The sequence below is a fragment of the Corvus hawaiiensis genome, chromosome Z, assembly GCF_020740725.1.
Source record: "Corvus hawaiiensis isolate bCorHaw1 chromosome Z, bCorHaw1.pri.cur, whole genome shotgun sequence".
Taxonomy (NCBI): domain Eukaryota; kingdom Metazoa; phylum Chordata; class Aves; order Passeriformes; family Corvidae; genus Corvus; species Corvus hawaiiensis.
In genome coordinates, this window is record NC_063255.1 from 11,756,856 (window position 1) to 11,817,803 (window position 60,948).

The window sequence follows — 60,948 nt, forward strand, 5'->3', positions numbered from 1 at the left end:
CCTGATTCGAACACTACAATAACAAAGACCACTGTAAATCACAGCAGCAAAAGTCACCACCCTTACTTTAAAAGGTAACAATCCATTTTTAATACTCCAGTATGACTTTTTGTCTCCTTGCATTAAAACTACATTAAAAGAGAAATATGTATCTGTAATCCTTGAGAACAGATACATCAACAAAACAAAGTCTCAGACTTTAGTTGTCTATCTTCTTATGGGACAGAAAAAGTTGGACAGAGAACTGAAATTGTGCCGTAACACCCAACTGTATGAAAGAGGCTACACAAGATGAGGACGTCCTTTTAATTATTTGAAGTAGTGATTAAAGCTAGCAGCGTGGTGTAAAATACCCTGCACAGGCCACAGTTTAATGCTCAGAGGACTGTCGAAGCAGATGAGAGGAAGGGAGAGAGTATAGGGGCTGCAGAGTCCTCCATTGTCCTCTAATTCTGTCGCCAGAGAAGAACGCCGTGTAACAGTCTGCTCTAGGAACACCCATAGAACAGCAAAATCCAGTGTTATCTCTTGCTATGGCTGCCAAAGCCAAAATTTAATCTGAGTTATTTGTCCAGTTTGTCTTATCATTCAACAGTATGAAGGAAGATCTGCTCACTCTGGGGTCATTCTGTTCTCACTGTGCAACAGGGACAAGGAATAATTTGGAAGAAGGTACAAACAGGTGCTGGAAAATGACAGCTCATTTGTGTTTCCCATCTGCAGCACTGTCTTTTTTCATCTCCAAGGAGACTGATTGACCCTCTCTGCCAATGCACCAGAGGCACAGAAATCCGCTGCAGTGAAACTTTGACTCAAGAACTCTTCGATACAACTTGAACTGTTTAAGAGCCAAGGATCAATACACTCTGCTGAGGAAACAGAACCAAACACACCAACTACTGCTGCAATCAAACCAGTACTTTTTTTACTACTATTACAAGTTCTTTACTTAAGGTCTTGTGACTCTTTGGAATGTAAAACATTCTGCATTCAGGATGTTTCTCCCCTGTATTTTGTATGTGTTTGATTGCAAAAAAGCAGTTTAGAGATCCTATTACCTTAAGGTAGAATTGTGTCCTCAGATGTTTTTATGCTTCTCTTGGGCTCTGCTGCCTGAACTCCACCAAATAGTCTAATAAGTTCCATATGCCCATTTTTTTGAAGAGCACATTTTCAAAGCAGCAAATGTTTTGACGGATTGGCTCACAGAGAGCCTGAATGCTGTTATACACATCGTTTAGCATTCCACAAGACCCCCACTGTTAAATTCTGGGAATGTGGCCAGAGCAACCTACCTAATACTGCACTAACTAGCTTTAAAAAAAAGAAAAAGAAAAAGAAAAAGAAAAAGAAAAAGAAAAAGAAAAAGAAAAAGAAAAAGAAAAAGAAAAAGAAAAAGAAAAAGAAAAAGAAAAAGAAAAAGAAAAAGAAAAGAAAAAGAAAAAGAAAAAAAGAAAAGAAGACATTCTTAACAATTGTGCTTTACTAAAGCATATTTGGAATTTGAATGTGTATTTGCTGCCCTGGTAATTTGTGTTTGAGGTGTGTGAGAATTAGGCTGACACATATCTGGACTCACTGAAAGAATGTTTTGCATAAAACTAAAAATATATTTTTAAAGTAGCTGACACATATCATCTAAAGCAGAAGCTGGGGCCCCTGCCTTGCAAGAAGTTAAACACCACCTGAGTGGCTGAGCCTCCCACACACAGTGAGTCCAGGAAAACACGAACCTGTCCAATACTATCTAGAGAAAAAACCAATTAGTTAAGAGTGCTCGACACTTCATTCAGAGCAAAGACAAAAATATTTATGAGCATGCACCAAACACATATTTCCTGTAACTAAACTATATATTATGAGTGCATACAGGATTGGAAAAAAACCACTAACATTTATTTTGGTTAAGGAAGTGTCCTAATATTTTTTCAAAGACAACAACCCCAGTTTTGATTTTTCCATCTCCTTTTAGTAGTGGAAACTTTCTGTTTCTCTCTTCATATACTACTCTCAAGCCAAAACATTCTGGAAATCAGGGGTGGTTCTGCTATTTTTTTACGTATTAAAGACAAGGCACTTGAGCAGACTGAGAAACAAATGACCAGTTTAGTACTGCAGCTTCTTATCCCCCATGGTGATGCCAAACAGCGCTTACTTCTTCTTCAGGGAGAAAGAAATAAAGAAAGGAATTACAATGCATTTGTTTGTTTGGAAAGGGAAACTTCCTGACCTAGCACACTTATTCTGTGTATACAACCCAGACAAAATTCAGTATCTAACATTAGGCCAAAGAGAGAGGAGAGAAAACAGTGAGGAGGACAGATATATGGGTGAAAGATATTCTGTGCCTCTGAGCACATGATGAAAGGCAAGGGAGGGTTCGTGACTCAGGAGGGTTCATCAAGATCTAAATTTGGGAGCAGGAGTTATTAGACATTCAGTAGCTGGTGTGGAAATCAGATATGAAGACATCACAAGCCATATATGACATAATTTCTTTCACCCAAGCCATTTGGATCACAAACACAGTAAGAATGAAGTGTATTGCATATGTTTGTGTGCAAGTATGAGTACATAAAAGCAACAATTTAACGCAGGAATATATGTACCTGCAACAGTAAACTGGATTTCAAAATCTATGCCACTGTTGCACCATTATATTAGTGTCATGCCTCTAGGCTTACTTGTTGAAGACAGTTTTCATTAATGCTTGGTCCAACAAGATGTGGTATAGGAAGGAAATAATACCTTGTAGACTGAATGGCTCACGTAAAATATGGTAATATTTTATGGGCTGATCCTAATATCTGCTCCACTTCAAATACAGATTTCTGTTGTCACCAGCAGTTATGTTGACCTGTTACCCCAGAGTGTGGAATGCTGATAGCTCTGCCTGTCATCAAGATGCAAAAGGACTGGAAAAAAAAAAATGAGACCTTTGCAAGCTCCTAGCAGTCTATAATGACAAATAGAACTTGTCTGGGACATGCTGTCAAAAATAAGACACCAGCTCTGGACAAAGATCAGTGGGGGATGTAAGTATTTCTGCTAAAGTGCAAAGGTATAAATGATGTTGAAACAATATATTTAAATACACACAACAGCTACAAACTGGAAGAGGGAAAATGAGCAAAACTTGTTAATTTACAGTCCAACAACTTTTTGTTTGTAAGATCTTCTTTACATTCTGCATACTACCTTGCAGTGCCTTATAGAATTTACTGTGTGGTTAGAAAGGACAAAGTCAAACTTTTATCTGTTAAAAGACAAAGTCTTTGTCATCACTACCGATGTAAAATACTCATATCCTTCCCATACATTTCTCATTCCCACCCTTTGCCACTCTCCTCAGTTGTGCTGGCACAGTTGTTTGTGCAGCACCGCCATAAGGCACTGTGGAACAGCTTGTAAACAGATCTCATTTTTAGAAACACTCCCAAAAAACTGTGTTTTCTGAAGCTGATGATGTCCTCAGTCTGATTCATCAACAGCTGCAAAAAACAACTGTGTTGGAACATGTGAAGGAGTGATGCACTAACTGGTATAATAAAACCAATATAATTGCCAAAGACTTCATCTTTTGAAGTCACAACCTGCTTTCTATGTATATTATAAGTTTTTTTCTCCTAAGAAACTTATTAGTATTTCTCCTTTGAGAACTGTCTGGAAATTACCAAACCAAACTGTAAAGCATTCTACATTTATGCAACAACCATTTTACTGTCATATATTGCTTTCTAGAAAGTCTGGAGAAGACACAACTCCTGTTGCAGCAGAAACCTAGAGTTTAGAAAGGATACCTCCTCTGAATCACTGATCACCAAAGGATGCAATGGAGAGCAAAATTTGCAATGTCAAGAGAAATAAATGTAAGGATTATTCTAGAATTAAATTCAGGACGAAACAATGGTACTGGATTGCTCTGACCTCATTAAGCCAAATGAGTAGCAAACACTGATTTTCAGTTGATTCTGCTGCTCCTGCTGCCATCACCCCTTCAGAATTATTCTGCTTAGAAAAGTTTAAGGAATAACTTTTAAATTATTGTTGAATCTGTTCTGAATTTTGTCAGAACACTTGCTTGTAGAAGAAAAATAAAATCTCAACAGTGTATTTAAATAATCTACATTTCAAAAGCAAGCATTGCCACAAGAAACTTTTTACTCATCCAAATGATGATGTGATCCCAAATTGTTTGGGTTTAGATTTAGATTTTGGATTTAATTTTAGATTTTGGATGTTCTAGTGTTAGACACAGTGGAAAGAAGCTTAATCACGTTTTTTTTTGTTCAGCCATCTACTCACTGATGTATAGCAATGAGCATTTTTTAGATCACCCCTTAAAAGACAGTTTTCTCTAGAGAGAAGATCAAAACAAAGTTGAATAACTTGGTACATGTAATTACAGAAAAGATTTGGAATGCTGTTTTCATGCATACAGACTGCAAACACAAAGCTCTGTATTTTAGATTTCTGGATGTGACTTTAGCTGACCACTCACTTTAAAATACTGGGTTTTTTTAAGACCTGTATGCTGCTGCTCGATGGTTTTTTCATTGTATTTTGGATTCAGTAACCAGAGGTCTGCTTAATCACTGAGAAACCTTGAAAAGTTACAGATTATGGCCTGTGATAATCCTGGGATTCATGGACTGCCTCAAGATGAAACCCCCAGGATCCCACACTGTCCCAGCTCTTACTGAGGCTTGGGATTTTTCTTGTTACCTCATCTTTGGCCAAAGCCAAAGTCTTCCCAGCACTAAGACAGTTGAAGAAAAGAAAATTCTCCACTGAATACGGACAATGTCCATATGTCACATAACATAATTTAAGGGGTGGTTTATGACAATCTGCTGTGGGGTCATACATCCTGTGACAAAACTTTCAGCATGGAATATACTTTGCCTAAGTCCAGTTCTGACTTTTTCAGCCTGGTCATCAAGTTAGTCCTTTACAACAGGCCGTCCTAAGAGGGGGCAGGAGTGTGATTTACATACATACTGCTGTCCATCAAGGTTCTGTCAGTAAAGGGTCAGCTAAGACCCTCAGCTCAGCTGTGCTCTAGATTGCTACTGATTTTGGGACTTCAAGCAGGTACATGGTTATGTGGCTGGCACTAGCCCTTCTACGGTCCCTGCTCTCAGTTTTTCTCAACAGAGGTGAAAATGTGGTGCAAGTTTAGCAACCATACATGAAAGAGTGCAAGATGAAATATTTCTTTTCTTAAAAACTAAATTAACTCATGATGCAAAAGTGTAATTAGGATATATTTGAGTAATAGTACAGGACATGTATGGAGCAATTATCTGTTTAAAGAAATGAACCTGACAAGGTATTTGATTGCAAAATCTACAGGACTTAATTTTACCAGAGCAAGGCCCATTATTCCTTCAGCGAATGCTGTTGCCATTATAGGAAGCCCGCATCACCTTTGCTGTTGTTTCTTGCAGTTATTTGGAATAAACATTTATTAACAGCCAGTGGGCTACTAAGAAGTAACACTTAAGTCTTCCCCATCTCCTCTGTCTGGTACCAAATATTTCCCCTTAAAATAATTTCACACATTAATTTGAACTCTCTGGGTGTTTAAAATGTCATTTGCATGTAGAAAGAATTGCATATTTCTGAATATCCTGTACAGCAAAGAAGAGAACATGCAAGAAAAAAGCAAGCAGGATTTGTGTCCTCTGTGACCTGGTTTATCAGGGTGTTCACTTGGGCAAAATTAAATGTAAATAATGGTGGCTTCCTCTTGCTGTCAGTCTGAGTAATTTTGCTTGATCAGCACTAATATGGAAAAGGGTAAGAGAAAGATTAAATAATCAGGCCACAAAGGAAAATTATGTACAATACTGCAGCACAGCAAGAACCTATTAGGAATGGTATTGCTTATTTCTTGAGTCTAGTTAGCACTGATGTGATCTTGGAAACAAAAGCACCCGGAGTTAGACACACTTCACTCAGCTCCCAGTCCATTACATTGCCACATGGTGATTCTAGCGGGGAGATCATTTTGAAGTGCAGGGAACTGGGAAGAGATGAGGACCACACTAACCAAGTCTTTCTAGAGGGCCTTCAATCAGGGCAATCTCTGGCTGAAGGGGCTGGGATAGCAGGACAAGCTGGTGGACCCTGGAGGGGAGGTTGATGGCTTATTGTCCCTCTGCCTGGAAACCCAGAACTTCAGAGGGCAACAGCAAGGAAAACTGTTTTCCTCTGTGCACCAGGATGGAATCATTCCTGGGAGGAGTCAGGTTAGCAAGACTGACCCACATGCTGTCATCTGTAGTCATGCAAACTTCATCCTGGAGGCTTTGATTTTTATAAGATGCAGACATTGGTCTTAAGCCAGTTTCAAGTGCAGCATAATACTCCATTGCCCCACTGCAGGGTCACAGTCAATCACAGTACCTAAATTTGTATAAGCCTGAAATACTCACAGTTTGTCTTTATACGAGAGGTGACACTTTAATTTTGCTATAGCAGCAAGACACATCCAAGGCAAGGGATTTTTGGCGTGGAGGGACAACTGGTATGTGGTGAGTTCCTATGAGAAAAATGTTCTAGAAAGGATCAATATTATTGCAGAGGCTGTCAAAACCTCTAGTCCCCTCCCCTGCCGTGACATCCTTCTGCCTGCATGCTACTGCTTCTGCTTTTAAATTATAAAGTAAACTAAGATAATTAAAGGAAACTAGGATATGGAGGAAAATATTTTCCCAGACACAGGAAAAGTACTACACTTACCCAAAAAATCTGCTCAGATCTACATAAACAAATATGAACATGTTCTCTTTCATGTGTTAAATACATATCTATGAGAACTTTGGAAACCAAGGTAAGACATGTGCCAAGGCACCAGGGCCAAAATATAATGATCTTGTGACAGGGGCTGAGAAAATCCTGTGCACTAGAATCCCATCCCCAGAGCCCAGGTGGCCTTAGACTACTGACCATGCACAAGTATATCCAGCCAAGAAAAGCCTTGCACACAGGAGATCAGGACAAGAGAAAAGAGTAGGCGGCTACCTGCTTATGTAGGGAATGTGGTGAGAGAGGGTAGACTGTGAGACTGCTTTCAGATCTTGAATTCCCTCACAGTTCCTTCTCCCAGAGAGGCCTCTGGCCCTTCCTCCTGGGCTCCTTCCAGCTCCTGAAGACTCTCCTAATGCCCAGCTCCTGCTAGTTGCCTGGCACTTACTTCTTCCAGCCACTACCCCCTGCCAGCCCCTCACCTTGGATGATGGCAATGGAAATAGACAACTCAGATAGATTTTCTCACCTCCCTCCCTTAGAACATTACTATTTTTGGTGAACCCAAACACTGAGCACTGAATGATATGGCCACCACTTTCCCATTCTCTTCTCCTTCCTTGTCTTTCTCTTACTGAGGACATCACAGCCTGCTCTGATTCCAATCCACAGTACAAGCCCTATCTGTCAGAAAACCCTATGGTGAGAAAAAATACTAAATAATATCTTTTTAGCATTTCATTTGCATTTCTCAGCTAGTCATCCAACAACCATATGCCCTTGGTGCTAATAATTAAACCCCTGTATTCTTACAGCCCACCAGCAAATGCCATGGGACCTGAATAACAAAGCCAGTCACACAGCTCCAGCAAAACTTGGCAGGAATATTCAGCTGGCTCTCTTGCTTGTGTTTTCCTCCTCCGCTTCCTTGCTCTGACTCCTCTTTTGTTAGTCTTGGAGACACTCATTGACATATGTGAACATGCCACAGAAATCAATACTGAAATTCCTCAGGGTTCTGGAGGAGCTGAAGAGAACTTGTAGTGGTGCTAACATGGGCAGTGTTACCCAATCCCATCCCTGTAGGCCTAATTGCAGCAAAATATAAAGTCAGCTCCATCCAAAGGATGGGGCTTGAGCCAGAGCCATCAGTCTCACTCCCCACCAGTCCCACTGTCCAATCCACCCCCAACACTGAGTCATCAAACTCGCCTTTAGCCTTCTTCACTGCTGCCGAACAAGCCAGATGTAACCAGGATGTTGCAACACTTCCAGGTCTTCATACTTCAGTCATCCAATCAGTGGAAGATGACAGGAATGAAGAGGCAATCATGCTTCCTTTTCACTAAATAACATTGTCATTTAAAGTGACAAATACAGAAACAGGTACTGTTACCAGCTTGTGCTGAAAAAGGTTTTGAGGTTACCACAGTGGTCTGGAACATTTGCCAGTAGGAGGAAAAGTAACTGGCCAAAATAACAAAACAGAAGTGCAGAAGGAAAGTCACTGGCCAAAGACTCCTCTTAGTTAAGTTGACAGAAAAGTTTCCACTGTTTTCTGCAAAGGGAGTGTTATTACAACACGCATGAAATGTCTAAACTATCCTCAGATCTCATAAAACAAAGGAGACTTCATCATTTCTGATGAGCCAGAATAAATCCTGAGTCATGGAACATGGAGAGCAGAAAGGGTAAGGCATTTGCATTTTGTGCCTGTGAAGTGTGAGAGCAGCCCAGGAGCCAGCAGATCTCCCTGCCATGATGGAGACAGGATGAAGGAATGTTGTTCAGCTTGGCAGCACGTGGTCACCCTTGCAGTACACAGCACTCTCCCAGCACGCTGCAAAGCACACAAGGAAGCAAGTGCTTTGCTCCTCTTCCTTCCTGGCAAGAGCAGGACGCAGACATTACCTCAAGAGATGTCTCTCACAGCAGAGTGAGATCCCAGTTTAGCATGGTACCGAGGCAACAGAGGCAACCAAGAAGATAAAGCTGGAATGCTAGCTGGATGCTCTAAAATGAGGAATAAATCCAAATATCTCCCCAGGGAACATCATCATTTAATCATGCATTGGTTTTAAAAGACCCAGGATTCAAAAGTTCCCCGGAATTTCTTTTGCTCACCTGTAGTAGTGCAACTTAAAATAAGAGAAGTACAGATACTGAAAGACTCAAGCAAATATTTTATTAAGGAAGATACTGTTAGTGCTTTTTTCTAATACTGAAAAAAATTTGCATCGATATGATTATTTTCTCTTAAAAGTAGCAGTTTGCACCTTGTTATTTTGCTGCTTTTTCATCTGTTGATTCTGCAAGGAACTTTTAACTTTCTGTGCAGAATCCTTAAGAATTAATAAACAGATGACATTAGAAAAACCTAGCAAAAGTACAGATACTCATCTGCTATACATGTTATTTTAACAGAATAAAAGGATTTTTATAAAATGCTTTTGCTGTCATGAAAAGGATCCTGTGACTCAGCCAAAGGCGTGCGAGACAGGGGTATTTATCTTACTTCATTTGATGTTATTCAGCCACATCATTATGCTGGCTGCTAAAAAATAACAAGGAATGTCTTAGGAGAGCTGGCACAACATGCCCTGTGGGCAGTGTTCTTCCTCCTGTCTACTGGAAAGAATCCCTGTTTAAATATTTAGAAGAACAAATCTTGTATTATTAACAGCTGTACTTAAGCTAGCCTCAAGAGAAAAGGAGAGAGCAAAAAGGGGAGAGAAATAAAAAGATGGATAGAAAAAAAGATAAAAATTTTAAAATAAAGCTAAGAAAAGATAAAAAAGAGAGATAAGTGAAAAGAAGATCAAGGTTGCTTCAGACTGCCCAAATGCATATGGTTTTTTTTCACATTTTACAGTGCTTCTCACTAACATGATGGTGAAAGAGATACCTTAGATACAAATATCTTTAGGACACAAATCATTCACATCTCAGTAGAAATAATTTAAAAATAGGACAGAAAGGGTTCAAGACCTGATGAAAAACAAGGCTGGGGCTTTAAACAGCAACGTGATTACAATAATGTTCTGTGACTATGCCAGGCTTTGGGTCTATACCTGGAAGGCAGGAAATGCTCTCAGTGATGTGCTCACATGAGACTTTGGGTAATCTAATTGATCTTCCTCCATTTTCTCATTTGTGAAATAGAAATAATCATAGTTGTCTCCTTTCAAATATCATTTTAGATTTTAAAAACGAAGATTTTATGTCTGATTCCAATGGGAGTCTTCTTTGCAGCCTGAATGAGAATACAACTTTCACACGGGCAGAAATTGCAGCAGATTTTGTGGAAATCAGTGGCTGAATGAAATGGAGCTGATTCACGCTGCAAGTGAGGCTCCATATATTTCCATTAGTATTGTCACAACATAAACCCTTTCCAGAGTTACCTCTGGTTGAACAAATATTTGTAATATCTATGGGTACAATACAGCTCGTTAAAATATTCTTTATGTTTATTTTTGTTCTCGTCCATACAATACCAAATGGTGAGGAGCTATATAAAATGTTAAATGATTGAGTTTAGCTTTTTGTTCTGTACTTAAGAGAGTGATACATAGATCCCAAAGAAGATAAAGCAGAACGGACTCTGAAGGCTAATGCATATTTACATTTCTGTGCAAGTCTCCAACTAGTTTTCTTTCATATTTATATTCCTATAAATGCCTTAATTACTGTTGTATTTATTCTTTATGTCCTGCTGTTAACCTAAACTGTGACTGCTTTCTTAGTTCCCTTCTTTCATAAACTCTTTTTTTTAACTGCACATGGTTAAGGGCAACAGGGTTGATGGCTGAATACAGCTGCTTACACATAGGATGCAAGAATGTGAATTTTTAGCAGGTTTGGGCCATTGTTTAGCTGGCAGTGGCATTAGAATGTGTATCCATGACAGTGTCTCCAAGGAGAGAGTGTTTCAAAGACTAGGGACAGCCTGATATGCTCAGCTCACACAGTGCCCTCCATATCCACGAGTTACAGTGAAGCTGCTGTGGCTACATCTGAGTTCCTTGGTCAGGGTCCAGCTCTCCATTTCAAGGAGTGTCTGCATCCACAGACTCCAGAAACTTATGAAGGCTACAGACACTAAAGTGATGTTGGCCTTAGAAAATGCCCCCCAGGCAGGCACCTCAAGCTGTAAAACCCTACAGCAAAGCAAGAGTCCTCTCTATATATCGTTACATCAGGCTCCATCACTTGTTGAAAAATAAAGCTGTCAGAACAATAATCATATTACTAATGAAGCCTTCTTATTACAAACCTGTAGCATGCATTTGGAGAACAATTGTGAATAAGCTCTCCAAATATTTGTTAACATCACAGAAAAACACCTCATCACAGCATTTCAATAAAAAGGAGATTTTAAATTTAGTCTTGTCAGTGATGGTATGCTGTATGAGATACTGAGCAGACATTGGCTTAACAGGAGTGAATAAACACCAAGGTTTATAGATACAAAAAGTAAATATTGGTGCAGGATGAAGGCAAGGTTAATATTTGCCTCAAGGGACAATGAATTCTGGTGACTGACAAAATTTCAAGTTAACCAAGGTATCTAACACCTCCCAGGTTAGTGGTATTAATCCAGAACCAGTCTGTGAAGTAAACACAGTTGTACCAGTTTGAGAAGAAACTCACGTTAGTCTTAATGTATTTTCTCTTTTTCCTTAAAACAATAGCCTGATATCATGGGTATAATTTTTGAAGACTCTTAAAATCCTTAGTCTTACAGTAGGTATTAAATATAAAGAGAAAATATGGAAGTAGATCTACTACAGTGTGACATGGCTGAAGAATAAATGCAATGAAATTTCTTTTTCAATTCTGAGATGACAGCCAAAAAGAAAAATGTTAATTTGTAGCCCAAATGAAACAAGCAACTTAATAGTTTAAATAAACAAAACTTGCATGGAATTTTGATCCTATGATTCTGCCTTGAGAATAATCCCAGCAAACTCATGTAAAACAATGCAGAATTGTAGTTTTAAAGAGTTTTCCATCTGGCTTTTTCCATCTCATGACTAGTGATAATTTTATTTGCATATAGTATAAATCTAGATCTGTTACGATTATGCAATCTGATTAGCTATTTTGTTACTTCAATGCTTTATGGACGGTTTCAACAGAATTAAACCAGCAAAACAATGGAAAAATGTCATTGCAAGTGCAGCAAGCTCAACTCTTTTCTGAAGTTTGCTTTTTCTGCCAGAAACATTCTCCAAGTCATGTGACCTAAACTCTAATTTCACAAAACAAAACAAAAAAACCCCAATCCAAATACTTTAAATGTCCTTTCAAGACTTTCTCAGAAGCAAGGATTTCCCATCATCAATACATCAGGTTCTTGTGCAAAGGGCAGCCACGGAGGATTCTTGCAACATCAAAAACAAATCCATCCTTGAGGGATCTTTAAAGTATTTCAAAAGATGTTCTCATCAAAACAAGAAGCTCACACATGGCAGAAACATTTTATTGTCACTTCTCAGCCATTAGGCATTTCTGTGTGTAAATGATTTCTTACACTGTTATTCTACTACCTGAATATTATGGTGCTCTCTTCAGTTCCTGAAAAGATGTAAAAGAGGATCTGTTATGTCCCTTTCTTTACATGTGAGGCTGATAACTTGATAAAGGTTTTGCAATCGCTTTTCCAAGGACAAACAAGGAAGAAAAAACATCCAAATTCACATCACCAACGTGTATGGAGGACTTTGACACCAAACTAGTTTGCCCGATGTAACCTCAAAAGGCACAGCATAAGAATGAGAAAAACATAGTTCTGAAAGTATATGATGTTGGTGTTGGCAATGAGTACTGCTGAACTGCTGAGAAACACAGGATGCTTCTGCTGTTTCCTTTTTGCAGAATATATTTGGTTTTGGAAGGGTTCTTTTGAGGTGTTTTCTGCAAATATAAACTGCCTAATGTAAATGGGTTCTTTACTAGTTTGATTACTTCTTATAAATAATTTATTTTTGCTGAATCAGGAATAATTGTGTTTGACAAGGGCAAATTTAAAGTTGCAAGCAAAAGCGAAATAGTTTGTTAGGGTTTTTTAAATCACAAAATTGAAGTAGTTTATATTTGTATACAGAAGTTCAGACAGCCTGGGCATGCATCCATGTAACCTTTAATTAATGTTTATTTATCCTAACACACAATAAAGAGGAAATAGTCTGAGCTGAATTCAGAATTCATGTTTTAACTTTTGGGAGGAAATTACTCAGTCCAAAGCCACAGAATTGATCCAGAAGTCATTAATTATATTTTGCTAATGACAATGCTAATTGGAAGGAATGAGTACATCACACTATGTTCTAATTATTGGATGGCTTTAGTAGTTTGAGTCTAGCAGCCAGTCTTAAAATATCCCAGCACTATATTTTTCTATGGAATAACTTAAATGGAAAAATGTCATGGAACCCTGTACTGAAGTGAACTTAAGCCTCGCCAAAGACGAGATTGTTAGTTCATGACAACTGCAAACATTTGTAGCTTTGTAGCACCTTTGTTCCAAAGTGAACTTCAAATGTCTGAATTACCTCTGCAGCTGACAGATTGACTGCCAGAATCTGCAGATTTTTTGTATTTGCCTCGGCTGCATGGAGCGTAAGCCCTGGATGCATGCAGATCAACCAGGCTGCAAGCAAGGGGCACTTCTGACACCTGAGTTATCTCTCACACACCAGCAATAGTCCTGCATATGGACCTGCCTTCCAGGAGGTGCCAGACCTCCTTTGTACCTCCCACACAACTGGCATGAGCCTGGTCTCCCAAGGGAAGCAATAGGAGAAGTTTGACAGGAAACAGTCACACTTGCCAACAAAACTAAGAAGTGCCACTTCCCCTTCCCCTTTCCTCCTGTGGCTTTGCAAGGGTCTTCACAAAATATGGGACTCACTGTGCACATTCTACTGTGCCCATAAACAACAACCAATTTAGAAACTCCCAGAGAGAGTGTGGCAGCCCTGTATAAAAAGTTTGAGTCAGCTTACAATGTGCCAGCTGTATCTGTCTGAGAAGCCAGAGTGGAGCCACTAGCTAATGTGCAGGAAGTCTGCTTTGCACTATCTTCTCTGCAGAGAGGACCACCAGTGCCAAAACTGGTTTCCTCAAAGTCCCCGCTTAGTTGCTGCCAAAAGAAGAACCATCTAAAATCTGTAGTTAATCTAGTTTCTCACACTGATGCACTCAAAACAATTAGAGTTCTGCTTTTCAGCATGTCTAAAAACACTTATCTCAACCAGTCTGAGTAATTCAGCACTCTACCTTCCCCATGAGCATAGATTCCTTTCACGCACAGACATTAACCTAGTCATCCTCTGAACACAGTAGAAAATCAGAGTGTGCATAAAACATGGTCAGAAAGAGAAGGAAGAGATTCCCTTTCAGCCAGAAACCCAAGGTAGAGTGACCTGGCAGGAGCTTATCACCAGATTCCTCCTCTGGACCTGGGAAATAAAAATATTAAATCCATATTTTCCACAGCAGACAGAAAACCTTTCTGCAAACCCAGAGATTCCCAAGTGCCTTCACTTCTCCCAGGAATTTCATATTTCCACAGTGAGTGGAAGAACTTCATTAGAAGACATTAAACCTTATCTCTCCCCTTTTCTCTCCTGAATAGTCCCTTGTCCTCTACTGAAAATGTATTGCTGCTAGGAGAGGTGACTGATGCCTGAAAAGCAGAGGATCTAGTACCTGCAAGTCTAGAACCAGGCTGAAAGCCCTTCTTAATTACAGGGAGAATGGCTGATGTTATCTCCTCTCCTGGAGGCATTTTTATAAGAAATAAAGCAACACAACCAACTAAACAAACAGAAAACAGAAGAGCTGTGTATCTTTTCTGAAGAAAGACTGTAGGCACCTAATTTGTGGGATGGGAATCCCAAGGCAATTCCATGTGAAGGGAGGATCTTTGTTGCAATCCAGCACAAGTTAACTATGCCCTAAACAAAAGTGGCATTCAGTTCTTGAAGATTTTAGCTCCAAGTCATTTACTGAAAAATCGCTTCACATGTTTTAACTTTATTAGATGTACTAAGGTCACTTTCAGGGGAAAAAGCAAGTTAACAAAAAAGAACACTGAAGAGACAAATTCATGAGGACCCTGAAGGAGTCTAGAAGCAGAGGGCTTTTAGACCAATTCACCTCATCTAAGTGTCACACTGGGAACACTATTCTGTCACTGGTTGAAGATAGCTGTCTCTCAGGAACCTCTGCACTGTCCCTAATTCAGACAATGGATCTTCTGCAAAACATGAATTGCAACCCAAAACTGAGTTTTGTCAACCTACTGTAGCTGTCAAGTGAAACAGGACATTACTTTCAATTTGTCTTTTACTTTCTAAGTTGGAATCCTCTCTAGACAGAGGAATAGGCTACATACAGAAACTTCAACTTTCAGACAGTTCCAGTTTTGTCAAAAGAGAGCTGAGACATTTATGGAAAACAAATATTGAGACAAAGATGAAAATTTCATTTCTAAAACTGAAGATGCTTTCATTTTCTATACATTGTTATTTGTTATATTATACATGCTATATACCTCTTTATAATTTCATTTTATCCAAGTTGGCCCTGTAGAATAAAACTTAGTATTTCCAAATCCTTAAATCCTTATAAGTCAGCCTTGTATTCATAAGCACTTCTATTATAAATAATAAAAAGATTTATCCAAATACAGACTAGCTGAGGGAGTAACAGTGTAACACCAAGTTCTCAAGGGCAGATTGTGCTATTAAGACACAGTTTTGCATTGCTGCAATAGGGACATGCCTGATCCATTCCAGAGATATCTGAAAGAGATTGTGTATCAGAGACCACAAACATACCCAGACAGATTTATGCCATATATTCTGACTAATGGAAACTGTTGTGTCACAACCAACATGGGACAATGGTGTCTATAAATAAACAACTATCTTAAGTGTGTTTTTTTAGCTTCTCTAATTTATATTCTCTTCTATGAGCACACTTTAAATGTAGTTGGATACTGGAACTTAAAGGAGGGGCATAGGTTTTCAGAGAAATAGGAACTTGGGTCTATAGTTGCCACACACAAGCTGGTCATTTACAATGCAAACAGACAATTAACTAACAACAGGATGGCACAAACTGCTGGAGAGATACTTGTATCTTTTTTAATCTTAACAGCAGAAGAGCTTTTCTGGTATCTCAAAAACCTCTGGTGGATGGCCATTATTTACCACCATCTGAAAATAAAGAGACTGACTTAAGGCAGAAGTAGAAAGTTGATGTTACATGAAAATAATCACATATATTGTGTCTGTGATCTGTCTCATAACAAAAAAGAGCATGTGATGAAGCCCTGAAACACAGCCCTTCTTGTCTTATCATCCTCAAGTATTTTTGCTTATCATTATATTAATTTTCATAAAAGGATACAAAGCCCTTCAGTGTATATCACCATTTAATGGTGAATCCACACTATCTGAAAGACTGAATCCTTACTGTCCAAGAACTGAAGGGTTTTGTTTCTGCAGTGAAATAAAGCCTAGAGGTTTTGGAAAATGTCTATGGGAAAGTTAGGAAAGAAAAATTCTACAAGGGATCAACACACAGAAGTTGGTAAGTTTCCTAGCTCAACTGTAGAGGGAGATTTAGGAGGAGAGAGAGGCTGCCTAATGTTTTCTATTTCCCAGTCCTTCCTCTGTCTGCATTTTGCAATCTGCTGTCCCTGGTGGTGTGGTTGTTTCTGGTCTATCAGACCCTTGTGCATAACATGGTTTAATCAGTAGTCTGAGTTACTTTTTTACTGTAGCAATGAAAGAAAAGCAAACAGTTAACAAGTGACTAGGAGTCTTTATAGTTGCTGACCTTCAGTAGTCTATATAATGTGACTTTAGGCCACTGAGTAATAAATAGACTAGTGTAATATTTACAGACATGTCTGGAATGCAGTGAGTTCCTCTCTTCTCTTTCACGAAGTCATTAATGGCTCTGTGAGGAATCAGACTACTGCTGTTCGTGTTCCCCCAAAAACACTCTTTATCTCTTGACAGTTTATGCTGACCTTTCTACTTTGTTTTGATTTGCTGTCCACGGATCCATTTCCCAAGTCCTGGAGTTTACAAATTTTTGCAAGGGGTTAAACATTTTCAGGAAATCATTCTGTGAACTCAGTTCTAACCATGGATTCCCCAGCCCAGTGATCAGAAGACCTCTTAAAGACAGTGTTTCTCAATCAGTTCCTTTCAGGTGGAAAGGACCATGTCGTTTGTACGAATAGAATTTTTCCTGTTGAAAGTACACAACTCTCCCTCGTTCCCAAACCAGCAGCCAGTTTCCACTGCTTTGAAATTCTGAACACTGAAGCAAACCTAGAAAATTAGGAAATGTGTTTGGAGAGAAGAAATGAAAACATATTGGAGATCAGTTTCTTGCTTCCCTTCTTTCCTTACGTCTACGACAAAGTCTGCTTGTAATGGTGTCATCTAAAAAGTCCAGCCTTGCAGAAAGAAACTGTGGTCTCTGGTGTCTGAGCAAATTGGGTACACAGGATTTACTTATAAGAAGAGGGAAGGGATTACTTCCAAATAATAAAAATCAATGCTTTTGAAGAAGTAGAGCAGATTCACAACATTGTAGAGCTCCATTAAAAAGTCTAGTAATTGTTTACAGCTGCCTATTAAATCTATTTCCTTTCAATCCCAAGTCACTGAAGGCAGAAAAAGTACTTATGCCAATTTTTTATGCATGCTAGTGTTGCATATAAACCCCTCCACTGTCATCCCCAAACCATTTTTGGTTTGTTTCTCTTTTATTCCAAATACAGACAATAAACACAGTCACTTCATGTTCCAAACCAAAAATAAAATAATGAAGATATAAAGGAATGTATGGAAAATATATACAAGTCTTTACAAAACAAAAGAGAAGTACTGTTGGAAGTCCTAAGTATTGGACAGTTCATTAAAGGCTCAATCTGTATTTGCATCAGGTCATGCCTACTTTATAAAGGTAGAACTAAGCTTGGGTAGACTCCTTGACATAAAATACCACAGTCTGAGTCAAATCCGGTGTTTAGTATTCACGGAGATTTTCATTCCAGCTTGTAATTTGCTTTGATTTTAAATGTGCATTATGTTACACTATGACTCAGTAATTAATTTGTCCCATGGGTGTATTAAAGAAATTTTGTCCTCAGCTAAACTCAATTACCTTGTAATATTTACATTGTGGAGCTAAGTTTGACTTTCAGTACAATGTTGTTACCTTTCACACAACTATTCCATGGCCTAATTACCCATATGGACCTTACCTCCTTGGAAAGCAACAGCACTAGTTAAATAAAAGCCTATGGCATTTTTAACACTGCACAGAGATGAGGGACCCAAACAATATCTATTTTGTGGAATGAAGAGTGAATGGAAATTTTTGGAAGGAATTTCTTTGTGAGGTCAGTACAATTATCAACATTCAGCTATTTTTGCACAACAGCAAATAAGGAAATGTGAGAAATCTGTCTCACGTTATCATCTTCCTCTGATATTGGACAAGCTATTCTTGGATGTGTTCAGCAATTTCTTTCCCTTTCATTCCCACCCCCTCCATTTCTGCACATGTGCAAAAACCATCTGTGTTAAAGCAATGACACATTTCTCACTTTGGACCCATTCCTTTCCCTTTTTAGGGAGAGCTTCTACAGTCCTCTCTAGAGGACTCAACAAGTGGCAGCATGATAGTATTTATTTTCACTTACTATAGAAAAGACAATTTTTCAGCAGTAAAACGTCACTGTTTGGACAAGAGTGTCAGATACAGAGAGGACTAAGACTACAACAAAAGGTCATTTGCATTCTGCCTAAATTCAATTCACTTTGCCAAATACTTCTGTCTGACAGAACCACTACAGATGATTCAAGTAAGGAGGAAGAGAGCAATATATAGGTATATCTGATGCAAAGATAACTTCAGCAAAGGAAGGGAATGAACTGGGGTATTCCCAAAAGTACTGTGCTCTTTGTTGGGCTAGTTCATGCCCTTTGCATAGATTTCACTGATGCAGTGATTAGGATGACACCAACAGTAGAGACTCATTTAAATAAATTTTTCACAAAAAGAATTTATCATTGTGTCCCACACAGTCTTTGAAATCTTGTTTGATAACTGCTCCTGTCATGCCCTGAAAGAAGCAATCTTTTCAGTTCAGGTTATCCTACGGTACTCTCATTTTCCTGTTACATTTTATTGCAATATCCCAATTAAAAAAATACCAGCACAGGCATCTGTAAATGAGAAGCACATACAATCCAGCTTCTGTCTCCCATAGACAAAGAGGTTACTTTTGCTACACAGCTTAGTGTTTCCCCATGAAATATTTTTACTTCCTTTACTACAAATACTACTATAAAAACAAAAAATTGCTCTTTTCTAATATACAAGCAGGGAAATGAGTAGTTCACAATGTAAGTGCTTGCACAACCCAAAGAGACATAGTGCATGAGACAGAAAAGCCATGTAAACAATAAAAGTAGAGGAGTAAGAGGATTATTATGGGAAACTGACAAAAGGAGAAGCAAAATGTAAGCCAAGGCTTACATGGCTTCCAGTGTGTTTCTGCTTTCCAAAATGTATTTGCTTTTCCCTTTAACTATTTCATGTCTTTCTATGCTTTCCTTTGCTACTCTCTTCCTCTTCAGTAGGATAAATGAAGAGCTCTTTGCAGCCAGTGTCTTTTCTTTGTTGTTCATATCTGCCCATGTGCTGAAAGCTTCTTTGCCATGTGCACAGATGGTTGGAGATGCACCTCCATTTCCCTGTCACAGTCCTAAAACAAGCTGATCTTTCTGCTGCAATCCCTAAGGCTTTTTTTGGTCATTTGCTGTGTTTTGCATATCCTCCTTTTACCTGCATCACCTGCAGCAGTGCAAGGGCTTCCTTCTGGAGCTGAGCCCCCAGGACTTCATTCTGTTCACCTTCAGATCTGACTATTGCTTTTGCACAGAGACATGGCTTTGAATATTTTTGTTGATTAACCCCTGTCTGTCTTGTATTCTTTCTCTTTGAACCACAGAAAATTAATACCGGATGCACAAGTGCACAAGTACACCCAAAATCAACAGATGACTGCCTCTAATCTAGTACAAACCTTTCATATGCTGTCAGCTGATAGGATATAAAATGGCAAATTGGGATAATTTGAGATAAATTTGAGAAATCTGGCTTGCAAGTTTGTACTATTTCACCATTCACGGTGATGGTTGAAAAATGTCTCTATTTCTTAGTTTGCTTTCCATAGTTCTTGCCTCTTTTTCAAAAAACTTGTAATCAGAAGTTGAGTCTTCAGTTGGTTCTCCTAAATGCTTTGCCAATTCTGTCTTTTTGAAAAGGATTTTTGAACACTCTCTACAAAATTCCTTCCTCTTTCACTTGTTTGACTTAGGAAACACTGAAGCCGCACTAGTTCTGCAGTCTGCTAGATTGAGACACTTCTGGAGACACCACTGTGTTTTTCATATGCAAAAATCAAATACCTTTCACAACAAAACAAACACTCTGAAGTTTCATATCATCTTCATAAATCATGCAAAGATGCATTCTTCAACTGTCTCCTCAAAAAAAAAGACGGAAAAGAGGAAAGGAAAGTAGGAAAGGCAAGGGAAGGCAAGGAGAAAGGGAAGGAGAAAGTCAAGGATTTATCAGGCTCCCAGGATTCTTTTTACCACTATATTGGCCACTCTATAAACCATTTACTTCACCATCATCACAAGAAGAATCACAGTTTTGAATGAGCCCAAAAGTCTTGCTAGCCTGTCTCCAAGAGTAGCATTAAGTAGATGGCTGAGCAAGTGCATAAAAGAAAGACAAGCGTACAGTATCACCCTATATGACTCTCCACATCACCTCAGCATATTCCTAAGCTGGATGTAGTTTCCACATATTTGGTTACACTTGCTGTATCCTTCCATTCTGAATTTTCAGTCATCCTTTGAGCCCAGCTGAGCTCCTACCTACCATACCATCCTTTGGTCAGGTGCTCTGTGTTGTAAAGAGCTACTTTCTCTCTTCTGAGCCATGACTTCTCTCATTTTATAGACCACTCCTATGCTCTCCCCAAGCATCTCTTTTCTGCACCAAAGAATGCTGGACTGTTAAGGAATTCTCATACTTTTTGACAAGAGATGCATACTTTTAAGTATTGAGTAGCCTACATGTCTGGGAATGGTGTTTGTCCATGCAAATGCTCCTCAGCTCCTTGTGGAAGTTCATCACTTTTGCCCTCTGACTCCAGAATGTTTATATTCAATTTCCTTGACCCAGTGTGCATACTTAGAATTGGTCTATAAGTATCTGTATTTGCTTCAAAAGCCTCACTGAATACACCTACAGTTTTCTAGCAAGCAAATAGCTCTGTTCTGTGGTTTCAGTGTAAATTAACTTTATTTACAATTAAGAACTTAATGCTCGAAAATAAACAATCTCACCAACAATTTCCGGGAAACAGAATATGGCTCTGATACTCATGAGCCACATTAACTCTCAATCAGCAGTTTCTCATATGCACAGGCAGATTAATTTGACACTTTATAGAAAGACAATATCCCCAAAATTACATCATTACAGCCTCACAGAATAACATTCTGACTGAGGACAAAATTTCTGCCTTGTTCATGTGGTGGGTCTTCTGGTTGAGGGAGAGCTACACCCAAATGTAGAAGGGCTGAATTTGACTCTTCTTGCCTGCAGGCAGCAAACTGGACTCCCCACCAGTCCTGCAGCTGTGCTTGCCAACACCTCCCCAGGCAAACAGCTTTTTAGCATCAGGAAGTACCGAGTTACAAAATTTTGTCTTACTATATTTTCTTTTCGTAAGCTAAGTAATTGCATGTAGTAGTCTAATTAACCCAGATTCTTGGCAAGCACAGAATTATCTGCTCCATTTACACACTACACCCCAGATGACACATTTTTATCTAGCTATAGAAACAACTGAAAGCTTTGGAGTCATTCCAAGTGTTATCTGATTCACCCAGTTGTATTCATCGGGATTTATTTCTACACTTACCTCACAAAGTCCATCTCTCACCCACTTTTGAAAACTACTCAGATGATGGCTGGCACTATCACCATCCTGGCTGCATGGCACCTGCAGACAAGGCTTTGACAGTACCACAGAGACGCCTCAAAGAAAATGCCACCTGCACCATACGATACCTGCCTCTTTATCCAGTAAAAATAATGACAGTCTTAAAAATACTCAGTACTGTCTTTTTCAACATAGCCCTGACATCAAGAGAAGTGTGTAGGATGGAGTGCAGCTGCAGGTACCCACCATGCTGCTGTTACTGGAGACATTTTTCTACCTGCCATTGCTCACAGAGGGTTGCTGCATGGGCTGGGACACTTAAAACTGCAAACCATCCAGATATCTGGGACATCCAGGCCTAGCTTTGCAAACTGTAGACCATGAAATACAATATCACTACAGCTCTTCTACTCAAGACAGAAGCCTACTGCAAAAGCAGGTGGATTTGTGGTAACATCTAGTCTAAGCAGTTGGATTTATCATCCTACACTGAGAGAAAAATTTCCAAAAGATCCCCAACGTGCCAAAAAAACCCCTGAATATTTGCAGCCTTTCTGTCATAGTGTTGCAAATCCCAACCAGCTCTGAAGAAGGTTCCAGCATCTTCCACAGCCATGCAAAGCCCAGAACTAGCCACAGGTAAGCAGGAATCATGCTAATACTGCTTCACTGTGGTCGTGATGGATAAATGGGTCCACCCTTACTTTAGGAAGCACAGCTCAGTTAGGCACACCCTCCAGCTGAGTCAGACCTTCCACAGACTGCAATAGGTTCCCCTGTTCTTCCCAGGCTACAAATGGCTTTAACCCTTCCTTTACCGAGAATGTGCCAATTTGCCTTTGGTCTTTAATTGCAAAGATTTTGTAGGCAGACACTTAAAGAGTTAAACCCTAACTGGAAAACAGAAGCTGTAGACATGGGACTCTCTAAGTATAACTTGCACTTAAGCATTGAGAACCATCAGTATTGGCAGATAAGTGCAGAACGTATAAATGAATAATCACATCTGTCCAAACCTCATTCACTTTTGATCAGTAGGGTTTTCTTCCTCTGGTGTCACAGCACAAAGCAATTTATTTTTATGGGGTCTATTTATGCAACTTCTGCATTATTTTCCAATTACATCAGATTATAGCACTATTTCCTTGAAAATCCTGCCAATTACTCCTATACTTGTATCATTACCTGAATGCAGATTAGATCTTCATTGTCATACAAATGAAGGATCACCCTGACAGACTGCCCAGGATGAATAACACAATTAACTAATTAGTATAAAATATCAAATTAGAAGTCATAGCTGCAGCTACTGATGCAATTAAATGAAACACACGAATTAGAATGTATCTTGGTTTGTTACAAAATTTCACCTCATTAACTTTTGAATTTCAGTCACTAATTAAATACATTATAAAAATTGCTTTCCTATTATGCAAGTAGAAATTTCCAAATGAGAACACTGTTTCTCATTAAAATACTACTATCAAATATATCTTCTTTGTGTATCTATACCAACTTGTCTTTGCTATCTCTGTAGGGGCACTATAGTTCTCTTCATGCACATGAACTCATGCATACTTAATCAAATCACTTCCAGTAGTATGAGTTTATAAGCATATAGTTACTTTCTTTGGGCCTTTTTTGCCTGTTTAGAATGCACTTTTACACAAACAGAAAAGCAACAGAAATGGGATTTGCAACACACTGAAAATAGTCAGTCTACCATCAATACAGTCCAAGTCAATTCTCCTTGAAAGAAAAGTATTAATGGATTAGATGATTCAAAAATTCAAAACACTCAGTTCCCCATATTGCCACAGCTGTAATGTCAACATTAGCTGTTAATAAACAAATATCCTCGTGTCATCATTATCTTGCTCAGTTTTCACTTCTCCATGAGCCAACTTTAGTCTCAGCCCTGGAAGCGGTGCATGAGTCACTCTGCACTTTCCAGGGCTAGTTGCATTCATAAAACTGCAAATTTAAGAGTGGGACCTTAAGTATCCAGGACCAAAATCTGAGGTCTCTCCTCACTGGTGCAGGGAAACATTCAAGGAGGACCCTGAATGTAGCTCCTGCACTGTAGCAAGGCGGCAGCAAAAGTCTAACAGGAGGAAACCCATCTCCATTACCTTATCTGGTAGATTCTGGAGGTCCTCCAGCTCCCCAACAGAGAGATTCTGCCACGCACACACCAGTCATGAAGCCCAGAAAAAGGGATAGGCCAAGGAAGAAGGTGTGCTGAGAAGGCCTGAGTGGGGACCCCAGAAACCAGAGAAACATACAGTGGAGTCCTACAGAGAAAATTCTGGTCCCTCAACAAAATCAGATGGCTTGAGAACATGGAAATGATGTGCAATAAGTGAAATAATGGAAAAAATTCTCTTTGCCCCTACCCACAGCCTCCCCTCACCCCAATTATAGCCAGTTTTATGATTTCACAATACTTTGTGTTATTGCAATATTTTCTTGGTGTTGCTTTTGAAAAGAATTCAAGTATATCACTCATCATGACTATGTACTGACTTAGCAGAAAATCAACACAGAGTCTCACTGAACTTCAGCTTCCCCAAACAGACAAGCTGTGAGACCCAAAATTTGCCCTGTACCCTTGGTGGAATTAATTATTAAAGAATGTAATAAAAAGATAAAGTTTAAAAGTTAAGACTTCTAAAGAGCTGAACAGCAGTGGAGAAGTACAAATATTTCTCCCAAAACTGTAGACTGGAACGAAAAAAGTAGAGGTAGTAAATGGAAGCATGCGCTACTCCTCATTCCTTTTTTCCCTTTACTTCTGTCATGGGCCAGAGTGGCTGCAAAATCACCATGTAATGAAAGACTTTGCCCTTCTAACCTGACACCCAAACAAGAAGCAGACAGACGTGGAGGAGATGGGGTGCTCCTGAGTCAGTTCCACAGTGTGAATTTGAAATCTTCCCTCTCTTACCCTTTATTACACTTCTGGACTTTTTGCTGCATATATGGAGTAGGAATCCTGTCAACTTCTGTTCCAAAGTCTCCATTTCAGATACATACTCCTGTTTTCAGAGGCTGATGATTGGGTTCCAGGATATTTTTTCTGCACTGAGCTTGGATGTGCTTTTGTCACCTCATGCAAGAAGGCAACAAATAAACTGAAGTCCTTCAATACTCTTTGAAATGTGTTTGCGTGTTATTTTGCCTATTCGTGCTTTTGTATGTGTCAATCAAACAGTAAAGTGTGCATTATTTACAGAGCAGATACACTGAAATCCTTTAGCACAAACTGTAGGTGTACATCACACCTCACCAGGAAGAGTGATTCTGTCATCGTGGTCCTCCTGCGGTGCCACCTTTTCTGGAACTAATCTGACTAGAGTTAATTCTGATAGAAATTTGGGGTGTATCTGTTAGGAATTAGACCGAGACCAGTCACAGTGTTTGCCATACAAACCACAGAGCTGACAGCAGCAATGACAGGCAGCTTTCAAGGACCTTTTGCAGCCTGAGTCTGTGCTGGGCCAGCACATCTGCAGCGTATCTCCAGTGAGCACCAAGAGCAGGTGTCTGATCCTGAACACAGTTCCCAGGCTGAGAGCTGCCCTAGAACAGACATCTATCAGCTGTTTTCACAGCAGCTCAATCCAAGGTTACGCAGCTGTGCTGAATCAAAGCTGACCTTGAATGAATCTTCCTAGGGTGAAAAAAAATCACTATTTATCTATAAAGGCTACATTCATTTTCCCAGACAACAGGAAAAGAGCTCTCAAACAACAAAAAAATCCCCAAAACATGGAAATGTAAAAAAAAATTGTTTTAAAACCTCTTTTTCTGCTGGTGTTCGTTGTTAATGATAATACAGATAGCCTGTGACACATGAGCAGCATGGAAACTGACACGGAAAATGTTTTCTGAGCTCAAAACGGTGGACAGTATAGCCTCTCAGGATTTAAGTAGCAAGTAGCTGGATAACTTCTAAGAGGTAGTGCTGTCCTGTATCCAGATTGTCTGAATGTATCATGAAACTTCAGGGCATAGAGAAGGTTGGAAAGAGGAGGTAAAAACATGGGATAGATTAAGACAGGGCATTATGGCACACAGCTGCTGCCTTTTTTGGAGCAGTGCACAATAAAGGGTGCAAGAGCACTGGGGGAAGATCCAGCACAGGATTAACAGGTTCAAGATGGGGGCTGTTAAGATCTATTTAAAATGAAGTTGGTATCAGCAAGGTAACAGAGCCATTCCTACACTGGCCCTTCTAACAATCACTTGGAATATTAACGTGCACGATCACTCATTGTCAGCCCACATACTTAAGAAACATTCTTTATGGGAGCCTTATCAGTAGACTCTAAGTTACCTTGCTATGAGTTTTCAAGTTATGATTATCAAGTTCCTCCAAACTATGGAGAAATTCCATCCTCGTATAAGATGGACATGCTTACAAACGTTTGTCCTGTCACTTAAACAACGTGTTCTGTGTCAGACACTCGTGCAGCAAGCTCTTTGTCCCCTGCATCACTTCCTGTGCTCTGATTCACAAGTCAGTTGGCTTTGCAAGACAGTGAGAACAGGGACTTTGGGTACTGGTACTTGGCTCAGATGACTCAATGCAAATCAGCAGAAATGAAGTTCTTATTTACATAATTTTATACTTATTTACATGTGGAATTTGAATTTTTAAACATTATGGGCTTGTCCCCTTTGAAAAGGGATTAAAAAATATATTTATTTAAAATCTGAATATGCACATTTTTTAGCCCATAACCAAGACTGAACAGTTGGTATCTTCTAGATTTGGGGCAGTCTTTAAGGCTGAAGTGGCACAGCCCTCCATTAAGTCTTGTGAAAGGGCAGTGCAACACCAGAAAAATTAATGGCTGCTATATTTACAAGGGCCCACATTTAGCAACCTCAGCAGGGGAACACATTTCACCCTTGAGATCAACTCTGTTGTGAATGAAAGCAGTTTCCAGAATCGGTGCTGGAGAGGACCAGCTCCTCCAGTCACAGACAACAATGCAAAAGAGTTCTTTAGTCCAGAAGGGTCCTCACAAACCAGAAAATACTTCCCAACACCCTGTAACAAGCCTACAACCTATGGTGCAAAAGACGAAAAGCCACACAGACTCCAGTGTGGCACAGGAAGAGGGAAGGAAAGCTCCAGCTCACCACCACCACCTTTGGCATTGACAAAAGCAATGCCCCTGGGAGAAGAATATATTTTTTTATTTCTCTTTGGTAGTGCCTTTTTGATCTGACAATTGTTAGTCAAAAAAAAATTCCAATTGTGCTGTAAAATACGCCCAAATAATATATTTAATTAGGAAGAGAAACTAGATAGCCATGAGTCGCTAAAACTATTTGCCTTCTTACTCGGTTTTAACTGCTGCTCTGTTGCTTCCCACAGGAGCTGAGTGTTAGTGAACACTAAATACCAAACAGGTTATACTGAAGTGTCCTTCCCTATAAGCAGCAACTGAAAACAACATTCCTCAGCCTTCTTTACCAACTGCATTTGTGAGAAACAATCAGAAAAATGTATTCAAGACATAAACCTGTGATTTTCCTTTTCCTATTTTAAAGCTCTCAGTATTGGAGCAAAACCCAAATTTGGATTCTGCCCTCTCAAAATATCCTGTGAGCATCCAGTTGGGTTTGTTTGTTACTGTGCTTCCTACATGATAGGTTATATTCATGGTCACATGTAAGCTAACGCATATTTTTGTTTCATTTGCAAAAGAAAGGCCACAACAACAGCAACAAAAGTTTCATTCCAGAGAGATATAGAGCCAGCTTAGACTTGGCAGGCAAATGTTGCTTTAAACATGGCTTGACAGACCTCCCAAAATGTAACAAATATGTCATCAGAATATGCTGAAAAGGGAATTTTGGTTTGTTGCAAAATTAGAGTGTATTATTTTCCCTTCATTGCAGTTTTGCTGTCTAGTATATAGACTATTTTCTTCAAAAACTCAGAATCCTGCTGTTCTCAGTAGGAGCTGCATATTATGGCAGTGCTGTTGGAAGTCTTGCTTAGAATGACTGAAATGTTTTTGTAGGGTGTCAACTTCCAAGTCATCATTAATGTTTACAGTCTCAATAGCAGTTTGCATTGCTATAGTAACTCTTAAAGGAACATTCCTACAGGAAAACTAAAAGAAAAGGAAGCCACATTTTTACCAAACACTCACAGCATAGGTACTGTTCCTGGGACATTTCGGTAATTTATATTTTAAACAAATGCGACCAAAAGAAAAAGAGGGTCTCTGGTATTAGCAAATCATTTTTATACACTGCCAAGTGATGGGATGCGACAGAACTTGGAGAGATGCCCTCTCTTAAAAAATATAACCTCTGTCTGCTCTGATTGAAGTAAGTATGGGAAAGGAGTTAAGGAAAGTGAGGCTTCTTGTCAGCAATTTTTTTGTGTGTGTGTAATTCTGTGGCTATTAGTACAAAATACTAAGTGTACCGTGATTTTTCTATTTACCTCTAGGCCAATTTATAGAAAACAAAGATGTATTTTGAGTAATTAGTGCCATGCACTGTAGAGAGATCACTGATATGGTGGTTTATGCCCTATAACATTAATTCCTCTGCATGAGCTAGAGTATATGCACCAATCATCTTCCCAAGAAGAAGCAAATTGTGTTTAAGTCCATACATTTTTATAATTGGATTTATGTAAATTTGAATTTGTTCTATGTCTCTCTAATATTTTACACTATCAAAATCCAAATTTCTTTCATAGAGCAGTAACCTAGTAATCTGCATTTATTAGGAAAATCCTGAATTCATTTTGCAAACCATTTGTCTTCTAATAATGACAGTGTGTTCTTATCTTCCAGACTGCTTGGAATGCTACAGCTGGGGAGAGGCAATAAGATTTGAATGTTCTCAGATCTGTCAAATCATAATCATTTTATGACATTGCAAATGTTTCTCAACTTTTTTATATCAGTTATGACAAAAGGAAGCACAAAATCTAATTTAACTTGTAAAATATCAAACTCTGAAAAGCAGCAAGAGAAAGTTTTTTAGAATAAAAATTTTGCAAACAGGAAGTTTACAGAAATGAGCAAAGTCCAAGAAGTAAGAGTCATATCCTAATGCTGATCTTACAAGTACCTTATAAAACTTTATTTAGTTTGAACTTACTAAATGGCTTTTCCCTAACTTTCCTGCTAGTCTGAGTAAAGCAAAGACAAATTTATGTGGTCAGGGCCACAAACTGAGCTTCAAAACTCCAAGACCTCAGATGCCTAAGACAAAAACATTTCTGATTAAACAGGGATCATAGTCTGTTAAAGCTCACTACCCCAAAGATTAAGTCATAAGAGACCAGTTCAGACTTTCTGCAGCTAAAATCATTGTTTTTCTCTCAGAGACAAAGCACCAAAAGCTGAGCCTCTATTTTCTTGTACAGGTTAGGAACATGTAATAGGAGTTTGTATAATGATCCTCTGTGTCCCTTTCTGTTCACTAAAACCAGAAATATTAACTGTGGGTGAAATACAAAAAATTTAAGATGGCAGTACGGATTAGTCAACCTGAAGAAAATATTATTAGCCACACTTTGCAAATTTAGGATAAATGAAATGAAAGAGATGGGTCAGTTTAGATGGTCCCCAAATGTGCCCCTGTCATTGAACTGGAGATGTGTCAGTTCACAAACACTGGTAAAAAGCTCACATTTGATGGGCTGATGCCAGAGACTGACAAACTAAAAAAGAACAAAAAAGGAAGAGGCAGCAGTTTCGCTGTATTCCTCATGATGTGCTACTTAAAAGGTAGAAAATGAAGTTCCTAAAATAGGAGCTGACAATTAGACAGTAAGGCTAAGAAGAAGAAGCTATTCTAGAAAATTAGGATCAAGGACAACTGGACAAGCCTAGCTGAAGATGTAATTCCAGAGATTTAGAGAAACAAGAACCAGGCAACAAGCAAAGGTAGTATGTGAAAAGTGCCTTATGTGAAAAGTGCAGGGATAGTTCTAGGGAATGCTGAGAAACAAAGTGAAAAGAAAAACTTTATGAATAAAGAGCAAAAAGAGGATTGATTCTTCTATATAGATAACATACCACACGACCAACATCTAAATACCGTAAATATACTGCTAATTTTATAGAAGTTATCACCTCTGTTACCTTGAGGATGTTAAATGGAATTAAAAGTATAGAAGAACAAAATTTAGCTTGGGCACTGTTATAAAACAAGTGAAAGCCTTTGCTCATCAGGTTTTCAGTACTTTTATGGGAGATCTTGAGCTCTAATTTTATTTTGAATGTGAAGTTATTCTGTAGCACGAACTACACTTCTGAACCCCACTCTATTTAACCTCAATCAGTAAAAGCAATTTACTTACAAAGGGTTTTGTGAATACATAATAGAAATGTTATGTCCTATGTTCCGATGGAATTGGAGGTTCACAAAAAAATCCCCAAAATATATTTCACTATGTTACATGTTTCTAACTTAGAGGAACAAGGTGCATGAACTATGAGAAAGAAGCAGATAAAAAAACTATTTAAGTCATAACTGTCCACATGTCTGCATTGCATATTTTCACCCAAAAATGTTTTTGAAAGTATTTATGCCACCTTTTGAGCATTCTTACAGAAATAATACCAGGGCTGGCCTTTCAGAGCAGTTTGGTACTCTAGGATGAACTGACTGAATCAGGGTGACTTAACCTATGCAACAAACACCGTTTGAGGAAGATTTCTGAAAGAATATGAACACAGAAAGGCTGTAACCAAAGTAGCTTCTGTATAAACAATAGAAGAAAGAACCATGTGTGTTTCTTCTTTTGGATGACTGATCCCAGCAGTGTTGTTTCCTGGCCTTGACTATTTATGAGCTAAACACAGAAATATTGTCACAGTCTCATGTAGATAAAGCTAACACCTTTCAGGCACTAGTTTGTACTTGTTTGGGCTCCTTAGTTACTTACTTGTTTACTTGGACAAATTCAAAGATGAGGCTTAGTTTCTGGAATTTCAGATAAATTTATTTTATCTCAGATTCCCTTCTGCTCAATCTAGGTACTTTATAACTAAAGAGACAATCTTTGAAAATGCAACAGAACCCATTTTGTCAGGGATGTCTACATCCGATTATGTTACATCAAATAAGATCCTGTGGATTTTAATGTATTTTTCTAGATTTGCTTAGATCTAAATTGTGTGTAATGCCTTTTTTATGCAACTTTACTTTACAACTCACGAGGGTTGAGGACAAGCTTTCACAATGACACATATAGACAGGGAATTGTGCAGAACACCAAAGACAGGTTTTGTTTAACCAAAAGAAGTAAGATTAAATTTGTAAGACTAACTTGCAAAACTACCTAGATGATTAAAAATTAAGGCATTTTAACCAGAATTTGCAAACACAGCTAAGAAAGTCAACTGTCAAACTCCATTTAACAGGTTAGGAATAATGAGCCAGACCCCAGAAGAGGCTCACATGTTTGGATGTTAAATATTATGAAGCCCAAAAGTCAAGCACCAGCTGTGGACTCAAAAAACAGAGCCAGAATATGTAACACACATAAACAGAAGGAGCTACAGCCAGCCAACGGGAAACACTGCCAAGAGGAATGGTCTGAAATTCTCCCTCTCTTCTGGACATAACACCTCTTCAGGGAAGAAGCACACTGTGGCCAAGATCCCTTCCTGAATGCAGGAACGTATGTGCACATGTACTGTCAACCACGCCACAGATTCTGGCCACGTTTTTTCAAGAGAGAAAGAAGTCACCTCCCACTATTTACAGAGTACCCCCACAGTCAGAGAACATGGCTTAGGTATTGGCCTTTCTTAGTCTTGATGGCTGCCAAACAAAATACTGTGTTTATTTATCCAACCTGGGTCGGGGTAGTGCACTCTTTCAAATGAGATAATATTGCCTACCAGTGTATTTTTGTGCAGACAAATTAATGGTCCTGAGCAAAAACATGGCTGCAGATGACAGGGAATAGGAAAAACTGCTGAACAACTCAATGTGTCTCTCGTTTTGGAAGAGCTGGAGAGCTGCAGCACTACAATGGCAAGGCATGTGCTTCTAGTCCTGAAATTCCCCATCTCCTCCTCAAGTACTCCTGCTTGAAGCAAGGCAGACAGTAAAGTAGTATTGGAAATCATCCACCTTCAGCCACATATTAGTAGTCATCAGCTGAGTGAGCTGTTAGCTTCACCTCTTAGCAAATACCACTGAAAGCAATCTAAAATAATAAGGTTTACCTCACTGGTTAGGGCACAGACTGAGAGTACTGTTTTACCTCATTCAAGTCTCAGTAGCTCTTACACTTCTCCAACTCAGTCACTTCTGAATGGCTGAACATATTAAATTTATTTAACAATTTAAATCCCTGTGGCAGTCTAAGTGTGAAACACCCAAATTTGGGCCTCAAAAAGCAAGCTCTCGATTAAATAATTATTCAAGTCTATCCTTGATTCTAGGATAAAGTATTTGCAAGACATGTTTGAAGTCTTTTGATGAACCAGCATTTGGGTATTGACGTTATCAAAGTGCATTTCCTGGAGATATGCCTAGAGCTGTACAAAAATGAACTATAGTTTGTAAATTCAGATTTTAAAACAGCAAGGATGCTTTTTGCTTTGGATATTCTGTGGACTTTAACTGAATTTATAAAAAGAAGTGGTCAGCAAGTCCAAGTCACATGAGAAACTTGGCTGAGAAGTCCAAAGGCTGAAGTACAAATTCTTCCTTCATGTTTCCTTTGTCATACTTCACCTTTTCCCGTTGTCAGCAGTGAAGCTTCACTGAAAATGTACTCTCTGGGGCCGTTTTCCATTAATTTTTTCCCCACATATTCCAGTGACAATACTCTAGGGATAACATGAGCATCTGAACAACTACTTCCTGTCAGCCTTTTTTTAACAGCACGACACACGTTTGCAAGTTCTCTTACATTCAGTCATTTACTGTGTGTCTGCAACCTCTGTAGCAGTGCAGGAAAGTGTACGAGAGCAAACAGTTTACCTTATGGCAAATTCCAAGGAAGTATTTAAAGTTCAAATGAAATTCCAGCATTCAAAGTGGGAGGTTTAAGGAAAAAAAGCCCCAGGTCTGTCAGTGAAAAGTTTAATTATGGACAAGATGACACACACATAGTAAAACACACAAAGGCAGAAACATCTCTATGAAAGCACATTCCAATAAAATCTTAAAAGATTACTTTAATAATAAACCATGCATTCCTGAGCAAGCCATCGCAAGATTAGCTACCAGATTGCTTTGCTGCAAGCAGATTTCTCACAAACTGTTATTGATACCACTTTCAAGGCATTCATGAAAGCTGATGTCTTCTGAAGGTCTCTGCACTTCGGTGGGGTTTCTTGTGCTGCTACCTCAGTTTCCACCCAGACTGGAATCCTGGTGATCCTAATGACAGGCTGTGGTTTGGGTAAAGTTAACCTCTGGAAAGCTATAGAAAAATTCACTGATGTGAAGGGTTCCAGCTGCAACTTCAAGATAATTTTAGACCTGCTGGAAAAATGGCTTGTGTTTGGGAAGTGCTGAGGCTTATATTGTTCTGTACAAAAAGCAGTTAACTTACACAAAAAAATCCTTATGTAGTGGCTGAGCTTATGCCAGCAGTAGTAAAATCAGACACAAAAAAATATAAGAAAAAAGTCATTATCCTGGGAAACCCAGCACTCCCTCTCTACTATAATCTTTAAATGGTCAGCCTTAAAGTCATAACAGCCATTGTGCATTTGATTCTGATTTTGCTGTAGAGAAATAGAAACACTTTTACTCTTCATAAAGTGCAAAGCATGTCCTCATGCAGTGCAGTATAGACGAAATAACTGAATTCCTGTGGGGCTTTCTGCCTGGATTCCTCCTGCATTCAGAAGGCAAGGCATATGTTTAATGTAACAGTTCTGAATTTTAGCATTTAGCACAACAATGTTGGACATCAGGGGAGATGTTCTTAGTCACTTAAAAAAAAAAAAAATAGTCCATTCCTTCAAGTCTTGAGATATTTTCTATTTTCTAAGAAAATTGTAATTTTTCAAGTTAGTTATTAACCACTTTTCAGTTTAAAAAAAAAAAAGGTTTCCTGTGGTGTTGTTAGTGATGTCCCAAGTGCTGGTGCATTTTGAAGGACCTCACGCCATTTCTGTACTAGATGTAATTTCATTGCCCCTCAAAAGGGCTCTTAAACTGCTCATTTTTAGCAAATGAAAAGCATTTTCCTCTCTTCCAAATTCAACAACAAATAGTACAAATCATATTTGCAATCATTAGTGTGACTAGTCAAAAGTATTTTGGTGAAATGTGCCAGGGGTTAGTTTGGGCAAAAACAGATGATAATCCTGCTTATGCCAGCTCCAGGCTGGCCTGTTTCATAGAAGTTGCTTTGTTACTGCACCATGTTTAAACTAGGCACAATGTCAACCTTCATGTCAGGCAGCCTGTGTGACTCATAAAGGACGCTGAGCTAAGGATTATTCTTTAAAATACACAGTGCCCCAGGACCAAGAAGCTCCAGTCCTGCTGGTGGGTGTTTAGCACAAGTTGTTCCAAACAATGTACGGTGCAGTGCCAGCTGTACAAAACCAACATTGTTAAACATGAATATAACTGTGTCCCAAGGAATTCAGATCTAATCCTGCAAACACCGACGCATGTGTAGCCAGAAACCTGTTAATTGTAGCAAAATCTCCTTACTTACGCGGCATGCATTTCCTTCCGTGAACAGTAGGCTCGTGTAAAAAAAAAAGACGTTTCTCCTGTCCTTTTTGGTTACATTAGCACTTCTCAAATGAAAAGCAGATACAGACAAGTGAGACACAGCTATCAGCTCCTAGGCACCTCAGGCACAGGGAGGAATACCATCCTTTTGCTATTCACGAAAAAAGAATACTATGCCGTATCTAGAAATGCATCATTTAGTAGCTTTGGATGAGGATGATTGCCAAATGCATCCACCAGTTTTGAGCCTTGAACTTCTCGGTGGTAAAATATGTTTGTGTTAAATATTTCCCTCTTTTGAACACTTCCAAACATCTATAAATTTTTTAAATTCTTTTTATTTTTTAATTGGGTATTGGTGCAGAGCAAGATGCACAGTTTCGAACAGAAATATTTTGCACTGTTCTGAAAAATCAAAAGATAAGCTAGCCTTGAAAAAAAAACCAAAAAAACATTCTGCTACAAGGACAAAAATACGATTTTTTTATCAGAGGTTTCTTCATACAAGGTGGAAAACAGCTGTACAACCTACTCTGGGGAAAAAAAAAAAAAACATGATAGCTGTTTGAATAACGATGAGTGGGAAGTACAAAGGTCAGGTCTGGATGTGACCCATAAACTGAATTGCACTGACCCAGTATTTTGGTTCGGCTGGTCACACATTTGGGGAGACGGAGGATGGAGAGAGTTACTCAGGTATTTGGGTTTGGTAGTTTAGGAAACCAAAAAACAAACAAACAAACAAACAAAAGCTGCTGGTTTGGGCTTGGAATTTTCAACACCATCACCGCACCCACGTTCATGCAGCCGCATGAAGGGGACCCGTTTTCTAGAAGAGCGTGCCAAGCCCGTTGCCGTCGGAGAGAGAGAAATACCTGTGCCCTGCGATTTGTGGGCGCCACACGATTCCGTGCCCCGCAGGGTCCAGCTGTCTCCCAACCCACTTCCCTCCCCGCGCGTCCCTCGGGGGGCTCCGACCCCCCGTGAGAGGGGGGTCCGGGTCACAGCTCCCTCCCGCCCCCGCAGCAGCGGCCGGAGCGGCGGCTCGCAAGGGGTTAAAGTTGTAAGCACCGACACGTTGAGGGGGAGTAGCCAAGACCAAGCAGCAAAAACATCACAGCGCATTCCTGGGTAGTCCTCAGCTGCCAGCATCTGATTAAAACCATATCGCTCGCTGTGAGTGGCTAACTAATCTGAAGGCGAGAGTGCAACCCAATATTTAACCGGGGCCCCGGTCCCAACCAGGCTACGGGCTGCGATCACCGGATCATGCACGGAGCGGCACGGATCTAGCCTGTAAGGAGCTTTGCGAGCGGGGCTCGGCTCTCGCGCAGCCTGGGAAGGGGTGATGCGGAGGTGCAGGAGCTGTCACCGGGGGAAGGAGCTTTATCCACGACGACCTGATAGTCGGTGCCTGCGGCGGGGCGCGGGGTACCCCTGTGGGGTGGGCGCTGACACGGATGGGGCGCCGGAGGGGCTGTGTGTGCCGGGCCGGGCTCGGCTCGCTCAGCGCTGCTCCCGCAGCCGCGGGCGAGAGGCGCCGCGGGGGCCGCGCTGCGCCGGGAGGCGGCGGCGCTGGGGTGGCCCCGGTCCCGCGGGGGTCGCGGCGCTGCCCGAGCCGGGCTGCGGGGATCGTGTCCCGGCTGAGGTGGGGTGGAAGCCGCCCGCCTCTGGCTCCGGCGAGGCGAGGCGGACGACCGGAGGAAGCACGACAGCAAAGCAATATAAACGCACATTTTCGGTTTTCTGTGTGGAGAGGATGGGGTTAAAATCATGAAATAGATTAACTATATAAACACTGATTTTCCTATTTCCTATAACTAATTAGTTATGATAAATAACTAATATGAAAGAATCTCTCTAATAGCAGAGACAATGATCAGCACACGTTAGGATGCTGTGAAGCAGGAGTAGGGTTTTGTTCTGGTTTTGGATGGAGTATCCTTGTGAGCACTCCCCTGTCTGCCAGTGAATTTCTGCATGCTATTTTGGTCTGGGGTAATCCGGGATAGCTGTAGATGTTGACGATTATCTGGAATTAGTCTACCTTGAGAGAGAAACTTACTGATGATGATACATGAAGTCTAATGTCTATCATATGGTGACACTTAATGTTGGAATGGTGCCAGTGCAGTGAGCCGTAAGATAAATGCAGGTGTTGCCAACATAGCCACACTTCTTCAGCTGGACTTCTCTGTAACAGAGCTTTTACCTCGCAAAAATGTTGAGACTGATTACTCGAAAGCTTACTACAAATTCACTGGTAAGGCTGATGATTTTATTATTTTGAGGGTCAGAAATTTTTAAAGTTTTCTCTTAATTAAGCTAGTTTGCCTTCAAAGGGTACATTTTTTTCTTCAGAAGTCTTCTGTAACTTCCACAAACAGGGCTGCCCAAAATTAACCAAATCTGAGAGTATGTAGGCTTAGATTTGCCCACTGTATGTTAAAGAATAGGCATAGGTATGCTCTGGGATGGCAACACCTGTGTAGACAAAATTAAAGATGCAGATTCAGTTCAAGAAAATTAATTATGAAGTTGTGTATTCTAGTTTGCTGTGAAGGCTTGACAGGCAATATTAAAGTGAAAGGATGTTATTGTGTCTGATAATGACCTGCTAGGCAATTATAATGCTAGCAGGTCTTCGGGTCAGCTTCCACTAGGACCTTCCAGGAGGTAAGTGAGGCTAACTGGAGATGTGAATGGTAATCCAAAGAAAATCTCTCCAGCTGAGGATTGTCTGAGGAAGTCATCCACCACATCTGTTCAAAGAATCACTGCAGTAGCATCCAGCGCAATGAGTCTTGAGACATAATCAGCTTTTCAAAGTACCCTGGATTGTGTGAGGATGTGATCAAGGCTGAAGGAGAAATTTTTATGAATAGTAAGCTTGCATTGGAAGGAGGACAACCAAATGGTAGCAATGGTAAGGAGGATGAGAGTACTAAATTAATATCAGGTGAGTCATCAGAACAGAGGCTTTACTAGCAAACCTCGTGATTTGGTGCATAGGAAAGGTCAGTGTAAAAGGGAGTGAATGCTGAGTCCTTCAAGCTTTATGTATCTGGCATCAGTTTCCTTTTGTGAAGGTAAAGATGATTGTCTAATCTACCATATACCTTCTACAGTGGTGCCAAGTATGTCTATATAGCTCCAGTACAAAATCTATTTTCTCACCGAGAAGAGTATTACTTGTTAAGTTACTTGCACACTGCAGATCAGTAGCTTCTATAGATACACTTCATAAACTTCTTGCTTAAGGCCTTTATTTCACAAGCACATATGAGAACAAACACTCTAAGCAGGTGAATATAATGTATGGAAAGGGTAGGTTTCTGTCTCTGTGGGAAAGCAAATAAGTGTACTTAATGTCAAGGAAGGGTGAATCCAGTGTGGATGCTTAAAAATCAAAGGAGAAAAGCCGTAGCTTGAGATAAGATGTAAAAGTGTGCCAATATACTGTAGTTGTTGGGTATTGTTGCCAAACCTGCTGATTTTTCTCCTATTGATGCTCGCCTTTCCTAGCAAATGTCACACTTCTAGGAAATTTGTGTGACCAGCTGGGTTAACCCTGTTCTTGGGAATGCTTGTGGACTTTATTTAGCAAGGATAGCAACATGCATTAGCAACAAACCATTACAGAAGCATTAATTTGCCTGTACAAAGCAGTAAATTCCACATCTAGAGAAAGCCAGCTTGATCTTGAAATAGTGCTGATGCAAATTCTGCTTACTGGCTAGATTCTGTCAAAAGAAATGATGAAGAAGCATGAATGTAACTTGTAATCTGCAGGGATTTTGGAGAAAAAACTTAGATCTTGCATGTAGACTAATGGATTGTTAGTAGAATCAAAATGATACCACAGGGATGGGGGATTGCTAAGAGGTCTTAATGAGTTTCTGCTGTGAAACACAGGCATAAGCCACTACTCACTACCTCAGCATGGACTCCACAGAAGTACAACTTGGGGTTGTGTTAAAGAGATCAAGTAGAATAAGGTGTCTAAGGATTGTAACTGAGAAGAAAAACTGGCATTAGATACCTGATTCTGAGGCTGTGCCTGGGTTCAGGGGTCTCAAGGTTATAAAGATGCTGAATGAAGCACAGCGTCAGGCCTAGTCAATAAACAAGAGGTACCAGTTTCAACAGGATTACCTTGTTTTTACAAGGTGGGCAGTTGAGTGCTGAACAAAGCATCTTCTCCCATCCAGGTCTTCTCAGCTCTGGCTGATGGAGACATAGACCATCCTAGTCTCCCCACACCTGAAAGACTGTGCCTTGCATATGCTCTGGAGTGCTCAAGGATGAAGTGTCTCAGATGAAATGCCCTGCAGCTTTTTACCCCTAATTATCTGTATGACTTTTAAATTAGTTTTAAAAGTCTTTAATACAGCTTCATAGCTGGTGCATGTCCCCTTAAATCTAAAAGCTCAGACATTGCAGGGCCAGTTAAGGACAGATTATTGGCCTTGGAAGTGAATTTCCTGCTGTTCTGTCAGTTCATGTTGCATCCTTAAGCAGTAAGATGAGGATTATCTCTTAACCAGAAAAAGTAGGTCTGAGAGACAAGATAATGGACCTTCCTCTTGACAGTCAAGAGGCTTCATGACAATGTCAGCTAGGAAATTGCACCTCCAGCAAAGTCTATGCAAATCCTAATGCTGCTGTGCCACACAACTTTAATATACCTGTCCTGTGGCTAAAATGCCTATGGATGAAACTTTCCTCTTAGGAGGGGGAAAAAAGAAGCTGGGAGCACTAAGGATGTAGTTTTAACTCTGCAACCTGTTTTTCTACCTTACAGATCTCTTCTGTGCCCTGTCAGAACGTGGCCATTTGTGCTTTGAGGCAAGGCACAAAGGTCACTGTATGAGTAAGGATTAGTTTTCTAGTAGCTTGAATCACAGATCTGTCTGCAAACAATGGCTACCCTGGTTGATGGAAGGTAAAAACTAGATCTGACACTTCTCCTTGTATGCTTCTGAGGGATGGGGGCATCCCTATAATATGCTATCAAGATCATCATAGAGATGGGAAGTTAGAGACAACCTGGTGAAAATTGCTTTATAGTCTGGATTTAGGAACAATAGTGTAAACTTCCTCTAACAGGTGTAACTACAATCCCTGATAGGGAAATGCTGTAGAACAGTCATCTATGAAACTTTACTAGCTGTCCAGTAGGACATCTACTGTGGTAGCTGTAGTGGAACTCTGAAAATCCTGGTTAATCCTTTCTAACCTCTGGTATAGGTCTTTCTATACCACCTTTTAAAATTTGAGTCTTGTGTAGTTATTCATTGCCTTTTTTGCTGCATATACAAGGAGAGCTGGGGGCCTTGATAATAACATCTTGAGGGCAAGAGTAATCCCTATATTAAGCAGTATGCTTCATAATAACTAACAAGACTGGATCTGCTGTAGAAGAGCCTATAGCAAGTAGGCTCTGCGACCAGAATTTTCTTCAGTCATCTCAGAATACATAATGAACATAATTTGCATCTCTTACAAGAGGCAGTATGGAATGACTCCTGTGACAGTAACTGCTACAACAATTTGTGTATTGGAGGCAGAGTATCTGGGGGGTAGGTGGAGTGTTCTTCAATTACTGCTGAAATGAATGTTTAATGATAGACTTTTGGCTGCTCATGGCATAACCAGGCTGGGTAAGCAAACTGCAGTATTCAACAATGTGGCCAGGATTACATGGGTTTAGGCTGTGTGAATGCTACAATAATACAGGAAAATCCTATTTGTCACACAGATAAATTTGTGAACAGGTAGAAAACACAGTTCAGTGTAAACTCTGGAGAACATATGCAATCTCCCTCAGTACAGCTTGCATATACCCAAACTGCAAAGAAAGATAACTGTTCCAGCAGTGGACAATTAACTGTATGCAGCTGAAATAACCTATGATAACAGCTTCAATATGTGTCAAGTTCCTGCTCGGAGAAGGAGGGGTGAAAAGCATGGTTATTGGCAAGAGTCCTTCACTATACTAACAAGCAAGAAGATCAGAAACAGGCCCTCTAGGCAGGAGGGCCTTAGGAGTACAGTTGGAAATTAAGTGTTTGATTTGTTGTTCAGTTCAAACTCAGTTGCATCTGAGTAAACACTAGCTGCCTTGAATAACAACTGCTTTGCTTCCTTGTTGTTTGGTATATCCTATGAGTCTCAACAAGGAATATTGATAGAAAGTTGAGCTGTAGGCACTGCAGCCATATTGCTTGAGATTCCCCATCCTGTGGGCAGCTGACGCTTTCCTTAGCAATATCTAGAGCAGATAGCGGAGTTCTGGCTCAGGTGCCACTAATTTACAAGGCTTCAGAACTGGAAACTGGAGAGAGGTATAGAGGAGTGGTCTCTTAGTTTTTCTTGAAGGCTGATAGGAAGAAAATTTGTGCAGATAATGCAAATATATAATCTAATCAGTCTATTACCAAAGTAATAGCTCTCTATCAAAAAAGGTATCCCAGTATGCCCTTTCAATTTCTTTCTAAAGGAAGAATCTGGAGTTCAGGTGTTGGTATTGCTGATAGTAAAAATGAAGGGATTTCTTAATTCAAGAAATTCACAAATAGGTTAGCATAGCTGATGAACAGAGATTGGAAAGGCTGCTCTCAAGACTTGTTGCAACATGCTGTCTTATTCCTGGAACAACTCATAATCTGAGGTGGACTAACTAGATATCTGGATACTCTCTTTGGACACTGAAGTTCCTGGCTGAAAAATAACCCTATCAAATAGACTACGACAGTGCTAGTTTCCTTCATCTTGTCATCAGGTTTTCAGGGAACCAGACAGCACTAGCTCATTAAATGCTTTTCACTCATTAATTTATATGTTCCAAGTTATTCATCAGGTACAGCTTATTTAAACCGGTCACTACTTCTCCTGAGCCCTCTGTTGTAATCTTCCTGCAAAAGATATATTTATTTCCATGACAAGTGGAAGAAAAATCCAAAATAGAGCTACTGTGGTAGCTGGGTTGACAAGTAACTAATTATCAGAAATCATGTGCTTAAAAGCATAGTAGAATGACAAAAAGTACCAATCCAATTGCACCACTTGAACTGTGTGACCTGTTCAGTCCCAGCTGCTAACTTAGTGATTTTCTCTTGGCTGTGATTCAAGTGTGTAGAAAACACTTTCGGGAACTAAGTTTGAATTTCTGTGTTCTTGCTAAAAACCAAGAGGTTCCGAGGAGACTGATGTGATGAGAACAGACCGTTCTGTTCAGCTGATGAAATAGCAGTTGGCATGGCTGAACGGTGAGATGTCTGTGTGGTTTCACAGGCATGATCCTGCACCAGCAATGGTACATGCCAACATCTGTAGCTGACAGGGCTCAGCAGTGTACTAAGACTTTTACCTACTTTGTAGGTGGTACTAGGGAAGGGAGCAGAATGAGGGAGGTATTCCCTGACGTGTCAAACTCTGTACTTCTATCCTACTAAGCAGATGAAGGTCACCCTTCCCTGTTTCTCTTTACTGGTTATATATGATGAAGACAGCTGGACTATGTTCCACATGCTGCAGTATGTAAGTACTGTTGTAGTTTATTCCAAACTGGTATTCACATTGACAGATGAAGTCCTTGGTGTAAGTCTGCCTTTATTATCTCAACAGTATCAATCCACCTGGTTGGGTAAGAAGACAAAACATAAAACAGGGCCTAAAAATCAAGTTGCACAGAAGTTCCCAAAAGTCAAATCCTGTTATTCTAGAAATACTTGGTCCAACAGGTAAGCGCCTGGTTTAACTAAAGTCAGGATATCAAGCAAATAATCTCTCGAACACAAATCATATTTCTACCAATCTACAGCCTAAGTAGGACAGTTAAACAGGGTTTTGAGCTGAGTGATGGATGCATTGCTAATCTAGACCTTACTGAATTTTGGGAATGACAGATAGCTGCACTTGCCAGGCAGCGTAGTTTAAAAACCTTTTCAGTTGTCTCTCTTACAAGACCAACCACAGGACCTTTGGTTAGACTCTGCAGTATAAAAGTATGTGTTCAGTCATATTTCTGACAAGTAATGCTGCTCTTGCATTCCAGACATGGCTAAAAGTGGAGGTGAATAGTTCCCAAGCTGTCTATGAAATTTCTTCTACCACTTGCCTTCAAGCAGGTACTTGTTATGTGTAAGTGTGAACACATCATGTATAACCTACGTGTAGGTAACGCTGTTACTTCTCATGGATAATATTTGCTGGATATGCTGGTTTGTAATAGAATAGTGTGATTGTTTGAACAGAGAAAACAGACCAATGTCAGTGCTTGCATCAGAACCAGCATCTGGAATGTTCCATCTAAATCATTATAATCTTGTGTCATGTTACAGAATGTTTATTCAACTTGAACTCCTTGGACACTTCCAGATACTAGAGCAATGGGTGTTCTACTAATGAAAGCAAACATTTAAGATTATATTTTATTTGACTCCTCAGCATGAATGATCGTGTTTAAAAACCAAAAGTCTGATTAGCACGTTCATATTTTTGATTTATTAATGCATGCTTAGGGCTTCTCAAGGCTACTACCACTGAATCAGGAATTGAGCAGAAAATATGATAATCAGATGGGGAGTTGTTAGATGTAAATGTCAGTCAGTCCTACAGGGGTTCACACAAATGCAGTATTATACTCCTGACATGAGCGGAAGGCTGCCAGTCAAGATAATTTACTGATAACAGACTATCTAGCTTTGCAACTTTGACTCTTGCGTATTGTGTAAATTGTTGTTTAGCCTATATTCTATTTCCTTAGCTTGAAAACGAAAGTCTTGAATTCACTAATACAACTTTCTAACCAGAAGAACCTGTCTAATTCTTCAAGAACAGTGGGGGAGGAAGCAACCTGTCTCAGACACATGTTCACCAGTTGAACTGTTGCTGTGCTTCCTGTTACTACTTCATCCTAACAGGCTATATTTCACTTGGCAGTAAAAGCTTCTCTTGTCCTCTCTCGGCCTTGCAGATTCTAATTCAAGGTTAATATTTACATGCAATAGCTGTTTAAGCTGAATCGTGTACTTGTAGGGACAAAGAAGGAGCACAGGCTGTGAAGAAGACAAAGTATTAAGCTGCTGAGCAGATGTTTAGCTTATCTGCCTCTGACTTTTTGGGTGTCACTAACCTCTTCTCAGATAATTTCTCATCAACTTTGAGACATTTATCTTTGTCTGCTGAGGGGGGGAAAGCAGGTCTGTTTGTGAGGATTCTGTTCAGTCCTTAATCCCATGACAGACTACAGCCATAATGAAGATTCTCAATTGTGTACAGGACAAAACCATAATCATTAAGGGTATCTATCATGTTGCCACCCCCTGCTCAAATAAAAGATATCTGTAGAAGTATCTCTAAGGGAAATGAAACGTTGCTCAACAAAATTGTTCAGTACGTTCTTCCAAGTCTTGCTAAGAAACAGGTATTTCAGGGATGACTTGTCATTACTGACAGCCTTCCCTGCAGAGAGTTCAGAGAAGACACCAAGAGCACAGTATGCCAAAAGCTAAAAGACTGAACTTTCCTAAGGCAAATGTGTAGAAATTAGTTACATTGCTTGAATGGAGAGTAGTCAGGCTTGCGACAGTAGGTAGCAAGTTGTACTTCAAGGCCTGTGTGTTGAGGGCCTGACATGGTGTTTGTCTGAGGAGTCATTGGTATCTATCTGCTCTTCACAGGATAGTCCCTAAAGGAAAGGAAGAAGATACTACTAGTGGTCTCTTTGCAAGCCCTTTCTGGAGTAAATTGAAAAGTGGGTGAGCAAAATGTATGCAGTGTGTATCTGTTAATACAGGCAGAGTTTGGTGCACTTCTCCCAAGGTGGCAGCATCTCTAAATCTGTCGTCTTTAGATTTTTGAAACAGTGCATTTAGCACAGTAATGAAGATGGGCCATACAACTGCATAGTGAGTAATTAAGGTGTGGTGATACCAATGGATCTACATGGACAAGATTCAAACTGCTTTAAACTAAGTGCTGACATAGTTGCTGGGGGAATGACCTTGCTCTTTTTACTATGCCAGTATATCCGAAGGCATGACTGTCCTTGCACCCTTGCATAAAAGCACATGCATCTCTAACCCTGCCATGCCTGCTGGCTGACTCTTTTGAGACAAACTCAAAATTAAAGTCTAAGAGAACAATTCTAGTCTTGCTGCCTTACACCTGCAGCTGGAGTAAGGAAATTCTAAGAGGCTGAGTACTGTGAAAGGAAGCCTCCAAGCAACAAACAGATTTTAACTTTATTTTAGTTACTTGCATGTAAAGCACACCTGCACTTTCCATGAAGATAACACAAACTTAAGTATGATGAAGACCTTGCAGAGCTTTAGCTTGAGTGTAAAGCACAGAATCCATATCTGGTTGAGACTCTTTTATATTGAGCAAAATAGATTGCTGCTAGCTTAAGGTACATGTTGACCCCCACCCCAGTGAAACTTTAAGGTGAAGCCTGAGGCAGTTTTGTGCAAGACATGTGGCTTAACTCAGGTATCAAGAGCTAGTTATTTAAAATACAAACAGCTATTAAGGTTGCCTTTGTCTGTCATTGCATTCTTATTTTCACTAATTCTCTTGTTTCTGAGGTGATTCTCAGAGACATCAGGTTCTCCAAAGGTATGATAAATAACCATCATGTACTGTGAAACCTCACCAGGGGACATAAGTTTTGCCACATCTCAAATATGAGAGTGGGCCCTGTAAAGTGGCCAGAAGGCCCTCACTAACCTAGAATTGCACTGCTAGCACTAAGAATAAGCTTTTTCATAGTAAGATGGGGCATTTGCAAAGGTTCAGCCAGACTTGTATGCATCCCTGCCCATCTTCCTCCACTGTGGGTTTTTTTGCTGTCTGATTCTATAAAAATAAGTGGTCTGACTTCCATACAATGGAGGCAGATGGCAGTGATGACCAGAGATGCCTTGAGTTTAAAGATGGCAGCTGTACATATAGATATTGACCATTTTACAGTTGCCAAAGTGAGGTCTTGCTTGTGAATATTTGCTCCTTCTTAAGTTATTTACTTTTTATTGCCTCTTAATTTTACTTCAACATGTGATACAAGTTGTATAAAACCAGAGCTTAGTGTAGCTCTACTAATTAGAAGAAGGATCACTGACAGGCAGGACTCAGTCCCCTGAGGTTCTTATTTCTTTCTCCAGCATGGAACTGGGCAGAATGTCCTAAAACTATAACTTAGCTTCTTGAGAGCAAGTCTTCCTTCTCTCTTCTGGGCCTTTTCCTTCTATTTTCTCAACAGTAATCTCCCATATCAGGGTGGGTGTTCAACTAATGATCCAACCTTAACTCTTTCCTTCTTCATTATTTCTGAAGGACTTGATAAAGGGAGGGGCTCCTTATGCTTATGTCTAAAAGCTATCTCCACCCAAAACTATACTATCAGGCAAAGTAGCTTAGCTACTCTAAAAGAAGAATTCAGTTGACTTCCTTTTATCTGACTAAATTGTGGATTTCAATAGGCACAACCTATTTTAGCACTGTTGCAAGTATCCTGCAAGTTCCCTCTTGGCTTAATAATTTTCCCCTTGATCTTTTGTCAGATGCACAAGCCACTCTTTCAGTGATAAAATTTCTTAAATAACCATGGCTTGCTAAACAAACTCTTCCTCCGACATCTATTTCTACTCAGAACCACTTGAAACTTCCACAGCAACACCTTTGTTCCCTTGCATCAAATGTTGCCTAACTGTGGCCAGGTAAGTTGCTTACAGAGGAGAAAAGGTATAGCTGACAGTTCTTTCGTATTTGAGCACTCTTATCTCTGTTGATTTACTTGACCAATGCTAAATGGAATTCACAAACCATCTGGTAAGCAGCTAGATCAAATTTTGCTTTGATTAGCAGCTAGTATCCTAAAGGCCTTCCTGCTGGTAAATGGAAATGGCGGCTTTTAGGGTGAAATTCTCTCTTTAAGATCTAGGAATTTTTGTTCTTCCTAAGTTAAGAATTAGTTAAGAACTGATATCCATTACTCAGTTAGTGGCAAGCTGGTTAAGTCATTCCAGCTAGTGACTTATCATTAAACTGAGGGACGAAGAGAAAGCAGAAATGAGAGCAAAACCCTGAAAGTAAATTTCAAGTAATGCATAAAGCATCAGCTATTACTAAGGCAAATGAGGAATTGGCTATTGAGAATAACAAACTTCTAATGCAAGGGGTTATTCAATGCTTCAGCACTTTTATCTACACACACAGTATGTCTCAAATGCTGGATAAAAGGGGTGGCTTTATCTGTGGCAGTTTACCTGGATGTAGGGGGAATTAGAGGGGAGCCTAGTTATTTAATCACCTAAACAATTTCTTGACTTCGTTATCCTAAAATTCAAGGGGCTAACTGCAGCCATTGCAATATCCCAGACAGAAGATTGATAGAATGGTTTCTGTAGCAGATGTGAATGTCCGGTTTTTTCTAGCTGGGTACAGATCTTCATCACTCTATAAAGCTGCTCTGAGTACCTCTGCTTGGTGAGAGTGAATGCTTCAGCTATGTTGGAACTAAACATGGTGACTGTAGATTATTTTTTAAATTTGAGTCTCAGAAGCAAAAAGGGCGCATGGCATAGAGTTAAGTCCTAAACAGCCATAATTTCTTGTCCAATTGCAGGTTTTTGAAAATCTGAAGGTTACTCGATTACTGTTGAGACAAGCGTGTGGGGGGGTTTGGCTTGAGGTTCTGTTGTGTTTTTACTGGAACAGTCTGTCTGCAGCCTAAGGAAATTATTTGGTTTTACCTGTTGGGTGGTATAACGTCAGACTTTTGCTGGTTATAGAAACACAAAAAATATCTACTGGCATCTTTTGGGTGTTTTGGTGTCATCTTCATGGGCATTTGGAACAGATCCTAGCAAATGCTTCTTGTGTTCTCTTCTACTTTAGAGATGCAGCTGGCAGTGCTGAATGAGAATAGAGCAAAATATCTGAGGTTCTATAAATAGCCTTAAAAGGCAAAAAGAAGCTAAAGATTGACAGGTTAAAACATGTTGGTTTTGCCCACTGATGTAGATCAGTGTGACCTACTGCTTAGGTATTACTGAGGTGAGTGTTCATCACCTGCTGGCCATAACTTCATGCTCTCTGTAGCCCAGCTCTGAGTCAGACTCACCATATGATCACTCCTTATGCTTTCAGGCTTTATCAGGCATCAGCGTTCAGCAGAACTGACATGGACTAACAGCTCCAATAAGGATAGTTCTTCTTCAAGGTAAAATATAATGTCCATCTTCTAACAATTACTTGGATTTTTAAGCCTACAGCAAACGAAACTGGCCACCATCCCATCATGTCTACTGAAGCTGAAACTACTGCTACCAACAGCCCGCCTGAACAACAGGCTCCACCAAAGCCACAGTCTTCAAAGAAGGAAAAAAAGAAAGGTAAGAAATGCTTACCACTTGAACACCTCCTTTATTCCATGTCCTGAATCTTTTGCATTTGTCTAAGATCACCTACCCGCTACTGCTAAAATAACTGAGTTTTCCAGCTGACTAGAAGAGTGAGTAAATATGCTAGTATAATAAACTTAACCAGAAGGTAGGCTTTTAAAGGATTTTTTTCTAGCCTTAAGTTCTAAAGCTCTCAGTTCCACTTGTTAAATAAGTTGTTTGCTCAGCCTGACAAGTTAGCAAGGGCCCAGAGAAATGAGAGCCTCCTGAGGTGACCAGACCCTGGACCATGGTGGTAGCTGTTAGTCTGAACTTTAACATGACTCCTCCCCACCCTCCAGAGAAGGATTTTTGTCCTGGATACAGATTCTAGTCCAGGGAAGCTAGAAAACTCATTCCATGAGAATTATTGTATATTAGAGAATAGATTTTTTGATAGATTAGATCATGTAAAAATGATTACCTCAAATAAAAATACATACCTAGGTACATACTTACTCAACTGTGTTGAGCATGCAGAGAAGAAAAGCAAGCAGTTCCTAGTAGCAGGAACAGCAGAAATAAAAAATTAGCTAAAATACCAAATTATTAGAGGGACAAGAGTACCAGGACTTGTTGTAGAAATGATGGTGCTGATAGCAGGTTCTAGTTGGGAACTGGGAGATTATTTTTGCACAGCAAGAAGAGATCTACCCACATTAGAACACAGGGATAAGACATAAAGGCTTTATTGAAAACCCTGTATGGCCATGGGAAGTACCATTTCTGCATGGTGTTTTTTCTTAGCACTTGTATTTACTTGGCTATTGCTTATCAATATTTTAGTCTTTTATGTGGTGAACAATCATTCTGAAGCCCCCAGATCTTAAGCACTGGGCTCCATTCCTTGAACTGAGGCCACATTCTGCAAGTACTGTGACTTTGAAGGAGTAACTGTCTTGCAGTCCACATGGATTATTAGTCAGCTGTACTCAAGGGACAGTTCTAATATGTACTTACATGGTGTACATTTTTTTAAAGATAACAAATCAGCAAAATAGCCATTTCTATCTTAAAAAAAAAACCCAAACAAAATGAAAAACAAAACAAACAAACAAAACCCAACTCACCCAAACAAAAAAGTAACCTCAACAAACAAACAGACCCACGAAACCTCTTCTCTGTCTCCAGGGCCAGAAAAGACAGATGAATCCCTCTTGGCTAGATTCAAAGGTGACGGTGTAAAGTACAAGGCTAAACTGATTGGCATAGATGATGTTCCCGAGGCAAGAGGAGACAAAATGAGTCAGGATTCAATGATGAAGCTGAAGGTAAGGGCTTGAGCTGTCATGTAAGGAACAATCTCTGGTTAGCCCTCAAAAAGCAAATCAAATAGTCACTTTGGCAAAACTTCAAATACAGCTTAATGGTAATGTAGATGCTAACAGCACTGTCTAGATGGATATTACTTCCTAAGATGTAATCTCTGGCTCAAAGGACATTTCTCAAAAAGTTTGGGAACATTCCTTTGGGTCTGTAGGCATCCAGTATGAATGCCAGCAATATGAATTTCGTCATAAATTATGAGCTTGGGGTTTGGAAGGGAAGGGGGGATTGCTGTGCAATTTAACACGGACCTAAAAGCACAAGTTGGCATCCTGTGTCAATGGTGACACCAAGTGATACAGATAAACCAAAAAATAAATTAATCCCTGCAGCAACAAAGACTACTACTTCTGTAGTACAGAACACTCACATATCTTCAACCAGGCTGAAAAAGCAGGTAAGGATACTGCTACTGCAGCAGTTTTGTGAACTAAAATCAGTTTTAAAGCTCTAAAACATTTACAGAGCAAACAGTCTAGTTCTGTGGTATCACTTTACACCTAAGCAGTCATATGTTGCAAAGAAAAATTAAAGCTCAATCCAACAGAAGTCTTATCAATACTTTGACATTCATTCTCTTTAGGGAATGGCAGCAGCAGCCCGCTCCCAAGGTCAACACAAACAGAAGATCTGGGTAAACATTTCCCTCTCTGGTATCAAGATAATAGACGAGAAAACTGGGGTAAGATATAACGTATTTTCTTAAAGCTAGCGAGGCACCTAGAAGTTAGACCAATCTGAACTAGATTCCTTCATGGCACCATACCTCACTTCCACATAAATAAATTGGCTTGTGAAATGTTTGCAATGTTGAAGACTCCTGGCAAAAAGACAGCTATGTCCTATTGTGCTTAGTCAAAGGCTGATAAATCTGAGGTTTTGACTGAAGCTTTTTAACAGTCTCAATCATTCTAACTACAGAGAATGGCAGCTATTATGTTTCCAGCAATTTAAACCAATAGTTATTTTTTCCCAATTCCAGGTCATAGAGCATGAGCATCCAGTAAACAAAATCTCCTTTATTGCTCGGGATGTAACAGACAATCGTGCCTTTGGCTATATATGTGGAGGAGAAGGCCAGCACCAATTTTTTGCCATAAAAACAGCCCAACAGGTATGGATCAGATACTTTTTTTATGTGCTGTGGATAAGGCTGTTGTATAAACATTTAACATGTGATAAAGGTGTAGTGTTTTGCTGGTAATCCTACAAAATTCTTATGGGGAATACCAGCATGCATGGACAGACTTTATTGAAAGAAGGACAGTAGGAATTTACTGTGTAAACACTGGCTTCTCACTTGTACAGTTTCTTTGTAGTCCAGAATAAAAGCACTCAAGTATTGTCTTGGTTACTATGATTAACAATGCTTAACTTGTCTATATACCATGAAAGTCATTAGTGAGATGAACAGAGCCATTATCACAGGTTTCCCACTGCGAGAGTACAATTTCTTACGTAGCCAGAGCGTCACTCAAAATTAACAGGAATCTAGAACTACATTTGTCTAGTTCATGTGATGCTTTGCTTTGTGCAGCAGGGAAATCACTTATTTAATTGCAACGATGATTCTGGGGCTTGTAAATGACAGGTCTAGTCCTCCTAGGACCTCCTAACCTTAACTTGTGGGAGGGATTCTGATCCTTCCTTGATAGGTTCCTCCCATGCATAAATCCTGTGTGCAAGGTTAGCCTCTCTGAGGGGAATTTGTATGTCAGCAAAACTGGAAACAAGCTACTTAAAAATACTGCTGAGGATTATGGAGCTTCACAAACAACCTGAAGTTAGGTATTTATTGTTTATCAACTCATCTTTATAATGATTTTATAATAGCCGCTATAATGACTTGATAAGCCCAGACTTCAAAGCTAGAAATTTCTTTTACCCATTCCTGCCTGCCCTCCCAGAGAACCTGTTGGCAGCTTTGGACCCACTACAGGTCGGACTGAGGAGATCCTTGTTGGAGCATGTTACTACTTCAGTAACAGCTATAAGACTCTCTTCTAAGTTTGTTTAATCAGTTTGTCAGCATTCTGATCAATAATTGTTTTGGTTTCAGTGGAATTGTAGATTAAGCACAAAAGCCTTTTGTATGTACCCTGGAGTCTGTTTCCTCAGTTCACCATGGGGTGCTGCTTGCCAGCCTCTAAGCTCAGCCGGGCTTTAGACAGCTCTTGACTTGCTGCTGGTTATTTTTGACATAAACTTACCTAGCTTAGAAGTAAGGACTTTTGCAGCTCTAGTCTGCTGCAGCTGTACTCCTAGCTAAAGTCAGTAGTTCTTGAAATGGCTCTTTCTGCAGCTGCATTTCTAAACCCTGTGATTAGGAAAGGATAGTTATCAGGTACAAACAGTGAGATCTATTCAAAGGATTCTCTGCTTGAGCCAAAGGTAGTGGCTGAAGAAGGGGACTTGTTCTACTTTAGATGTTGACACAGCTGCTGTATGCCCAACACAAGTGTTCCAAAGCAGTGTAGCTGAACTTGCCACCATCTCAGCAAAAAGATTCTTGTTAATGTATGTGCAGGGCATGCCATGCCTTTCTAATTCACATTAAACTGTCATCCCATTTAAAGCTGGTCTCTGCTTTACACATTTGAGGTGCCTTGCTCATTTGCTATTTGTATACTGCTTAAAATAAAAGTAGTATTATTTATAGAAGCTTTCTCCAGTGCTGGAGTTGGTAGAAAATAGACAAATGCAAAATGCTTTTCTTCTCAGGAGACTACCAGAAGGCTTGGATAAATTTTGCACTTCTAGGACTTGCCATGAACTTAAGTAGTATTGCTACTAGTTTTTTTAGCAAAAACATAACAGGTTAGCACAAGTTTGTGTACAGCCATTTTTCCTGTAAAGTTAACAGTTCTACACTGGTTGTGTTCCGTTCTCCTTGGATCCTGCATAAGCAGAATCTTGTATGAAGACTAAACAGGTCTTTATACTCTTGCTTTTCCTGTTATCTCAACCTAAGTCTTGCACCATTTATGAATATTTGGCTTGTTGCACAGATAGCAGCAGTAGAAGTCCAAGTAAAAGTAGTACACGGCCTAAAAACTACATTCTTTTCCAGGCTGAGCCTCTGGTTTCTGATCTTAAGGACCTCTTCCAACTAATATATAACATGAAGAAGAAGGAAGAAGAAGAAAAGAAAAAGGTGAGTAAAAATACAGAAACTGCATGACTTTGCATAAAGCTTATTTCAAATTTGGCTGAGTTTTGGGCTCTAGTAAGACTTGACACTGAGCTCTGCCTAAATCCAGGAACACTGGAAGCTATTGGTTGGCAGTTGTGCCAGCTGTCTGATTGCCTAGGTCTAGTAAGCTCCTCCAAAGTGAGAGGCTTTTGACATTCTACGTGATGTTTAGATATTAAAAGTCTTCTTTTTTCTTTAGAGTGAAGAAGCAAGTAAGACTGAGGTAGGTTACTCCCACTCAGCCTCTCTTGATTAGGTATGCTGCTGCACCACACCTGACTTTGACTTTCTTTATGCTGCCAGCTTTATGAAGGCAATGTCAGATGCCCAATTACATTGAAATGGAAATAAAAGGGGTCTATGGAATTAATACTGAGTAGTGATCTCTCTCATGCTTCCCTTTTCCATCACTTGCTTTTTTAAAGCCTGCAAGTCCCTTGCTTAAGGCAAATTTTTAAATTCCAATTATTTCTGAAACTGTTATCCATCTATTACAGAATGGTGGTGAAGCACCGCCTGCTGATCAAGCTGACAAAATGAAACTGGTAGGTTAAATTTTAAAACTTTGTTGATGCCATTACGGAGTTCATAATTGATTGTTTCCATTTGTATAGGAAATGCACTGTTTATAGACTTTTTACAGTAAATCTGCATGATTGATTCTTTTTCTTGTGAGGGCTCTAACAGATATCAACTCTTTCAATATTTCTGGCTTCAAGGGAGTTGACCAGATGGACTTGTTTGGGGATATGTCAACACCTCCTGATATGAGCAGTCCCACAGTAAGTAGAGTCTAGCTTAGCTGCCTTGGCTTTTTCTTTGAAAGCAAATTTAGTCCTAGTAATAAATACATTTTTTACTGAGACATCTGTCTAGCAGTCATCAGTGTACTAGTGGGGTAGGGCTGTAGAAGTACCCACTTAATCACTAGACATCATTCTAGTACTTAATTCTACTAATGTCATTCTAGTATCTCTAGCTCAAAATTTGGCCTAATTGCACAAAAGTGTGCATAAACCTTGTCATAGTTCAGTATGATCCCAAAAATCCTGTCATTTTAAATCTGGCACTATAAGCCACCATCAGCCATGATGCAACTGATGCTGTCAACCCAGACAGTGACCAAGTCTTACCCTTCTCCTGCATGCTTGGTGGAGAATTAACGTGTTATCTTCCACTGGAAAGTAGTTCTCCAGTGTTACTCTGAAGCTGAGACTGCAACTTGAAGTCATACTAAGGCAGTGTGATTTCACAACTTGACAAAACTAAGGACTAGAGCTCAAACAGGGGCTTGACTCAAGTGAAAGCCTAGGTGTATTTAGTTCTTACTGACTCTACAGCCACTAGATAGAAGAACTAGGATCTGATATTTAACTATGGGATCTGGAAACAGATGTTTTATAATTGAGTTTCAGAAACCAAGTAACTGTAATTTGACTATAGACAGCAGTGCTTGCCTGTGTGATTTTGAATATTTACTGGTATAATGTATTGGATACTAGGATCTTGCAGCTATTTTCCTTGAGCTTTTTCACTGTGCACCAAAATCTACAAATAACTAACTTAATTTTTCTCTCTGAAAAAATAGGAAGCTAAAGAGATTCTGTTAGTGGATTTTAATTCTGAAATTGAGACCAAACAAACCTTTCCAAAAGAGGATCTCTTCTTGAATGGCATCACAGCCTCTCTTCCACAACCAAAGGCACAGACACCCTTCTTGCCTGAGAGTTCTTTCTCTACCAGTCTCAGCTTCTTTCCCACACCTAATCCAGATCCTTTCAGTGATGATCCTTTCACACAGCCAGCCCAATCTGCACCATCTTCATTTGATTCTCTAATATCTGATCAGAAGAAAAGTCTGAGTACCTTGACACCAGTGGGTAATGGTGCATTAAATGGTGAGATTGACTACTTTGATAAACAGTTTGACCAGATTTCTAACAGAACTGGCAAACAAGAAGCACTAACATGCCAGTGGCCACTTGAAAGTAAGTCACCTGCAGCAAGAATTTCCAATGTGATACCAGAAAGAGAACGGAATGGTTTTCTTGAAGTCCCAGCAAACCTGTTTGTGGAAGGTGCTTCCAAAGGATTATCTCTGCAGAATGGAGTAAAGCTGGAATCTGAAAACAATATCCAATTCATGCCACATGAGTCTATAACAATTAGCCCACCACCACAGAATACCAAGCCAGGAAGAGGAAGGAGATCTGTCAAGGTGAACAGTGTTCAAGTAATTTATGGTGATACTCATGATTTTACTTGGAGAAGCTGGGTGAAGGAAGCTCTTCCTTCTTATTACTGTATAACTGGCTACCTAGATTCACAACACATCTACTTCTGCCTGCCCTGCTTACTCTAACCTCTCTGCAGCCATGGTACCTTCTAATATCTGTGAATGCTTCATAGTAGTTATGGTCACTAAATTCTGTACTCTCTTCTTTAATGCTGCCATACTCCTGTAAAGGTCTGGTAAGTATGCCGCTATGCATATTAACACTTGATATAATGCCAGATAGCAGTGTGCCCATCAATCTGTGGTTTCATACCAATAAGATACTAGTACTAGCTTACAGAAACCCATGTGGTTTCTCAGTATTTGCCTACTGAAGGCAATTCCAATGACTTGCCTGATTAGGCACAGGGTGGCTCTCGATCAGATTTGTCTTGTACGCAAATTATGCAAAACTCTGCTGGCCTTGCCACAACCATGGGCATTACTGCAGACTAAGCAGTAGTGTCTAAACGGGTGGGATGCAGAGGGAAGCTCACTGTGATAGCAAGTAATTCACTCATTTTAAGTCCTGCTCTTCTGCTGTTGACTTGTGACTGCTACATATTTTACCTATTTAATGCCATGTATCTCCATAGGCATGAAAAAAAGGATGATGTTTGAAGCTCTTGTACTCTAAATGATACATCAAAACTCTCCTCCTCTTTAGATGAAAAAATCTTCTAGCTCTGGACCAGGGAGCCCTGATCATGCTAGCATTTGTTCTGCCATGGCATCTCATAAATTTCTTTTTCTTTCTAGACTGCATCGAATGACTTATTCAGCTCAGATTTCTTTGTGCCATCTACGGAGAGCCTTAGCTTGAGCTCAGGGGCACAAGCAGGAGCTCTACCAACTAATCCACTGAACCTCTTCAAAACAAGTTCTACCACAGCATCTCCATTGGCTGGTCTAGGTTAGTTTACAAAAGTCAAGGTCTTGTTCCACTCCAAGATACCTGCTAACACCAAAACGCAGATCCTAGTTTTCCTGTACTTCCTGTGTAGTGCTATACCCTTTAATCCATGTGCTGTTTGCCCTAAACTATTAAGTCCTGTGAATAGAGGGCTAAACTCTGTACACTTAACTGGATCAGGGCTTTTTTGCTTTAACTCTGCAGCAGATTGCTGCTTCAGGTACACAAGGCTCAAGTGAGCCAAGCACAACTTGTGAGGTCAGAGTAACAGTTTCTTAACAATCATTTAAACAGAAGTAACTATATGGCAAATCCACCTGTCACTTCTGTGCTAGAGCTGAGTATGTTCCTCCTTCCCTTACAACAACCTCAATTTTGTCCTTGCAGCACTGAAATGCAGTAAAGTAAAAAATTAAACCCTTTCTCCCACCCCCAAATGTTTTGATTTGTAAGTGCAAACCAAGACATTTTTGCAAACAGTACATGAATATCTTTTGCTGGTACCCTTTGTGGAATTGATACACTCCTTTTTGTGGTCTTCAGATGACTGAAGTCTGTGTAACAACAATCTCCCCACAGGTGGCTTGCCAGTAACTTCATCACCATGGACCCCACAGACAGTTTCCTTCACTCAGGCTACATCAGTCTTTCATGGGTCTATGATGCCTGCTCAGTCTCCAGGATTTACTCAACCACTTGCCTTTGGTACTCAAGCAGTGTCAGGCTGGAACCAATCTGCATCTTTTGGTGCCACACCCACTCAATCTTCTGGTCTCTGGTCACAGCCAGCACAAGTTCCACCTAGTTCTTGGGCACAGCCAACCAGTGCTGTAAATCCCTTCCAGAGCAATGTGTTCACATCTCCAACACTAGCAGCTCATACAGCCTCTGCGCTGCCCTCCGTGTCAACAACAGCCAGCCCACCTCAGCCACCACCCAGAACTACACCGCAGAAGGAGCTGTCCAAGAAAGAAAGTGATGCATTCATTGCTCTGGATCCACTTGGGGATAAAGAAATGAAGGATGTCAAGGAAATGTTCAAAGACTTCCAGCTGACAAAGCCACCTGCAGTCCCAGCGAGAAGAGGAGAACAGCAAAACCTTTCAGGTGCTTCTGGAGTTTTCAGTCTTTGCTTTAGTAGTAAAGTAGGCATTTCTAAAGATAGTACAGATCATGATGAAATGGAAGGTAGCAAGCTGTCTGCCAAAATGACTGGTAACATTTTTGACGGCTAGTGAAGTAGGGGGTTGAAGGGCCATCTCAAGTAATAAATTGAAGCCTTGATCAGCCTTCTTGATCAGTCAGTGGCTAAACACTGACACCTAGTGCCTAAATGACTTGACTAGAATGGGGCAAACTTAAGTCTGTACAACGTTAGAATTTCCATCCAGCTTAAGGTTAGTGAGGGAAAAGCAAGAGTTAAAATTGTGGCTCAAAGTCACTCCAAGCAACTTCCATGTAAGATTTTTGTGTTTCTAATTAGATGAGCTGTGGTGTTGCTATATAGGCAGACCTGAGTTCTTGTTAAAGCTGTTAAGTGATACAGCAGTATGTCTCTCTTTTTTAGAACCACCAAAGCCTGTTCCTCGACTAAGTGCACTGCCAGCTGATGGCCTGTTTGAAAGTCAAGATAAAACAGACCCTTTCAATCTTTCATCTGTAAGTAGTAAAATAAAAACCCGAACAAACAAAAAAACCGAAACACAAACAAAAAAAGAAGAATCCATCAACCCCCCCCCAAATGACATCACCATCACAAAAAATCCATCAAAAATCTTTCTTTCTCCTTAATAACTGTGATGCCTATGTTTGAGTAGTAGCTTAGTCCTGGCTTTAGAGGCCATACAACAAAAACCCTTTGCCTCTTTGAGGCTAATATGTAATATAGCAGAGGGTATTTGTTGCAAGAAGGCTAACAAAGCATTATTATTTGGCTTGGCTTCACAACCAGTTTCCCAAGCTGCAAAGACTAGCAGAAAGTTCTTAAGCACTGGGACCGTCTACAAAAGAGTATCAAATAATGTAGCTGCAGAAATATTCCACTTTGGTTATACATAACCCTCTTTAGAGCAGACTGAGCATTGTGGATCATGAAGCTCTCTAGCTGAACAAATGGGAGGTTCCACGTTCAAGGACTCTGGGGGGGGAAAAAGTGGCTTCACCAGATCACTGCATGTGGGAGACAGCATTTGAAGCCCTCAGTGGAAATTCTGGACCAGTTCCAGACTGCTGACTTAAGACTTCTAGCATTTGACTTAAAGATATCTCATCATGACTCCACTGGCTCCAAATGAGTGTTCAGCAGCAAACATGGTTTTTTGAAAAATACCTTTCCTTGGACTAGCATAACTGCTAGCACAGCTTAGAGCCCCCTTCTTTTGTTGAAGCAGTACAGTAAATGCATATTTAGCAGGAGTTCTGAAGTATTCTTTCCAGCTCTTTGGAACAGGGGACTAGCTCATAGAGCTACTCTCATAGAGCCATGCAGAGCAAATCTGGTGAAAACTGGAAATCCACTAACAGCATATCTCTCTTTCCTTAGAAAGAATCCCAGAAATCACCTTCTGGTCCTTTTGGTGATAATTTTGGCAATCCGTTTGCATAAGGTAAGTCTTCCACTAATAAACCAACCGACTTTATCCTCTGAAATTTATTGAGGAAATGTTTGGTAAAGAGATAGCTAAAAACTGCAGTAGCTTAACACTAATGCTCTCTAAAGTATGGCAAACAGTGCTTGAAAGAACTTCTGCTATAGTACTTGTATCAGACTTGTACATAGCTGCATTCTGTCTAAGCCTAGCCAGCTTCACTTACTTAGAGCCTTTATTCTTCCCCAGACTTAAATCTCAAGCCCACAATAGGATCTAGATTTCCTTTCCTTGAGGAAAACTAATGTGCTGCAGAACACAGAGGAGCTGACTTCAATACCTTCAGATATCTGTGGGAGACTGTTAGCATAGAGCGCCCTATCTACAGCATACAGCTTTCTTAAGTCTAATCACCTCAACAGTTGCAATTACGGACTCTGGGAAAATTGGAGCAAAACTAGAGTAACGGTCTTATTCTGATTTTTAATCAAAAGCTGTTATAAGAGCTTTTATTGCTAAAAACTAATGTAATTAAAAATTTCCTACCATTGACTGGAAAGCAGGATCTGTTGATCCATAAAATCTTCTTCTGTAATACCATTAAGTCTTCCACTGAAATACTGTCTAGCTTCTGACAGAAGACAAGTGTTGGTATTTATGGCTGTAGTTTTGTTCTCAGTGGCTCTGTTTAAGCAATAAAGCCATAACTTAGAACCATCCTAACACTAATTCCTTTCCATCATACTAGGCATAATCAGAAAAGGAAAACGGAATAACTGGACCTCTTCTCAACGTGATTTTTCTACGTGTTTCACTTTGCTGTCTGCTATTCTTGCTGTTGTTTCATGATGTCTGCAATCTAAAATATATCCAGGTGGATTGAAGCATGGACCCTCAAAGAACATGCTGTGAAGATGATAATTCAGGGCAAAGCAAATGGGGATATTGACTCACGCTGAAAACCCAAATTCAAATTGGTGGATGTTACCTTTACTTTAGTTCTTTGCACTCCTCTGGCAGCACTGAGTAATGTGTCTTGTACTATTTCCCTTTACACAGCACTTACTGTCCCAAAATAGAGGAACTTAATGTACCTAGGGAAGAAGTGTTGCCTTTGCACAAGGGGATTGAATTAGTAGCTAAAACTCCATACCTTAAACAACTAGGTCAGTTGCCCATTATGACAGCAGCAGCCAGTTGTAAAGTTAAGTGGATGCTACTCAGTTCTAATTGGTGACTGGACAGATGACTTGGTCTCTAAGCCACAAAAATATAACTGTGTAGAGGAAAAGAATCTAATATTAGTCTATTTAACTAAAAGTAAAAGTATCATTCTGCCATAAATGTGTCATTAAGGGACTGCGGGGTCTGTAACAGCACTGCTGACGCCCTGAGTACTAGAGGCCTACACTGTAAGCTGAAAAACTTCTTGCAGAACATTTAGGTAGTTGTGGACACTAACTGTTGTCTTGGTGCTAATATGGCATTTTTCAGGGAGGGAAATCTACTAGGATTACTTTTTTATTAAGGTGGCTTGGCAGACAAGTGGAACAAGCAGGTAAGGTTCTTGCTTATATCTCAGTGAATCCCTGATGTGCTCAGTTTGAGTTGTCACATGGTGTGGTGGGGTATGTTTCCAGCATGTTAGAAAACAAAAACACCATAATGGCTTCACTCCATGCCTAGGCTCCTTGTGAACAGCTGCACCACCTCTGTGCCATTTATTTGAGGTAGTACTCTATCTCTTGAAAAGCATGCCTTTTCTCAAGAGCCTCTTTACTAACAGATTTTTGAACCAGTTACAACTGCCTGTAACAGCATTCTTGGCCAGTGGTGATGACTGATGTGTCAGAAGTTTTTCTGTTAATGCTAAGTATAAACTTGAAATGTTATTGTTAAATCAAATGCCTAAGCTGTTGCTAAACTGGAGAGCTAAGACAGTCAACTTGAATACAGCCTTAGTAGCTAGTTCAGCCAGTCATGCAATTAGTCTTGTATACAAACTTTTCTTGCACTTTCTGTAATGCAAAAAAAAAAATTAAAAAATGAAATCACAAATTTAAGTATTTGTCTCAAACTGGAAATGTAGAAACTTATTGATGTTACACAAAACTGTAGTATCTGTTACTTAATGACATTAAAAAGAAGCAACTCTTCATACCAAATGAACATCAGTGTGGCTGTTGATTCTGTCCTCTGTAACTCAATCTTGTGGTCTAGTTGAAATTAGGAGTTCAAATCAAAGCATGCTAAGAATCATTCCTCACAGGTTCTGTAGATGTCTGATGGCAAAGTGTCATTCTTGCATTGGACCTGTTCGAAAAATGCTGTGCCATATTAAAAAATAAAATCTCCAACTGATTTAGTAAAAACTGTCACTAGAACTTTGTCCCTTAGACTGCTCAGCCTGAGCTTGTTGCTGCTAAAGATGCCTTCTTGCTTCTTTCTGCAGGACCATGGGATTTGGGTACTTAAATTGCATTGCATTCAGAAGTTTCAATAATTCAACTTGTGTATTCCAGTTTTGCAGGAGATCTAAACAGATGCTGGGAAATCTCAACTAGAACATGTTCTCATGTTTGGAAGAAATTACATAACTCCTTTAACAGAGAGAGCTAAACAAAAAATAAATCCGTTAGTAAGCTGTTGTTTTAGACTATTCTGCTTATTTCTAATA

The 60,948-nt window shown here is 39.8% G+C and overlaps 1 protein-coding gene across 2 annotated transcripts; it reads left to right on the forward strand.

Moving 5' to 3' along the window:
• The first annotated feature begins 35,633 nt into the window (after positions 1 to 35,633).
• DAB2 (DAB adaptor protein 2) lies at positions 35,634 to 60,440 on the forward strand. Of its 2 annotated transcripts, XM_048291558.1 has the most exons (15): positions 35,634 to 35,824; positions 47,802 to 47,928; positions 49,108 to 49,247; positions 49,886 to 49,984; positions 50,285 to 50,416; positions 52,373 to 52,456; positions 52,695 to 52,718; positions 52,993 to 53,040; positions 53,215 to 53,277; positions 54,084 to 54,713; positions 55,530 to 55,683; positions 56,263 to 56,790; positions 57,251 to 57,342; positions 58,226 to 58,289; positions 59,020 to 60,440. In XM_048291558.1, exons 2-14 carry the CDS (start codon positions 47,835 to 47,837, stop codon positions 58,286 to 58,288), a joined length of 2,151 nt encoding a protein of 716 aa, XP_048147515.1. In that variant the 5' UTR covers positions 35,634 to 35,824; positions 47,802 to 47,834; the 3' UTR covers position 58,289; positions 59,020 to 60,440. The 2 variants fall into 2 exon arrangements, with proteins under 2 accessions (XP_048147515.1, XP_048147516.1); XM_048291559.1 differs by lacking the exon at positions 52,695 to 52,718.
• The last annotated feature ends 508 nt before the right edge of the window (positions 60,441 to 60,948 follow it).

What these genes read in the sequence shown, in the direction of transcription:
- DAB2 (XM_048291558.1), top strand. Translation starts at nt 47,835, where the DNA reads ATGTCTACTGAAGCTGAAACTACTGCTACCAACAGCCCGCCTGAACAA. An exon ending in CTGATATGAGCAGTCCCACA is followed by an intron (nt 53,278 to 54,083) that starts GTAAGTAGAGTC and finishes CTGAAAAAATAG; the next exon opens with GAAGCTAAAGAGATTCTGTT. An exon ending in ATCTCCATTGGCTGGTCTAG is followed by an intron (nt 55,684 to 56,262) that starts GTTAGTTTACAA and finishes ATCTCCCCACAG; the next exon opens with GTGGCTTGCCAGTAACTTCA.